Source organism: Ahaetulla prasina, chromosome 10 (assembly GCF_028640845.1).
Source record: "Ahaetulla prasina isolate Xishuangbanna chromosome 10, ASM2864084v1, whole genome shotgun sequence".
In the NCBI taxonomy this organism is placed as follows: Eukaryota; Metazoa; Chordata; class Lepidosauria; order Squamata; family Colubridae; genus Ahaetulla; species Ahaetulla prasina.
Window position 1 is genome coordinate 4,809,575 of NC_080548.1, and position 72,089 is coordinate 4,881,663.

A 72,089-nucleotide genomic window follows, 5' to 3' on the forward strand; every position below is an offset into this window, starting at 1 on the left:
TTTTACTTATTCAACTTCCAGAAATCTAATTTGGCTTTACAGGTGGTCTTTGACTTATGACCACAATTGAACCCAAAATTTCTGTTGCTAAGTAAGACATGTGTTAAGTGAGTTTTGCCCCATTTTACGACCTTTCTTGCACAGTTTTTAAGTGAATCACCGCAATTAAGTTAATAACATGGTTGTTAAGTGAACCAGGCTTCCTCATTGACTTTGTCAGAAGTTGGCAAAAGGGGATCTCATGACCCTGGGACACTGCAACTGTCATACATATGAGCTAGTTGCCAAGCGGCTGAATTCTGATCATGTGACCACCATGGGGATACTGCAATGATTTTAAAAATGGTCATAAGCCACTTTTTCAGTGCTACTTGTAACTTCGAATGGTTACTAAATGAACTGTTGTTATTTTGCACACTGCTCCTTCTCCTACTTTATTAGCATTCCCATGCCCAATTTGTTCATACCATTACAATGCCATTTAAAGACTGTTTAGAACTATCATCCTTTCTTTACCACTTGCTATTAAAAGCAACTATAAAGGTAAAGTATTCATCTTGCATCATTTATATAGTGCCAGCTGTATACCTCAAAGCAGTTTACACAGAACAATTAAACCAAGAGAGCTAGCCACAACCCTCTAAGCATATATATAATTTAAGATGGTGTAGAAGCTACCACCAGAGGATTATTTAGCATCAACATCTGGTCTTCAATAATTTCCAAATCAAACTGAAGAGTGATTATTTTAAAGGCCTGAAGAATTTAAAACCAGCTACCATGAAAACAGTGAATCACTGCACTAATCTTCCTCGGCTCATTACCATTGATCAGGATGTGAATACCAGAAAAAAAAATACTTTTTGTTGTTTTACAATTGTTTCAATAAGAACTTTGCCCCCCCCCCCAACCCTTAAAGTGGGAGTGTGATTTGCAATGTTTTATTGCAAATCACCTAGGGAAGACTTCTCTTAAACTATAGTATGGAGAGTGTAATAATTCTTAGTTAAGTATTACGTAAATTAGGCAGGATTTACAATCACTGTAAGCTCACATCTACACACTGCCAAGGTCTTGCTCCATACTCTTATTTCCCAACAAAGCGAGGTGTTTAAATGGGACTTCCTACTAGGCCTCTGGATTTCATAGAACTCTGTAGCACAGCTGTACCTGGTACGTGAACGCACACTAGTGACTGAAGAAGTTGTGGAGTGGCTGGCACCACCAGGAGCTCCAGTTTCACAGAGAGGATTACGGCAATAGGATGTCCGGTTAGGTCCCCTTCTTCCCCCTGCCATAACCCCTGGCAATCAGAGGGGCAGCCTGCTCCTCAAATGTTTTCTTTGATTCTATGAACTGGAAATAAAAATGTTAGGCCTTCATTGTTATAGCAATTCCTAGAATATCCGGAAAGCTCTGTATAGGAGTACCATTTCAAGAAAAGCATCTCACATGAGGGGTTGGTGCACAAATATCAAATCTACACATAACATAAACATCTTAGCAATCTGTAAAAGAATGATGACTGGAACATGATAAATGTCTTCCTAAATTGCAGAGACATCAGGCGCAAAGTTAAAACTATAGATTTCCTGAAGCTCATTTCACTTTTATTCATTATATTACAGTAGCATGTTTCACATATTCATTTGCCATTTCTTAACCTAGTGAACTCCTGCTCCAATGGCTGGCAAGGAAAAAATGGGAACTACTGTCTAATAATGTGCTAAGGGTACCAAACTGTGGGAAGTAGAATTGAGTTCTACTTATAACAATACTAGAGTTGCTTCATGCAGATACATACATACCGTAATGATGCAATTAAATCTGTGCATCGATTTCGAGTAATCCTGTTAAAATTTTTGAATATTTTATCACTTCGGGAATATTTGCTCATGGATCCAAAAACAGCACTGCTACATTTAAACATTCAAAACTGGTTTCTAAATATCTCATTTCCTGGGGCCACCTGCTGTCATGTAGCCTGTTATATATATATAAAAATTCTGAATGGGAGAAAAAAATCCTGTGCTACTACCTTGGGGAAAAATGGGGTGCAAAACAGATCAAAACTATTTATAATCATTCATTCCAAAACACTTTTACCTCCATTTCAGAGTCATGAACACATACCCCTGTAACAGTGTAAAAGAATCCACACAATACAGCAGCATTTACAGCAGTATTTTTCAAACTTGAGGTGTATACTTCAAGTCCCAGAATTCCCCACACATGAATTGGCTGGAGAATTCTGAGAGTTGAAGTTCACATCTCTTAAAAGTGGCCAAGTTTGAAAAACACAGGCTTAGAGTATCCACAGTTAAATAGAGGAGGAAGGCAATGAACTGTCAGTGAAAATGCCCCTAAAAGCACCATGGGATAGAGCAGATGGCCTTACACCCGGAGTAGTAACTCCCAAAAGAGTGGCTGGAGCACATCCTGGGGTAACGGAGCCATTTGTACAGGTAGTCCTTGACTTACAACAGTTCATTTAGTGACCGTTCAAAGTTACAATGGCACTAAAAAAGTGACTTATGACTGTTTTTCAGTTACGACCTTTGTAGCATCCCACGATCACGCGATCAAAATTCAGACACTTGGCCACTGGTTCATATTTATGACCACTACCAGCGCCCCAGTGTCTTGTGGATCCCCTTTTGCAACCTTTTGACAAGCAAAGTCAATGGGGAAGCCAAATTCACTTAACAGCCAGGTTACTGCGGTGATTTACTTAACTGTGGCAAGAAAGGTCGTAAAACGGGGCAAAACTCACCTAACAAATGTCTCACAACAAAATTTGTGGGCTCAATTGTGGTCGTAAGTCGAGGACTACCTGTAACGGCTTCCTGGTGAGTCGAGGATCAGGATGCAGAGACGCTTGTGTAGAACAACAGTTTGGGGTGATTTGGGTGAAGGTGTCATTATGGGCCCCATTAAACAATTCTGGGTACCAGGAAAAGACGCATTGAGTTAAACAGCTGAAGAATCACCGGGATGCGAGGAGGCAGAAACGTAATTAATCCTCGCCCCCGCCGCTGCCCTCCTGTCAAGCCCCGCGATTTCCCGCCTTCAGGCTATCAAGAAAGGCCACGGCCAGACCCATAAGTCTGTTCCGGCGCGACCCTTCCGCCTCGCTTGAGGAGGGAGCCGGGCGGACGAGACGGAACGGGGGCAAAATGCCCATCCTCGAGCCGGAGGAGGCCGCTGCTGTCGAGCAGCAAGCAACACCCGGAGGTCGGAGAAACGCCAGAGTCCCCGCCTCCCCCGGGACGGAGCGCGGCTGAGGTGCTGCAGGAGCCCTAAGCGGCCCACAGCGCAGCGTCCCGCCGCCTTCGCCTCACCCATCGCCAGCAGGATCGTTCAGCTCCGGCGACCGCGGGAAACAAGATGGCGGCGGCGCGGCACGCTCTCGGCACTGGGAAAGGGACGGCGGCCGGCGACAGACAAAAGGCCTGTTGCGGAACCCGCATGAGCGCGCCCCGCCCTTTATCTGGAAGGACCTTCGGAAGATGCGCGCGCAACACGGTTTGCCCCGTACTCTTTTCTTGATCGAATTCCAGCGTGACCGGAGAAATGGGAGTTGCGCCCAGATTAAAGGAACCGTTTTGGCTCAGGAGCCAAGCCCCGCCCTCCTCCCGTCCCAAGGATTCCAGTCTAGACAAGGCGGCGCTCGTAACTCACCAGTCTACCTTGCGAAGCTGTTAGAGAGGTGCAATGACCCACCCTGAGCTTGGAAGCCTGAACAGTGTCGGATGGGAGACCACCATTAAATCTCACAGCACCAGCTAAGCTAGGCAACAAATAGCCTGGAATATTTGGCAAACTTTTGCCTAGTCAGCTATGTGGACAGGTCCTTGGAGTCGGCAGGAATGAAGCTACTTTTTAATTCAGACTCTAATCCTTTAAACCATCTTTCTCCAGCTGCCCAGTGAAGTGAAGCCCTTGGCTGCTAAGGCTGGTTGCTTCCCACAACAATCTTTGGCACTGCAATTTAGCACTTATCCCGACAGCATTTTGGCATTAGGTCTGTGATTGTCTTATGCCAACATTTTCTTCTTGATGTACTGTACAAAAATGGCCACTGATAAAGATCTTTTTATTTCCAAAATGGAAACTCAGCCCACCCTTCTTAACTTTAGATAACTTGCTTTAAATTAAAGTGAAAAATTATATAGCAGGAAATGTTGCCTGCATATAACTAGAATCACCAACTTGCATTTTCCAGAGCTGTGCATTTACACTAAACGCTATTTATGCTATTTTTTGGTCCCACCTGCTCTCTACACTTTTGGAGGAGTATTTGACCATTGGATTATTTAAATTTGATCAGCCTGTAGTCAACATTTACTTTCTTGACAAATATGTGCATCCTTTGAATATTTAAGAAGATTGAAACATAGTTTAAATCGCTAAATTTGTTTTTCAAAGGGTTAAACATTGCAAAGATAATAAAAACGGAAACAATATATTTAGTATTATGACCTTTTGTTCCAACAGCTATGAATGAAAAGGGGAAAAAAGTACCAAGCTCAATTTCTGTGCTATATGTGAACCTTTTTTGGGGTTGCTTCTAGTAACCCTCTAGTAACTGAGAAGTTAGAAAGCACTAAGAACTATTTGGCAGAAGGAATCTTTCAACGTCCAGTCCAAAATGTGTGGAAAGAATTACATTCATTTCAAAGAAGAAGGGTGCAATTATAATTAAATCCATTTTTTCCTGTTACCTACCTGATAACAATAAGCTTTCTATTTTCCATATTCTTTCTTTCAGTACTGTGATAAATGTTTTGCCTGATCCATATGGAGCCTAAATTATACTTTAAAAATAAAGTTCAGCTGAATGTCTATAGGTTGCTCCATTTAATGAAATGATTAACATAAAATCATACTTTTTTAAAAAAAGAGGAACCTTTATTCAAATGTACTGTACTATCATAGCAATGAAAATAGATCCAAATCACACTCCTTTGTTCCAGTACTAACCATAAAAAGAGTTAGAAAGTCATTCTTTTAAAATATGAAAGTGCATGGAGCAATTAATTACCAAATTATTCAGATCTTGTTGAAACACTTTACATAGGTATCAATTAGTCTGCAATGTCATTTTATGTCAGCCAGAATTTATAGTACTTCCAAATTTACAACCAAAACTTAGGGAAATAAGCTAAATGGGAAGGACTACATATCTATAAAATAAGCCTCCTTGAAGTCCTGTCCAGTACACATAGAGTTGAAAAAGTTTGGAAAATCTCCAAGACTTGATAAGAATATGTTCTATTATAAAAGTTGTTTCCAAGTCATCTTCTTTGATTTGAAGACTCCACCTATTTGGAAAAAAAATGGAGAAGATTACTGAAAATACAGCACTTAATTCTTGATTATGTTCAACAGTTACATGCCAATGGTTCTTAATCAGTGGCACAGTATAATTTAGTGATTTACAGTCAGAGCCCCCGAAACAATATTCATGTTTTCAAATTGCTCCTGAAATTTCAGTGAAAGTAAGATATCCATGTTGGGTGCCAAGATAGGTTTTAATTTCCATTACATACTCGAGAGACATGTCACTTTCAGTTTAACAGGTAACTTGCATCTTCAGACCCATATAGAAATCATTGTAAGAAGAGGGTCATGTTAGTCTATGATAGTCTATGACTATCATAGGAGCCTGGTAAAGTTTTTGCAACTGACAAATTTTATTCAAAGGCATTATTCAAAGGCACCTATTGATTGCAAGTAGTCACGGAAGCTTATGCCTTTGGATAAAATGTGTTAGTCAGAAAAGGTGCTACTAGACTTCTTACAAAGAATTCACTAAGCTGTTAGATCTTCCATTAATGATTAAAGGGAAACCAGTCTATCAATGTGGAACATTTTTACAGATTGTTCCAGGCAATGAGCAAAATGTACCAAAAAAACCCCCAGAATACTCCAAGAGCAGTCACAACAAAATACTGGCCATTTTTAGAAAAGCTTATGGACCAATGGTATGTATAAAGTGGCTGTAACAGTGGTGAGTTGCTCCTGGTCCAGCCCGGTTCAGGTGAATTGGTAGCGGCAGCAGGAGGCTCCGCCCACCCTCCCAGACATCATCAAAAATGCTCTGCATGAGCAGAAGCGCCACGCGCTACCAATAGTGAACTGGTAGCGCCGGGATTTGAAGCCCACTACTGGGCTTTAAGCTCTGGTATTAATATATTTAAAGTCCCTCTCTGCAAAGCTTGACTCTCCTGCCAGTCTGAAAAAAAATGTTCTAAAGTTTATTCTCCAGCCTGGGGTCCTACATGTTTGTGTGGGATAATTCTTACATTTTTTTTCCCAGCCAGGCAAGGTGATTTGTTCAGTTTGTTTTAAAGGTACAGTACACTTTCTTTTTATGGTGTTTTAGCATCCAATTTTGTTTTGTTGTTCTGAACTAAGTAATACAGCATCAGATCCTAGCACTTGAATTCTTCTAACTGGGAACTGTTTTAGAGAGATTGCTAAGAAAAGCCAAGAGTTGTCCGATTATATTTCTGCTCTTTAAAATTCACTAGGCTATTTCAATGCTATCATACTTTCTTACTTCGATGTGAAATTTAAAAAGGGAGCATGATTTAGTCACACACTAGAAAGAGTTTCTCTACTATAGGTTGAGAATAGCCACCCACTAGAGATTATACGACCTTTTCTGCTAGTTGTTAAGAGAATCACACAGCTGTTAAGCAAAACCAGTTTCTCCCATTGTCTTTGCTTGTTGGGAACACCCTGGGAATGTTGCAAACAGCAATCAGGTGACCTGGGACACTGCAACGGTTATAAATACATGCCAATTGACAAGTATTCAAATCTTGATCCTGTGACTATGGGGATAATGCAATAGTCAAAAGTGCTAGGAAGGATTATAAGTAACTTTATTCATCATAACTTTGAACAGTCATTAAACAAATGGACGTACGTGAAGGACTATCTATCATCCTGAGTTCAAGCTGTCAATTCAGGTCCATGCTCTTTGCTGTGCAATGCTGGTCCACAGCTAATTTGCTTATCATTGGTCTTTTTTTAAAAAATGATTTTCTATTAAATACATTTTTAGTGCTTAATAAACATCGTGTTTTCTGGATATATAATTTACTTAACAATACAAATTACATTCTTAAACTCCACCCGTTTTTTCCAACCATTGGTAAAATAAATTCCATGTACCAAATACCACAAAGGATAAGAAATCAACGCCAACAATACCAATTTCTAATGACCCAATTAATTAGATATAAAGTGATGTTTAGATGGCTGACATCGGATGGGATTCTAATAACATGGCAAGGCAAAAATACAAAGTAGATACAATAGAGAAAGCAAGAGAATTTTACAACCTACATTTTACACAAAAAGAGGAACAAGAAAGTAAAGAAGAAACAGACAGCAAAAGTCAGGAAGAAGAACAATTAGAAGAAAGAGAACAAGAAAAAGAAATAAGAAAGAGCCAGGAAAAAGTACGAGATGAAAGAGGCGAAAGTAAGAACACAGATGGAGACAAGGAATACAAAAATACAACAATGGACAATAGACAATGGAAGAGGCACTTACACTTTTCTCAGTAAACAGAAATGGACTAAATTCACCAAAAAAGAGAACACAAACATTCACAAAATTATGAAAATTAGAAGCAGACGTGATAAGTCTTCAAGAGGTACACATAGAAAAAAGATATCAAAAAACATTAGAGAAATCAAAATTAGGTAAACTATATACATCATTGATACAAAAAAAGAAAAGAGGACTAGCGGTCTATGTAAAAGGAAGGATAAAATCAGAATTAATCTATACAGACGATGAGGGGAGAACAGTAATGGTAGAATTAGAAATGGAAGAGAAAAAATTATTAGTAATATGCTCCTAACAAAAACCAACAAGGATTTTTTTAAAAAATACATAGCAAAATAATAGACCTAGAATATGAAAATATCTGTTTAATTGGAGATTATAATGCCATTGTAGATGCTAAAAAAGATTATAAGACCAACAAGAAAAATAAGAGGAAAAAAATATTACCAAATTTTTTTTTCAAAATGACATTGGAATTAAATTTGAGAGATGTATGGAGAAACACATGAAGAAGAAAATCAGTACACATTCTACTCCCACCCACAACCTTCCTGGACCACAACTGATATGGCCTAGATGTCTGCAACAATTCGGACAGGTTTAGAATCAATAGATAGGGGTAAATGAATGGGCGGATCACAATCCAATCACTATAAAATGGAGAGGATGAAAAACATTGAAAAGATGGACAATGAACCAAAATATTTGCAGAGACAGAGAGTATAAAAAATGTTAGAAAAGGAATTGGAATCATTTTTCACAATAAAAAAAAAGACGCCTCTCTACAGATTATCTGGAACACCACAAAAGCATATATACGCGGACTGACCATTGCGTATATAGGAAGGAAAAACAAGGAAAGGAGACAGAACCAAGAGAAGTTATATGAAGAACTTAAAAAAGCGGAAGATAAATTACAGGAAGACCCTCAAAACAGAAAAGCAAGACAGGAATGGAATCTAACCAAACATAAAATAAATTTGATAACTCAAAAGGAAATTGCCCAGAAAATAAAAATGATAAAATTATTTTGAATTCGCGAATAAAACCGGTAGATGGCCGGCATATAAACTGAAAGAAGAAAAAGATAAAAGAATGATATACCAACTCAAAGATGAGAATGGGGAAATACAATATAGAAGAGAAGTTAAAAAGAAAATCATACAAACCTTTTTCTCAAATTTATATAATCAGGAAGAAATAGAGGAAGAAAAAATTAAGCAATACATAGAAAGATCAGAAATGAATAAAATTTCAGAACAACAAAAAGAAATAATAAACAGACCAATAACTAAACTTATTGAATTGGCGCTGAAAAAACATAAGAACAATAAAACACCTGGCCCAGATGGATTACCGGTGGAAATATATAAAAATCTACAGGAAAAATTGGGAGATACTATGCTAGAAGTATATAATGAAGCCCTGGAACACACAAAAACTCCGACAACCTGGACTGAGGCAATAATCATCATAATTCCCAAAGAAAATACAGACTATCATTTAATACAAAACTATAGACCAATCTCTTTACTAAATACTGACTATAAGATATTTGCAGCAATTATAGCGGAAAGAATAAAAAAAATTTAATCACTACATACATCCAGATCAAAATGGATTCTTATCAGGCTGACAAATGAAGAGTAATATAAGAACAATAATAAATACATTAGAATTTTATGAGTCACACCCAGAAAAACAAACTTCACTGGTTTTCCTTGATGCTCAAAAGGCATTTGATAATTTGAATTGGAAATTTCTAAAGGAACAACTAAAATTTATGCAATTTGGGACAAAATTTGAAAAAAAGATAGGGGAAATCTATACAAAACAAACAGCAAGAGTAATCATAAACACGATGACGCTACAGAACACATTGAAATAACAAAAGGGGAAAGACAAGGATGCCCACTCTCTCCACTATTGTATATACTAACGCTGGAGATGCTCTCAAAGAATGTTAGAGAAGATCAGGAAATAAAGGGTCTAAAAATAAAAAATGAGGAATACGAAGTCCAGGCCTTTACCGATGACTCGGTATTTATGACAGAAGATCTGCTAGAATCAGGACCAAAATTAATTAAAAAATTAGAAGAATTTGGAGAAGTTGCAGGATTTAAGATTAACAAAAATATATCAAAATTAATAATTAAAAAATCTTACAAAGAAACAGGAAAGAGAATTGGAAATTAATACACAAATTCAAGTAACTAAGAACATAAAATACTTAGGAATTTGGCTAACAGCAAGAGGCTCCTCTATTAAAGAAGATAGTTACGATGAAATAGTAAAACAGATTACAAAAGATTTGGATAATTGGAGAAATTTACATGTATCATTATTGGGTAGGATAGCCACCATTAAAATGAATATATTGCCAAAGCTGCTCCTCTTATTTCAGGTCATACCAATAAAATTAGAAAAAAAAATTCTTTGAAACATTAAATAACAGCCAAATTTATTTGGCAAGGAAAACAACCAAGAATAAGACTTAAATTTTTACAGGATACAAAGGACAGAGGGGGGAGGGGTAGCACTTCCAGAATGGGAATTATATTATCAAGCTGCTGGCATAACCTGGCTAAAAGAATGGATAGCACTAAGGGAGAAAAGAATATTAACGATCGAAGGGCATGATTTACAAGTGGGGTGGCATGCATTTTTTTGGGATGGGAAATATAAAACACATAGTTATTTCAAAATAGCGCAGGCTGGTAAAGCCTGTTATTAAGAACACAAAGCCTGCAATTACTGCAGGTTCGAGCCCGGCCCAAGGTTGACTCAGCCTTCCATCCTTTATAAGGTAGGTAAAATGAGGACCCAGATTGTTGGGGGGGGCAATAAGTTGACTTTGTAAAAATATACAAATAGAATGAGACTATTGCCTTATACACTGTAAGCCGCCCTGAGTCTTCGGAGAAGGGCGGGGTATAAATGTAAAAAAAAAAAAAAAAAGACATATAATAAGAAATGCATTACTACAAATTTGGTTGAAAATAAAAAAACAGCACTATATGAAAATCCCAATTTGGCGTTCACAAACAGAAGCACTAAAGCGGGGGTCACCAACCTTTCAGACCTCAGGGACCACTAAATTCATAATTTTAAATCCTGTAGACCACTAATATGATCTGCCTAATGACCGGCTGGGTGGGCGTGGCTAGGTGGTCATGTGACTGGGTGGGTGTGACCAACATGATGTCACTCACGTCAAGGGGCGCCTCTCCTCGGCCGTCCTCTCCCAGCCACTCCTCTCCTGCCCGCCCAGGCTCTTTAGGGCCCCAACAGGAAGCAGTTATTGGAGCTAAGCAGCCACCATGAGAAAAGAGTTGGCAAAACAGCTGGCTTTGTTCAAATTGGATCTGGCCGAGAAGGAGGTGCAGCAGAAGCACCTCACTGAGGACTACGAGCATAGGCTTTCCAAGCAGAGGGAAGACCTGCGGGAGTGCAAGGCCAGGTACCGGAACCTGGAGGCTCAGTGGGCTGAAATGGTCAGTCAGTTCCAGGCCATGATACAGTCCCACTGGAATGAGACCCTCCGGCTCTTCGCCACCAGTGGCGCTTCCCTCCAGCTTTCGCCCAAAGCTGCGCACCAGGAGGCCAAAGCAGACCTCAACTCAAATTTCTGCCCCCCTCTGACCTACACAAAAAGACCGTTCATTACACAAAACGTTCATTACACATATCTGGCCCAAGGGCCATAGTTTGAGGACCCCTGATTTAGTGCAATATAAAAAATGCAAATAATTTTTCTGCAGACCACCAAAATTTTCTTACAGATCACCAGTTGATGACTGCTATACTAAAATACCCAAATTTAATAGAATTAAATAAAATAATAAGATATAGAGATTTAATAGAGCAACAAGGGAAACTAAAAACAAAACAAGAATTGCAATTAGATTTGAACACAGATATAGGCTGGTGGACATATACTCAAATGCAATCAAAATATAAAGAAGGCAAAAAAACTTATGAAGCAACATAAGTATATGAAATTATACTAGGGACAGATGAGAAGTTAATTAGCAAGATATACAAATTTTTATTGTATTATAAAATGGAAGAGGAGTTAGTGAAAGACACAATGATTAAATGGGCACAGAACTTTAATTATACAATAGATTTGGAGAGATGGGAAACAATGTGGCAAGTAAATTCTCTGCGACATACAAGGAAAACCAGTTGAAGATGTTTTACAGATGGCACCTTCCACCTACAAGACTTGCAAAGATATTCCCAAACAATAACTCAACATGTTGGAAGTGCAAGAAAACACATGGAACATATTACCATCTATGGTGGACGTGTCCGGCAGCAAAAAAATTCTGGCCAAATATAAAGAAATGGCTAGAACAACCAACTGAAAATAAGCCGGAAACATTTTTACTAGGAATTCTTATGAGAACATACGTCACAGAAATAAAATATTTGACTTTACACATTATAACAGCTGCACGAATAACATACGCACAAAATTGGAAACAAGAAAAAACACCAACAGATGAAGAAGTGATAGGGAAAATTTTAGAATGTGCCGAAATGGACAAGTTAACAAAAGAAATTAAAGAGAAAGAAGAGACAGATTGTTATATAATCTGGAACAAATGGTATGAATGGTTTAAGATTAGAAATAAAGGAACAAAATAAAGGGGAGAAATTAGAATTGTACAATATGTAAATAATACATAAGAATGTAGAAAAATAAACCTATTACTATTAGATAATTTAATGTAAATAAAGAAAATGGGATAAGAAAGAAAAGAATAATTGAGAAATGAGGGGAAAGGAGATATTTATCTGTTGTGTGTTGTGTGTTTATCATATTGTGTATCACAATAAAACAATTTTTTAAAAAAATTCCATGTTTGATAATATTCTACCTCCTCTTTCTGTTTAATTTTCAATTTCAATCTATCCATCTCTGCACAATCTAGTATCTTCTTAACTATTTCTTCATCTCGTGGTGTATCTTCATTTTTCCAATATGATGCAAAAATAATCCTCGCTGCTAAGACATGTAATATTAAATACATACTTTTCTTATCAAGTTTTTCTGATATTATACCTAATACAAAAAAATTCAGGTTTAAAATCTACATGTTTTCCTATCATCTTTTCTAACCACCTGTGTATCTTTGCCCAAAATGTTATTGCTTTGACACAAGTCCACTACAAATGATAAAATATACCCTTTTTTTATGCTTATAATTGATCTAGGAGTACCTGGCATATTGGTTTAGAGCAGGGGTTACCAACCTTTTGGACCTCAGTGACCACTAAATTCATAATTTTAAATTCCGCAGACTACTAATATGAATTTTTTTAAAAAATAAATAGTATTTAGTGCAATATAAAAAATGCAAATAATTTTTCTGTGGACCACCAAAATTTTCTTGCGGACCACCTGTGACCTCTGGCTTAGAGCTTGAGATTTCAAAAAAAGGAAAGTTTCTGATTGTACAAGCTGTCAGAGAGTAGAACAGGCCATGAATTGCTGAGTACTCCTTTGTCAGAGGTCTTAAAAAGGAAGTAGGTGATCATGGATCAGAAGTGCCAGAGTTAGTACAGAACCTGTACAAAGCAGGGAGTTGAACTAGGTCATTAGTCAAATTTCTATGCTGATGCAATCAATAGACATCTTGGTGGCTAACAAGGTGTAAAATACAATTGGTCTAGTGCAGGGGTCTGCAACCTTAAACATTCAAAGAGTCAATTGGGCCTGCCGCAGAAAACAAAACACAGGGAGCCACAAAACTTGGGTGGGCATGGCTAACTCATTCCCACCCAGTCACATGACCCCCCCAGCCACGCCTACCCAGGTTTTGTGACTCCCTGTGTTTTCTATGAGAGTCCCTCCCTCTCATCTTTCTCCCTCATCTCATCTCATCTCTCTTTCTCTCTTATCTTTCCCTTTCTCTCATGTCTTTCTTTTTCTCTCTATCTTCCTCTCCTCCCTCTCTCATTTCTCTTACTATGTCTCTCTTTCACTCTCTCATCTTTCTTTGTCTCCCTCTCGCCTTTTTTTCTCTCTAGCCCTCTCCCCCTCATCTTTCTCTCTCTCATTTTCTTTCCCTCTCTTGCTTTCGTGCCCCCCCTCCTCTGTGTGTGTATTTCTTGCTCCCTGTCTCTGTGTCCCTTCTAATTCTCTCGGAAAGCCCTGCGTGCTCTCCTTGGGGCTTTTTGTTACCCATTTTTCTTTCTTCCTTTTAGAAATCTGGGCTGGCTGAGGAACGAATGAACCGCAACGGAGGCTTCCCTCCTCCTCCTCCCCCTCTCCCTCCTTCTCCTCTCATGACCCCCTGATCAGCTGTGGCGGGGCTGAGAGGGTGCACACGAAGAGGGGAGGGGGAGGGAAGCCTCCGTTGTGGGTTCATTCGTTCCTCAGCCAGCCCAGATTTCCAAAAGGAAGAAAGAAAAATGGGTAACAAAAAGTCCCAAGGAGAGCATGCAGGGCTTTCCGAGAGAGTGAGAAAGGACATAGAGACGGTGAGCAACACACACATACACACACACACACACACACACACACACAGAAAGAGAGGGAGACTGGTTGATGGGTGAGGTGGGGATCTAGTCTCCCCCATTGTGAAACACGCTTTAGCTGTGCTGCAAGGCGCTGCAAGAGCAGCAGACAGGCCATGGAGGGGGTATTCAGTCTTCACCTGGTCCCACACCAAAGGAAAGCCAGCCGGAGTTTCTCCTTCCCTCCCCACCCCCCTCAATCCTACTTCAGGACAGAGGAGTGCACACTGGAAATGTGTGTTGGGGTGACATCAAAGCACATCTTCTGACCATCTGGCGCTCGCCTGCAACTCTCTGCGCTCCTCCAGTCCTGGCTTTTTATGGGGTGGGGTGGGGTGGAAAGCCCTGACGCCTCTGCTGCCCAGCGAAGGCACAGGAAAAGAAAGCAAGCAGAAACATAGCTCGCGCTGGGGTGAAAGAACAGAGATTGGGGAAGACGGCGAACAGCGTCCCGCTGCGAGAGCCGGGCCACGCCTCTCCGCCATCCAACTCGCCAAGGGGGGCACTTCTGCTGGGCCATCTCCTCCCCGCCCCCCCCCGGGCTGTTGAGCTCAGCACTTGGTGGGGGAGAGAAGCGCTTCCCCATGCCACCCAGTTCTTTTTCTTGGGACTGCTGACAAGGGAGGAGGAAGGCCAGGCTTGGGGGATGGCCCCCACCTCGCAAGATCTGCCCCCACCATTCTATCCCAGCCCTCTTTGCTGGCGGCAACAGCAAATTTATTGCGACAAAGGTGGAATGCTGTTGCCATGCAAAGGCAAGTGCAGGGGCACTTTGCTCCCGCACTAAGGCTCCGACCATGCCACTGCCGCAACAGGGTGGCAGGGAGCCGCAGCAGGGGGTCCAAAGAGGCTCCAGAGTCACAGGTTGCCAACTCCTGGTCTAGTGGTTAAGGCATCGGGCTAAAAAAAAAGAGACTATGAGTTCTGGTTCCACTGTAGGCATGAAAGCCTGCTGAGTGACCTTGGGCCAATCACCAGGAAATGTCCTGTCTTAGGCACGAAAGCTGAATGGTTTTAAACCATTTGCCAGGAGATGGTGAGTTTGAGTTTTGGGCCAGTCACACACTTTACAGGGTTGTTATCAGGAAAATAGGATGAAGGAGTGTTATGTTTACTGCTTTGAGTTATTTTTTAAAAATAATAAAGATGGGATATATGTGAAATAAATAAAAATAAATAAAATAAAATAAAGCCTTAATAATACCCGAGCAACATAAGTACTTTGAAAAGAATACTTCTGTCTTTAACTTTTTCCAGAAGACAGACAATGTTTGAAAAAAAAGAAATCTCCACTGAGGCCGTTCTAGATGGTAAACCTCATCACTGCAAAACAGCCCTTTTGGGGCTTCTGCCATATCCTCCACAAAACGGGGGACAACCAGCTCCATTTCCAGACCTAGCAAGAACTGAGTAGTCAGGCCAACTCAAATGGGGAGGTGTAATTCTGCAGACGACCTCTTAAAATTTTAACGACAGCCAATGCAAAAATAACCTATGCAAACTGCAGGCAAGCAAAAATAGTTAAATAACGTACCCAACATGTTCTCATTAAATGCCACTTTCACCCAAACCGTCAAGCGCTACCTGCAAATGGAAAGACAGGGTAAGTTTCCTCAGCACCACGTGCAATTTGAAAGAAATGTTGACATAACTTTTGCATGCAATTTAACGCTGCAGGGAAAGGAAACATGCAACTTAAACCTAAAAATGGGCATTTTAAGATAGTGAACAGCAATAATGGGTCAATAAGGGCTGAGTTTTTACTTGGATTTTGTTGATAAACACAGGACTAGCTACATCCATATTTATATTTAAGATTTAAATATTTTTGCTTTTGCCCAAGGTTTACAGTTCATTACATTGACAAAAGAGCACAAGTATTAAAACATTATTACTAATTTATGCAGATGCAAGTGGATATATTTTAAGTATCTACTTTTAAAACATCTTTTTTTTCTTTTTACCAACTTTTACATTAAAGTTAACACTTGAAGTATTTCAGCGCTAAATAGTTTATGCAAGTTGCCGTCACAGTTTATGTAAAAGAAATGTGCTATTAAAATCAGACATTTAGGTTACCTTTTGAGTTTTTCGGTGCATGTTAGCTTTAAGACATCCTGAATTCTCCTGCGATAATTTTCCTTTAAAAGGGGGGTTGGGGTGATCTTTTCATCAAGCAAGACATTAAACCCTGAAAGCTGACTCCAAACCGTTGCGGAAAATTCAGTTATTTACATTTTTTTAAAATAACAATCTACAAATAACAACCTTTTTTGTGTTTTTGGTTTTTAAAAGTAATTTCCCTCAATCATGCACTTCTGTGAGCAATTTGACAGTAACAGTGGATATTTTTTTTTCACCCCCAAGCAGTTCCTCCCCAATGAAAATTGAATTTTAAAAAATGGCCAAGAAGGGAGCAGAGAGACAAGCCTTAATTTTTACATGGCCACCTATTCTGGTTTAGTCCAGGAACAAACAGCCACTTAGCCTTATAGCCAATGGCGGCTTGGATTTTTCACAAAAGGAGATAAGTTCTTTCTCCTTGGAGACAGGAATTCAGTGACTTGAGGCTGTGTGAACTGGCCAGCTTTGCAATGTTCTGTTTTATGCCCCTTCCTCGTGGGTTATAACGAATCATCTGCCTGCCCCCAGCATAAGCCATTACTCTGGACTGGTAAGAGCTCTGGGTCCCAAGGCAGGTCATCCAAGATCCCTTTTCTTTCATATAAAGGACTTTTAGTTACTAGGCCATTGAACAAATTGACAATTGTTTGGCCCAACCATGCCTGGCTTTCTGTGGAGGGTACAATCCATGGGGACGTGCTTTGGGCAAGCGGCCCCAAAAGGAAGGGGACTGGGGGAAAGGAGGAGGCTGTGCCCTTTTGAAATCAACTCTGGCTGCAAGACGACAGCACAGCATCACTGCCTACAGGTAGAAGATCAATAGCCGGCAGAGAAAGGAAAGGCTTTCCTTAGCCAGTGCCCTCCAGAAGGATTGGACTATGATTCTTACCACCCACAACTTGGGCATGAAGGAAGCTGAAATCTATACTTCCCCAGGAACAGCAGGTTGAAGGAGGGTGAAACAAAACATTTATGCAGCAGCTTGAAACCTTGTTCAACTTCCAGGGGGTGAAAAACAGTTTTGTTTTAAAATTAAGCTCATTTGGCTTCATAAAGTTTTAAAGTTTCAGAGTATACCATTTTATCTCTTTTGATTTTAAATCTTTTTTTAAGAAAACAGACCATGTTCTTTAACATTAATTTAAATTTTATTGAAAGAGGAAAATCTATTTTACTGCTTGACCAGAATTAAAAAAAATGACAATTCATCACATTTACTTTGATTAAAAAAAAGGACTAAACTTTATTGACAAACTGCTGCAGACATCTTGACAAATTTTAGCTACCTATTTCGGCAAGCTTACACATGTAGTAGCATTTAATCTTCCAAGAACAAAATGGGAGGACAGTGTACAAATCTATGTACAAAATAAGCTCTCCTTGGTTTTTCAGCTGCAATGTCCCTTTTTAACATAATACGAGTGTCGAGACACATAAACATGTCACTGGAATGACTAAAAGCTTGATAATGTTGCCAATTGTAAGCTTGAACTATATTATGTACTGCAAACACTCGTGTTAGCTTTTCATTAAAGAAAAAAAAAGACACAATGCACAGCTACTTATATTTAATACTTCCTAATATCAAAACACTGGGCAGTTAGAGCAATATAAAATTACAGAGCAGCTAGATGTCCATTTTCTTAAAATCTCTTCATGCACAATTGAGCTAAGAACACCTTTTGCTTGAAAACCTCTGCTGTTAGCATCCCAGAATTTGGGGACAAATTTCAATATCCACATTGGAAGTCTTTCTACAAACCTAATTTTTTTTTTTAAACAAAAGTTAAATCTACTGAAGGAAAAAAACCCCACCATTTAATTTGTTCTAGAGGATCCTTCCTATTGATGTTTAAAGTTAAGATTAATCAAGCAATTTGCTGTTAAGGGCAAAATTTTGACATTTGACCTTGCTTTTTAACTGTCACTACACTAAAATCACTACAGTTACATTTTAATTCATTAAAAAAAAAACCCTGAATTTTGAAATGTAGCCTACTTTGGGATTCTGCAACTAGAACTTTTATGGGTTGCCTAAAAAACAAAACAAAAAAATTTAAAGATTAACAAACTTTAATTCCATAACTGTCAAGCAAGCATGTCACTTTGGAAACTAACATTTTATCTCAAAAGTTTTCTTTTTAAAGGTACAGTTTTTTTTAATATAATCTATAAACAGAGAAAGAAAAGCAGTCTACACACTTAAAAGTTGAATTCAGTTTTCTAACTCTAACTTATTTAAAATACTACATACAGAAGCAGAATGTAGGGTCAAGTGGTCAGGGAGGATGGAGGTGGGAGAAAAAAGGAGCCAGAGAAAAATCAGGGAGACAATTACTTGTCTGTTGTGGTAAAGCAAGAGGAATCCTGGGAGACACTAGAATCAGAAACAACTGTTTGTTCAAAAGGGTGATTTGCCCTGGTGAATGTTCTAATAGCGTCCATACGGGTGCTCTCGATAGGCCCCCTTCACTGGCCTAGCAGGAGGGGCCTTGAGCGAAGGCCTAGTTCCGTTCCAGTCGTCTTGACCTGTGGGAGGGGGAAAAACAACCCATCACATTTGCCCATTTAGCTAAGAGGAAAAGGGTAGCAATTCTGGGGCAAGGATGATCACATTAACCAAGAGATTATGAGATGCCACTAAATTGGGTCTTTTCAGGCTGATTCATGCATTTAGTGATGTTTAGGACTGGAAAGCTTCTTTCTCCATCTTGGCAGTCCAGGTGTGGACTTCACCTCCCAATATTCCCCAGCTACCACATTTCTGAATGCATTCGACCAGGACAACCCTAAACAGAATTAACTAGAGTCTATCTACTTTTCTATCAAGAAGCAGTTTCTTCAAGAAAAAAGTATGTCTCTCTCCACATTTGTTATGTGAAAAATTGTTCCCGGAATGGCTGAATAGTTTGTGGAAATAAGCGTCTTGGAAATGTTATAGAGCAGCAGATTAGTGAACTCTGCATATTCATACTATACTCGTACCAGAACACATAACAGTGAGGTTTCAATGCTGCTTTCAAGCTTTCCTCCAACCATTTTGTTTCTCCTTTAAGCTACTTACTTAGCACATTATATTCTCTCTTTAGGAGTTAAGGTGGCTTATGCGGTGCTTAAGAGCTGCAATTATACTCACACCTGCTTAGTGTCAGTATTATGTGTTCTCATAGGTCCACAGAAAGATGAACACAGCAGGGTGCTCACCCAAAATACTTAATAGAAGGAGGGGGGAATCAAAGGCTTAGGATGGTAAAACAGAAGATGTCTCCATTTTCTTTCGATTAGCTAAAACTCCAAAAACTACATTTTAATTTCAGTAAGGATTCTTGCAAATACCTCCAAAGTTAATTCCCCCTTGGACAAACAGCTTGTACCCCAATCAATACTACTGTTTCCCTGAAGTGCTCCACAGATCTTATTTTCTCAATATGGCTGCAGGAAACCAAGTGAAACATCTGCGCCTACCACACTAATTAATTAGCAAGGGCACCTGGGCCCAATGTCCCTTCAAGTGGATCACAAAGCCAGGCAAGCAATTCCCAAAAGCAGAGACTTTTTTGGTTGGGGGGAGGGTCTGTGTAGAATTGAAACAAAACAGAAACTATGCTGAAAAATACCCTAAAGTTTGGTATTGTCCAATCTGGGATAAATTCCAAACTGAAGTTCCTGTATGAAGTCCTGAAGCTGCTTTTTACTGCGTCTCCAAATGAAAGAGCCAGTTTCGTTTAGTGATTAAGGCATAAGGTAGAAACTGGGAGACTAAGAGTTCTAGTCCTGCCTTAGGCGTGAAAGCAGCTGGGTGACTTTGGTCATTCTCTCTCAGCCCAATCTACCCCAGAGGATTCTTCTGAGCAAAATAGGAGAAGGAAGGTGTATTAGATATGTTCAGTTGTTTTAAAATAATAGTGGGATATCAATAAAAATAATAAATAAATATATTCTTAAGGTGATCCCTAAAAACATTAATGTATCAGCTTATCATAGGATCTCTGTTTAAGCAAAACGTATGATGCTCAAATTCAGTTAATGGAATAAAGCTTGAATCCATACAATCACTGTGTTCCTATCCCGACACGCAGACGTACCATACGCCTCATAAGATTCTTGAGCTTCACCATGTCCATAATCGTAATATTCTGTTTCCCTGCAAGGACAAGAAGAGGCTCTGTTGATGTTTTCCAGATATTATACTGCTATTACTTAGAATGGCCTAATTTGAAGTTTTTGCAAAACAGTTTTCAGTAAGAAAATGAGTAGGCATTTAGTCTATATGTATATATGTATGTATGTATGTATGTATGTCACATATGAAGCCAAAGCACAACATTACTTAAATATATGATAACATCTCTGAAAGACTTCCTTGAAAGTCAATATTCTGTTCCCTGCATCTCATTAACCAAGAGATGTGTGTCAAGGTTGACTCACAAGGCACTTCTTTCCTGGCAACTTGAAAAAGAAGCTAAGGGAAAGGGAATGGGTATGAGTGGAATGTGTGGGGAGCTGTGAGGGAGAAAAAGAATTTACATGAGTCATCTTCAGCCTGAGAAAACCTTGCAACTTAAAAGTCAGATGCAGAGGACTTTCAAGGTGCAGACTGTTTTCCCAAAATAAAATGTGTAACCTAGATTGGTGGACAGTGACAATGGGAGGCCCAGGAAAGGAAAATGTGGTTTTACTATACTGTGTTTCATGCCAAAATCTTAGAACTGGCTTTACTTTTTATGTGCTTATATGGATCTGTCAGTAAAGTTATACTCTTGGCAAAAAAAATGTCCCAGAAGTTTCTTTTGCTGTACATGCTAACAGGACAGTTGACATGCAGTTTACTGACATAGTCAGTGAGAAGCAGTAAGCTATATACATGTATGCTGAAAAATTAAGAGCAAGACTAATTTGTGTAGCTTGGCAGAATGCTTACTAGAATTATACCTAACACAAACAGAAGCAGCAGTACTTATTCTATTACAGAGATCTCCAAACTTGGCAATTTTAAGATTTATGGACTTCAATTCCCAGAATTCCCCAGCCAAGTCTGAAGACCCCGGGCATATTACAAAAAGTAGATAGAAGAAAGTGAAAAGGCTGTGTGTGCTTCTGCTCACTTTGTTATATGGAAATTAGAACTGGCTTTGTTAGGAAAACATTTGAGATGAATGCAAGGAGTTATTTAGCAAAGGTATATGATAACAGAAAAAGAGACAGGGCCAAGGAAGTCCAGGTGCTGAATGTAGGTAGATTGAATACAAGAATGAGCAACCAGTATGAAATCACAATGGTGTTTCAAAACTTGTGAACTCTTTTGAATAGTCAGTATTTCTGCATAAATATGTCCTCTGTTCTCAACACAAATCCTAAAACTAGTCAGAGAACTCAGTCAAAAACATTGTACTTCTTCAGTGATTTAGTGAGGAAAACGAGCCCAGACTATGAACAGTAGAAAGGGCAAAAAGCAAATCAAGAGACTTTCTAGGAAACACCAAACAGCTGGAATTAAAGAAACGAAAAGGAGGACTTACTGTTGACCCTGGCTGTAGTAGCCTTCGTAGCCTTCATAACTTTGCTCAGCGTAAGCATCATCATAGCCCTGAAATAGACCAGAGAGAGAGAGAGAAAGAGAGAGAGAGAGAGAGAGAGAGAGAGAGAGAGAAGGGGGTCAGCAGCTAGAGTTGCACAAGGGGGTTCATTAGGGAAGGGAATGATGCCTCTAATTAAGTTTTGTCAGGCAGGAAATTTCTTGCAAGCCTTACAATCAACTAGGAAGACGATTTAGCTCATAGGAATTTTCAGAATTCCTTTTTTTTTTAAGCAAATCATCCAGAACTGACCATGAAGATAATTCAAGGTAAGGGTTAAAATTACATGGTATAGTTGTAAGTATTTCCTAACAGCTATTTCTTTCTAGCAACTATTTTTGATTTATAACGTGCTCTCAAAAATGCAATCCAAAACAATTAGGGGTCCCATGTTTCTCAGATGCTCTCAAACCATCAAGTGTGCAATGTTTAATATTTCTTACATAGTCTTCGTAGGTCTCTGGTGCAGGAGGAGGGGGGAGTGGTATTCTTTGAATGCCGGCTGCACGAGCTCTTGAGGCAGGGGCCCCTCTCACTGTAGGGAGAGGGGGGACTCCACGGGTCACAGCTGCTCCTCTTGCAATTGCGCCCCTCACTGGGGCACCCCGTACAAGGGCTCCACGGGGAGGTGGTGGCGGAGGACCCACACCACGTCCTCTGCTCAGAAAAGGCAAAAAAAAAAAGAGAGAGAGAGAGAGAGATACAGGTGGTCTGTGTAAGAAGACTAATCTCTTGCTTCTCAAGAAAACTACCTGAGATAAAAATGATTTATCTTCACAAAGCAGAGAAAGAAATGCCCAAATTGGAAACCCAGTCTAAACACACTTGAAAGTGGATCATAAGCTTCCTAACAAACAGGAAGCAGCAGGTGAAGCTAAGGAGAATCACATCAGATACCTGCACAATTAGCACAGGCCCCCCCCCATGCCCCCCAAGGATGTGTGTTGTCTCCACTTCTCTGTACACCAATGACTACATTTCAAAAGATACCTCTGTTAAACTACTGAAGTTTGCAGATGATACAACAGTGATCGGTCTCATTTGAGACAATGATGAATCTGCATATAGACGGGAGGTTGAACAACTAGCCTCGTGGTGCGACCAGAACAATCTGGAACAGAACACACCCAAAACCACAGAAATGGTGGTAGACTTTAGGAGAAACCCTCTCCTACTACTACCTTTTACAATACTAGACAACCCAGTATCAATAGTAGAGACCTTCAAATTTCTAGTTTCTACCATATCTCACAACCTAAAATGGACACCCAATATCAAAAACGTCATCAAAAAAGCACCACAAAGAATGTTCTTTCTAAGCCAACTCAGGAAGCTCAAACTGCCCAAGGAGCTGCTGATCCAGTTCTACAGAGGAATTATTGAGTATGTCATTTGCACCTCTGTAACTGTCTGGTTTGGTTCTGCAACCCAGCAAGACAGACACAGACTTCAGAGGATAATTAGAACTGCAGAAAAAACAATTACTACCAACCTGCCTTCCACTGAGGACCTGTATACTGTATGAGTCAAAAAGAGGGCTGCGAAAATATTTACAGACCCCTCACATCCTGGACATACACTGTTTCAACTCGTACCCTCAAAAGGATGCTATAGAGCACTGCACACCAAAACAACTAGACACAAGAACAGTTTTTTCCCGAACGCCATCACTCTGCTGAATAAATAATTCCCTCAACACTGTCAAACTATTCACTAAGCCTGCATTACTATTACTATTAGTCTTCTCATTGTTCCTGTCATCCATCTCCTCCCACTTATGACTGCATGACTAACTTTGTTGCTTGTATCCTTATGATTTATATTGACTGTTTCCTAGTATGTTTTGATTGATTACTTGTACCCTATGATTAGAATAGAATAGAATAGAATAGAATAGAATAGAATAGAATAGAATAGAATAGAATAGAATAGAATAGAATAGAATAGAATTTATTGGCCAAGTGTGGTTGGACACACAAGGAATTTGTCTTGGTGCATATGTTCTCAGTGTACATAAAAGAAAAGATACCTTCATCAAAGTACAACATTTAACATTTACAACACAAATGATAGTCATAGGGTATAATTTAACACCTAATGATAAGCACAAAAGTTAGTGTCATACAGTCATAAGTGGAAAGAGATTGGTGATGGGAATGATGAGAAGATTAATAGTAGTGTAGATTTAGTAAATAGTTTGACAGTGTTGAGGGAATTATTTGTTTAGCAGAGTGATGGCCTTTGGGAAAAAACTGTTCTTGTGTCTAGTTGTTCTGGTGTGCAGTGCTCTATAGCGTCGTTTTGAGGGTAGGAGTTGAAACAGATTATGTCCAGGATGTGAGGGATCTGTAAATATTTTCACAGCCCTCTTCTTGATTCGTGCAGTATACAGATCCTCAATGGAAGGCAGGTTGGTAGCAATTATTTTTTCTGCAGTTCTAATTGTACTCTGAAGTCTGTGTCTTTCTTGTTGGGTTGCAGAACCAAACCAGACAGTTATAGAGATGCAAATGACAGATTCAATAATTCCTCTGCAGAACTGGATCAGCAGCTCCTTCGGCAGTTTGAGCTTCCTGAGTTGGCGCAGAAAGAACATTCTTCGTTGTCCTTTCTTGATGATGTTTTTGATGTTAGCTGTCCATTTTAGATCTTGTGATATGACAGAACCTAGAAATTTGAAGGTTTCTACTGTTGATACTGTGTTGTCTAGTATTGTGAGAGGTGGAAGTATGGGAGGGTTTCTCCTAAAGTTTACCACCATTTCTACGGTTTTGAGTGTGTTCAGTTCCAGATTGTTTCAGTCGTACCACAAGGCTAGTCGTTTGACCTATCGCCTATATGCGGATTCGTCATTGTCTCGAATATTCGAGACCAATCACTGTTGTGTCATCTGCAAACTTTAGTAGTTTAACAGATGAATCGTTGGAGATGCAGTCATTGGTATACAGAGAGAAGTGGGGAGAGCACACAGCCTTGGGGGGCTCCTGTGCTAATTGTACAAGTATCTGATTGCTTAGTTTCACCTGCTGTTTATTATTTTTATTAAATAAGGTTAAGTATCTATCAAAGGTGGTTCAAAAATAAGTTTGATAGCACTAAGAAGAGTCTGAAACCTCTAAATGAGGTTGTAGGTATTTTATTATTTGATCAGAAAATATGGATAAGAAAGAGGGAATAGTATTACTTGCTACCAAAACACCTGACTCAGATTCTCTTACCTAAAGGGGCGGATAGGAATTTTACAGAAAAGTTTATTTTCCAAGATTCAATTCCCAAAATTCAATCTCTGAATCTATTGGGACTTTAACTGTAAAGCCAACATTTTCAAAATGTAAGGCAAATTACCAAGGGGCCCTCAAAGACATGAGGCGGATTAAAAAGTGTATAGGACAGTGAAAGTTAGGGTAATGAAAGCAGTATTTTTTAATCATGGCAACTTCCACATATGTGGACTTCAATTCCCAGAAGTGTGAATGGACACATTGGTTGTAGCATTCTGGGCTCTTGAGACCAGAATTTTACAGTTAGTGTGTCACTTCATCTGGAAATGGCCCGAGTTGGGAAACGTTGAACTAAAGGAATATTGCTATTTAAAAATGTTTAAAAGCCAGCTGTACAAAACACTTAAATCACCCGAAATAGTGAGAGATATGCCCATCTCAATTCAATTTGGAAACTAGTGTTTTCCCCAAAATACGACCTATTCAAAAAGTAAGGCCTGGCCCAATTTTTTGGGTAGAACTAATATACACATACATCCTACCCCAAAAATAAGCCCTAGTGAAGGGGTGGGCATGGCCAGCACAGGAGGCAGCTCTTTCCTTAACCGCGGCCCACAAATCAGCTGATCCAGCGAGGGTTGGGAATTCTGTCTCTCTGGGCGCCTGGATATGTTTCTGGCACACTTGCCAGCCCTAGCCCTGCCCACGGAACCAGGCAACCTTGCAGCCAAGGGCTCCTCTCTTCCCCATCTCACCTTGTGGCTATGGAGCAGGCAGCAAGCACGTTTGTGCTCTGCCAGGTCTGGAGCTCGGGTGTTGCTCAGGCTGCTGCCATGATGAGGCAGAAAGCCATGTGGCCCATTGGAATTGGCTCCCCACCCCCTCAACCCGGCTGCTGCTGCTTGGGAAAAGGACGAAAAGGCAGGCAAGATTGTGGGAAGCGCGTGCTTAAAGCCCGTGCTTACAGTACAAGCAAAGCACAGCCTGTCCCTTTCAAGCAATCAAATGTCTGTGTGTTTGTGAGAATGAAGCAAGAGAAACTTGTAGGCAACACTGTTTGAAAGAGTTTCGTCTCTGCCATCCATATCTCTCTCTCTCTCTCTCTCTCTCTCTCACACACACACACACACACACACACACACACACACACACACCTACCTGGTCTCTGCGTGGACAAACCCTGAAGTGAGTTTCCTGCCCCTCTCCTATTTCCTGCTGTCCGAAGACGTCTCCATGATCATGTGGCTGGCATGACTAAATGCCAAGGCGCACGGAACGCTGTTACCTTCCCACCAAAGATGGTCCCTATTTTTCTATTTGCATTTTTTACGTGCTTTCAAACTCCTAGGTTGGCAGAAGCTGGGACAAGTAACAGGCGCTCACCCTGTTCCGCGACACTCTGGATTCAAACCACTGAACTGCCAACCTTTCGATCGACAAGCTCAGCGTCTTAGCCACTGAGCTACCACGTCCCAAGTGGGGGAGAAGAGAGAGAAAAATGAGCCCCAGCTCACTCTATGCACCCCAAAATTTATTTATTTATTTATTTATTTATTTATTTATTTATTTATTAATTAAACTTTTATACCGCCCTTCTCCCGAAGGACTCAGGGCGGTGTACAGCCTTCATTTAAAACAATTAATATACATATTAAAATAACAATTAAAAAGCTTAGTCAATAAAAGGCCGAAATTAAAACCGTCCAATTGACCATATAAAATACCCAGTAAAATTACAATTAAAAATTAAAATTTAGAGTTTAAAAATCAGGCCAGTCCCGCTTGGATAAATAAATAAGTTTTCAGTTCCCGGCGAAAGGTCCGAAGGTCAGGCAATTGGCGTAAACCGGGGGGAAGTTCGTTCCAGAGGGTAGGTGCTCCCACAGAGAAGGACCTTCCCCTGGGGGCCGCCAGCCGACACTGCTTGGCGGACGGCACCCTGAGAAGACCCTCTGTGAGAGCGTACGGGTCGGTGGGAGGCATGTGGAAACAGCAGGCGGTCCCGTAAGTACCCGGGCCCTAAGCCATGGAGCGCTTTGAAGGTGGTAACCAAAACCTTGAAGCGCACCCGGAAGACCACAGGTAGCCAGTGCAGACTGCGCAGGAGTGGTGTTACCCGGGAGCAACGTGGTGCTCCCTCAATCACCCGCGCAGCTGCATTCTGGACTAACTGAAGTCTCCGAGTACACTTCAGGGGTAGCCCCATGTAGAGAGCATTGCAATAATCCAGTCGAGAAGTGACGAGAGCATGAGTGACCGTGCATAAGGCATCCCGGTCAAGAAAGGGGCGCAACTGGCGGACCAGGCGGACCTGGTAAAAAGCTCTCCTGGAGACGGCCGTCAAGTGATCTTCAAACGACAGCCGTCCATCCAGGAGAACGCCCAAGTTGCGCACCCTTTCCGTTGGGGACAGTGACTCACCCCCAACAGTCAGCCGCAGTTGCAGCTGACTGTACCGGGATGCCGGCATCCACAGCCACTCTGTCTTGGATGGATTGAGTCTGAGTCTGTTTCTCCCCATCCAGACCCGTACGGCCTCCAAACAACGGGACAGCACTTCGACAGCTTCGCTGGTGTGGCCTGGGGTGGAGAAGTACAGCTGGGTATCATCAGCGTACAGATGATAACTCACCCCAAAGCCACTGATGACCTCGCCCAACGGCTTCATGTAGATGTTGAACAGGAGAGGCGAGAGAATCGACCCCTGCGGCACCCCACAAGTGAGGCACCTCGTGGCCGATCTCTGCCCCCGTCAACACCGTCTGCGACCAGTCGGAGAGGTAGGAGGAGAACCACCGATAAACGGTGCCTCCCACTTCCAACCCCTCCAACCGGAGCAGCAGGATACCATGGTCGATGGTATCAAAAGCCGATGAGAGATCCAACAGGACCAGGGCAGAGGAGCAACCCCTATCCCTGGCCCTCCAGAGGTCATCCACCAACGCGACCAAAGCTGTCTCCGTGCTATACCCGGGCCGGAAGCCGGACTGGAACGGGTCTAGATAGAAAATGAAAGGCAACAGCAGCCTGCCTGCTTCCCTTCCCAGCACTCTCTGGCGCTGGAAGCCAACTGACAGGCCCACCCTCAGTCACTCATTTATCCCTCTCTCTTTTTCTCTCTCTCCCCCTCTCACCGGCCAAGATCAGCAAGCCAGATTCGGAGAGCTGGGATGAGAAGAATGCCTGGGATGAGAAAAATGTGAGAAATGGGCTCTCTCACACACCTCTCCCTCTTTTCCTCCCGGGCAGTGATGGTGTGTCCGACTCACAGAATCTGGCCTGCTGATTTTGGCCAGCAGCGGCAGCGGCTCTGACTTGATCCTGGCTGGCAACACTGAGGGCAAGAACCGGCCACCCTGATCCCACTTCAAGGCTATGCAGATAGAGCCTGCACCAGCCACTGCTCGGAGCTGTGGCGCTAGTCCCCCTCCCCCCAGTCCCAAGTTGACAGGTTGCTCAACCTGGGAATCATGGCCCAGTGCCAATCCCCACGTCGCCCACCCTGCGTGTTTACTAAGTAGGGATTTGGGGACTAGCCGGGTGGGCTGAGTGGGCAGAAAATGCCGAGCTGGAGACCGGGGCTTGGGGGTCAAGCCCAGCTGGCTTCACACAGGAAAGGAGGTACTGCGAGGGAGCCCATTTCTTGTGTTGGCCAGACGGGGTTTGCCCATGTAGAGACCAGGCGTGTGTGTGTGTGTGTGTGTGTGTGTGTGTGTGTGTGTGTGTGTGTGTGAGAGAGAGAGAGAAACGGTGGAGAGGAAACCCTTTCAAACAGCAATGCCTGCAATTCTTGTTACTCCCCTCTGCCATTACTCTTTCTCTCAGATACATTTGATTGCTTGAAAGGGACAGGCTGTGCTTTGCTTGTACCGTAAGCATGCACTTTAAGCACGCGCTTACCACAATGTTGCCTGCCTTTTCATCCTTTTCTCAAGCACCAGCAGCAGCCGCGTAGAGGCGGGGAGCCGATTCCAACGGACCCCGTGGCTTTCTGCCTCATCATAGTAGCAGAACTACCAGAGAGACAGAACTCCCAACCCTCGCTGGATCAGCTGATTTGTGGGCCGCGGTTAAGGTGCCGAACAGCCATGAGGTGATTGCACTTGCCGCCTCCTGCACTTCAAAAAAAAAAAAAAAACAAACACACCTCCCCGAAAAGAAGGCCTAGCCGTTTTTTCGGGGTTCCAAAGAAAATAAGACACGGTCCTATTTTCAGGGAAACACGGTAGGTAGGTAGCCTGACATTGGATACATTTTAGACAAAAATCATCCTTGCTCACTGCAAAATATATTAGTACAACTATGTGGGTGGGTATAATGAAAACTGATCCACAATAAAGAGACAAGAATGGCAAGAAGTCTGTTGGAAAAATAACGGCACTCTCCTATATGAACATGAAGTTCCAGAGCAAGTTAAATATACTTTATTAAACTGAGAGTCCAAATTTGCTGTTTAAAGGAAGCTGAACTTTTATATTGTTTCTCACCTTTCTAACAGGATTGCATCATACCACAGATGTACTGTAACTCTCCCAATTATACTAACAAAATACTCTTTTATTTAATGGCTTTTGTTCATTTTGTTCATTTTCTCAAACTTAATACTTGTTAATACTTAACAAGTTAATGTTAATACTTAATCATTTCAAATTAATTATCAATATGTTCATTACCTAGGAACAGGTGGGGGTGGGGGAACTGCTCCCCTTCCACGGACAGAGATCCCCCGACCACGAGTTGGCTCTGGCACCCCATTGAGATAGGACAATTCCAAAAATTGTTCCTGGCAGATATCATCCATCATATCCTATATAGAAACAAAAAGAATTAATTTCTGTTCTATACAGAGTATTTTAATTTGAAAGACCATTTTTGTGCAGTCAGCAACAGATTCCGTTTACAAAACAGGAGAATGTCATGTTTTTGCAAACATTCTTTGTCTCTTCAGAATTTCTAATGTTTGCTATCCATTCGATGCTTTTACAACTTGTATTACTTCAAACTCATTATTTCTACTTACTGGAGACAACGGAAAGGTTTTACACAAAGAACAAATGTCCACCAGTAAAGTTATGTTGCTTCTTTCACTTCTGTCTCTGCTGTATACTTTTAACTCTTCCATCTAGGGGTGTATTAACTGCTTCAAGCAATCTGCTGTCAGCTGAGTCACTATGGTGAGATGGGAAGTCATATAATTCACATTTATTGTGTTTAATACACAAACACAAGACAGCCAGTCTCAAATGATTCTTCATTCCAGTGTCCAATTGTCTCAACTCTATGAAGTTTTTCATAGTTGAAAACAGAATTGATAATTTTAGTTTTTATAGTTTCCTTAATTTGCCAATATAATTTTTATTAAAAGTACTAAAGCAATAATAAAAACCAAATTAGAATAGAGAAAACAAAAGAGAAAAATAACACACAAGTGAAATAATAAAAATATATTAAAAAGATATAAAGATATAAAAAGTGGCTTTCAATATTCTTTACAGCAGTTGTAAGTACAATTGTTTGCTTATATTAAATTTATATGCCACCTATCTCACAACTGAGTGGCTCTGGTTGCTTACAGTATCTTGAAAACAATATAGGCTATTGTAAATGGGACTGGAAGTTGGCAAACGGGCCATTTTTGGCCTCTGGAGGGCCTGCGGGGGGGGGGAGGCAGCAAAAAATGAGCCTTCCGGTTCCACTGGAAGTTGGCAAATGGGCCATTTCTGGCCTCCAGAGGGCCTTGGGGAGTGGGGTGGGGAAGGCCGTTTTCACCCCCCCCCCTAAACTCCTGGAAAGGCTCTGGAGCCAGGTGAGAGAGAAAAACGGGCCTACTGGGCCATCGCATGCCAGGAGCGTGCGAAGCGTGTGGTGGTGGGGTTGTGTGTGCATACATGGGAGCAGGGCGCATAGAATTATGGGTGTGGGCATGCAATGGCAAAAAGGTTAGCCACCACTGGCCTATGTAGTTACAGTCACCCTGTCTGGCTTGTATTACCAGTATCTTCTTATTTTGTAAAATCCACCTTAAAAATAAACAATCAGCATCCTCAAAAAGATCTGGTCTCTTGGTGCAGCCTTTATGGACAGATCCTCATTTTCTTAAGTAGTTATGCATATAATTTACAATCTAAGATAGATATTTTGAATTGCAGAAAGAACAAAGCTTCTTGCAATTAAGAGGGGGGGAAATGCTAACTTAAAGGATTTTAATTTAAAAGCAAAATGCTTAACAAGATGGTGATTCAAGAAAGTTTTAAACAGATAAAGGAGATAATAGTTTTAGAAAATAGAAATGTATTTTTGTAACAGAATTGCCTTTGAAAATAGTAAAATTAATTAGTTTTTGTCTTTTAAAAAATACCAATTCCAGTTCATTAAAAGATCTTCATAATTTTTTTTTTAAAATATTTATTTATTTAATATAATGTATAAGCTGTCCCAACAACAGACTGAGTACCCTATAGTAATCAATATAAAGCAAAATGTAAAAACTTAATTTGGAGGCAATATTCTATCAAGTCTTAGCATCCAACAAAACGCCATCTTCCTGACACCTTGGAAGAAAGAACTGTGCACCTTGGCAGGTAGAAGGGGCGCTGGTTCTTACCTGACACGCACCTTCTCGTTCAGTGGAGACAGCAGCCAGGAATGGGTTGTGCTCTGTTCAGAGGGAGGATTGAGCCTGTGCAAAGTTGTTAAATCCCGTCCTTGTTGCCAGGGTCCCCCAGTTTATGGCGAAGACGAAGATAAACAGACTCAATGTGTCGGAACAAGGTAAGAAATAGAAAGGAGACAAGAGAAAGACCAGACATCCAAGGGAGGGGCTGGCTGCTGTCTCCACTCAGCAAGAAGGTACGTGTCAGGTAAGAACCAACGCTCCTTCTCCGTATTGGTGGAGACAGCAGCCAGGAATGGGACATAACAAAGCTTGCATTCCCAACTACAGGTGGGCCTTACTCTGGTCTTGGGACTCCCCCCTAGTATGAACACTTTGCAACACCCTGCAACCAAATGCTGCCTCAGCAGAGGCAAACTGATCTATCTTGTAATGCTTTGATAAAGGGTGAAGGAGAAGTCCAGGTGGCTGCTCTGCATATTTCAAGCAAGGACGCCTGACTGGCCCATGCTGCTAATGTAGCTGCACTGAGGGTTGAATACACTGTTACACGAGCAGGCCGCTGCAGAGAACACAGTTCGTAAGCCTTGGCAATGGTCTGACCAAGCCACTGGCCAATAGCGGATGGAGTTACTCGAGAACTCAATGAGATTGGTGTAAAAGAAACAAATAAGAACTCTGTGCGGCGGAGTTAGTCCTTAGTCCTCTTTAGGTAAATACGAAGAGCCCGGCGGACATACAGGGAATGCCATCGCCTCGCCAATGGATGGGCTGGTTGAAGACAAAAGTTGGGAAGAACCAATTCCTGAATCTGATGAAATGGAGTGTTGACTTTGGGGATGAAAGATGGATTGAGTCAAAGAACCACATGGTCGTCATGGAAAATATAAAGGTCACTACGGAAGGAGAGGGTGGCAATCTCCGAAATTCTCCTGGTAGAAGTGATTGCCACTAAGAATGCGACCTTGCAGGACAACAAGCATAGACTGGTCGTCTGTAATGGCTCATATGGAGGTCCGGTAAGGTGTTCAGGACGATAGAGAGATCCCAGGTGAGATACCTATGCACGACAGGAGGGCATAAGTTAGTAGCCCCTTTCAGGAACCTTCTAATTGTGGGATGCTGTGATGAAGTAGAAAATGATCCATAAGTTAGGACAGAATGCTCACCTGCTACGCTTTTTATGCCCGATTTCCAGCCTTGTATGCAGAGAGCGTGGACGCGATCTGGAGTCCATGGCCTTGGGGTCTACTTTACGCCTTCGGGATCAGCTGCGGCTGATCCCGAAGGTGGTGCAGAAGATCTTGCACGAGAAGGCAAACATCATTCTTGTTGCACCGCATTGGCCTTGACAGGCTTGGTTTGCAGACCCTGTCCATAGCACCGCCCTGGAGACTTCCCCAGGGGTCGGTGATTCACCTGGATCCTCAGTGGCTCCAACTGACCCCCTGGCGCTTGAGCGGCATGCTCTGAGTGGAGCTCACTTTTCTTCCAGAGTTATCCGAACTATCCAGGCTATGCGAAGGCTGGCCATGGAATGTATTTATTCAGCCTCTTGGCAGTCCTTCTGTTCGTGGTGTGACCGGACCTCAATTTCTCCTCTACAGGCATCAATTGCCCAAATCTTGGACTTCCTTCAGGATGGTCTCAACCAAGGCCTCTTGCCCAACACCATTAGGTGGCAGGTGGCGGTGTTATCTTCTGCGGGATAGCAAATAAATCCCCTTCCGGAAGGCCGAACCAGTCCAATATCCATTGGACGATGGATGGGTGCAGGTGCCACTCTGCATCATCAATGGTTTGACGGCTTAACCAGTCAGTTTGTACACTGGCTACCCCAGATGTGTTCTGCCTTCAGCGAGCACAGGTGGTGTTCTGTCCAAAGACCCAGTCTCCTGGCTTCCAACATCAAACTGGATGACCTGGTGCCTCCCTGGAGATTTATGTGCGCCTTCGTGGTCATATTGTTGGTGAGAACCAACAAGTGGTGGTTTGTGACCAGGCGTTGGAAATGCCAAAGGGCAAGAAAGACGGCTTGCAGCTCCAGCCAGTTGATGCTCGATCAACAGCCTGAGCGACCTGTGACTGGAGGTGTGCCCCCCAACCGATAAGACTGGCATCTGTTGTCAGTACTCGCCGAGTCGGCTCGTGGAACAGTCAGCCTTTGGAAATTGCCGGAGACCGCCACCAGATGAGGGATCATCCGATTCCGGGCGGAACTGGGACCTTCGATGGGGAAGCGCCCTTTCCCGCCTTCTGAAAGGGAAATAAAACCACTGAAGATCTCGTGAATGGAGCCGTGCTAGAGAATCAATAATCGCCCCAAGATGATTAATGCAAGTAGTAGGGTCTAAATTACCCTTTTCCAAGTTTGGCAAAAAACCGTGTTCCCGGAGACAGGAAATAGTTACCTGGAGATCATTGAGAGATCGATGCCTCGATGAGGACTGGATCAAAATGTCATCCAGGTAACACTGAACACAGACAAGGATGGCATGAAGGTGAGCCGCCGGAGCGGCAAGTACCTTAGTAAAGGTACAGGGAGCAGAAGAAAGGCCAAAGGGTAACGCCCGGTATTGATAGTGCATAGCAGCGTAACAAAATCTGAGGAATCTACGATGGGATAAATAAATAGGAATGTGTAAATAAGTCTCTGTCTTATAGAGGTAAGGAAGTCACCCTTCCTGACGCCAACTAAAACAGACTGTAAGGATTGCATCTTAAAACAATGATATACAATGTATCTGTTCAGTCTTTTAAGGTCCAAAACAGGTCTCCCCACCCCCAAGGACTTAGGCACCAAAATTAGAAAAGAATAAAACCCACGTCCTGCCTGATCTACAGGGACGTGTTGGACCGCTCTGATGTCCAAAAGATGTTGAATTGCCAAGTCCATAAGTATCCGCCGATTACTGTCCTTTGAAACAGGACAGCGGATAAAAAAATCCGAGGGGAGGAAACGAATTCTAGGGATAGACCAGTTCTTACCATATCCTGGACCCAAATGTCGGAAGTAAGATGATCCCATCGGTTGGCAAAGAGTTAATCTGCCCCCGATAGAAATATCCAACCTAAAATTAACACTGGCACCGGAACGAACGACTCCCTCCCCCTCAAAAGGGCCGGCATCCTGAGAAAGATTTACCTCAAGCTGGCCTGTCAGGCTGACCTTGCTGTCTAGCTCCAAAGATGGACATACCCCAGGAATGAACTGCGCCCCAATCAGACAATCTAAACTGTGGTCTGCGGTAGGGAGAAGAATAGTGGAATTCCGACTTGCGTTGAGCACTTGGCAGAATCTTCCTCTTTAGTCTGCACAAGCAGTGGGTCTAAGGACGGTCCAAATAAATTACCTCCAGCAAAGGGAGTCAAGGCTCCACTTGTGGTGTGTATCTACTGGCCAATGTCAGAGCCAAAGCATCCTACGCATTGCCACTGCCACCCCCATGGACTTGGAGGCGAAATGCACCAAGTTCAATGTCGCATCTGCAGAAAATTGTACTGCTGCTATTATTTTGTTTAGATCTTGTTGCAGTCGGGTGTCCTCAGGGGGCAGCTTGTCACAAAGTTGTTGAAGTCAAACCAGTAGCCCAGTTGAAGAAGGCGGCCATGGAAGCTGATCAAATCGCCCACACAGCCGCTTGACGAACCCGCTGTAAAGATTGATCAGAGCACCTCTCCTATGGACATAGGTCTTCTTCCGGCTCGCCAGGAATGGTGGAATTGGGCAACAAGGTAGCGACTGTTGTGACCCAGGCCCAAGTAGGTAGTAGGAAACTCAGCCAGTGTAAAACAACAAACTTAATTCGAACGGCTGAGAATTACTTCATTCAGCGTAGTTCAACTAAATTAAAGCAAATTCCTCCCAACACAAATTCCTCAGTCCTATCGCAAACCTTGGTCCAATTAGGCAAACTGCCAAAGGCCTTTCTTGGCACATGTTCAGAAGTCACGGATATAAAAATAAATGCAAGAGGACAAAGCTACCAACGTTGTTTTCCGGCAAAGCCCAAACACCATTGCTGGTCTGTTTTATTTATTTTATTTATTTATTGTTTGAATTTATATACCGCCCTATCTCCCAAAGGACTCAGGGCGGTTCACAGGCATATAAAAACATCAATATACAAATTAAAACAATCATTAAAAAACTTATTCTACTGCCCAATTAATTAAAAATAAAAATATAGATATTAAAATCAATTTAAAAAACCCCTCTAAATTTAAAATCTAAAAAACTAAGCCAGTCCTGCACAGATGAATAAATGTGTCTTGAGCTCGCGACGGAAGGTTCGAAGGTCCGGAAGTTGACGGAGTCCTGGGGGGAGTTCGTTCCAGAGGGCGGGAGCCCCCACAGAGAAGGCCCTTCCCCTGGGCGCCGCCAGACGACACTGCCTAGCTGACGGCACCCTGAGGAGTCCCTCTCTGTGAGAGCGCACGGGTCGGTGAGAGGTATCTGGTCGCAGTAGGCGGTCCCGTAGATAACCCGGCCCTATGCCATGGAGCGCTTTAAAGGTGGTCACCAAAACCTTGAAGCGCACCCGAAAGCCACAGGTAGCCAGTGCAGACTGCGCAGGATAGGTGTTATACGGGAGCCACGAGGGGCTCCATCTATCACCCGCGCAGCCGCGTTCTGGACTAACTGTAGCCTCCGGATGCCCTTCAAGGGGAGCCCCATGTAGAGAGCGTTGCAGTAATCCAGGCGAGACGTCACGAGGGCGTGAGTGACCGTGCATAGGGCCTCCCGGTCCAGAAAGGGGCGCAACTGGCGTACCAGGCGAACCTGGTAGAACGCTCTCCTGGAGACGGCTGTCAAATGATCTTCTAGAGACAGCCGTTCATCCAGGAGGACGCCTAAGTTGCGCACCCTCTCCATCGGGGCCAATGACTCGCCACCGATGGTCAGCCGCGGATTTAAGCCTTATGGGAGGGGCCAATCATTTCTTGGCCCTACTCCCGAGTCGTTCTCTTTGCTTGAGCTGCTCTTGCCTTCTGGCAGCTCTTCTCATGCGTGCATTAGGAACAGGCTCCTCCTGTTTCGCTGCCTACTATCAGTCTCTGGAGGCTCTGGAGTCTGCACCTCACTCCCCGATGGCCCTGGCCCCACCTCAGCCTCATCACTGTCTAACTCTGTTGCCAGCTCCACAGAATGCTGGCGGACTACAACAGCGACCGGGGAATCAACCATAGGAACCTGGAGAATTGATGCCAATTCCGGAGCCACACTGAAATAACGATGGTCCAATGAAGAAGGAAGAGGAGCAGACCCCGAAACCACCCACCGCTTTTGCACTATGTTGTTGAACATGGGAGGAGCAGGCACCACACCTTTAGCCCTATTAGGCTCCAAGAACAATGGGTCAGAAGGACCTTTAGAAGTAGAAGGCACCTCCCCCTCCGGGGAAACCTGCAATCTGGCAGCATTAGATGCCTTAAACAACAATGATTTGAAGACAGCCAGAGGAAACAGGCCAGTAAACGCCAGCTGCTCGGGAACCAGACCTTCATCATCAGAAAGGTCATGCTCCTGATGATGAACCTCCTCTTCATATAGCGACATCCGCCTGCCCGTAGAGGGGCCCAGAGACCCCAGATCTCGAGTAGAATGGAAGTCCTCCATGCTTGGATCGTAATGTGACTCAGAAGCCACTGACACATCCGGAGATAAATGTCCGGCCTGATTTAGAAAGGTGGTTGCCAGACTTTGCTGGATAACTCTGGTCAGGATATTCTGGAAGCTGTCAGGTAAAGACGCACCATGCTCCATCATGGCTGACCGATCAGGAGTCTGGGAGGCCGGTTGGGTAGGAGCCACAGGAGGCAAACGAGGACCCCACAAATCGGCAGTTGGAATAGACACGGGACAATCCTGTAAAGACACCTGATCTGAAGTACCCCCAGGAGATCCTGGCTGAGGGGCTGTTGTGGCTACTTCCCTGGGCAGTGGTTGGAGCCTTGGTTCACTGGCCTTACAACAAATCGTCTGTAAGGCCCGATCCCTGTAATGTTCATCTCTCAGAGCTGCCTAACTATGCCCTTTGTCAGATTTTTTGTGCGGGCAAGGAACAGAAGTCCCCTTCTCATGCACCAGCTTATCTGACGGCCCAGCTAAGGACTTAGCCACAACAACATCAGAGTGAGCATCTGCCAGCTTAGACTTAGATTTGGCCTTGGGCATCGTGGCTCCCAAGAAGGCATTGCTAAATCTGCAATAGTAGAAACTGGCGCAGCAAACTCAGAGTAAACAAGACTCAATAGGGGTTCAGTAAAATGCCAGATATTATCATATACTGCCCAGTTGCCAAATGGCTGCCACAGTTGTCCTGAAAGGACAGGGCACAAGCAGAGTGCAAAGCTCTTGAATCAGGCAGGTAAATCTGCTATGAAATAGTCAGCCAATGAAGTGCAAGACTCCTGAACATCTGCTTCTAGGCTAGAAAGTTTCAGCCACAGTAACTGAGTTACACTATCCCATGCAGCTGGGAAAACACTGAATAATCACCAGCAGTAAAAGAGCAACAATGGTTCCAACTCAGGGCACAACTCAATAATTCCTATTAAGAGCCAAATGCCATCTCTCTATTCGGTGGTTAAAATAACATTAGCAGCCGCCCCAATTGCCTCCAGGGAGTGCGAAACTCCTGTAACTGGATTGAGGCCTCAGGCGCTCGAAGAGACCACGTAGAGCGCAAGGCTCCTTCACACAATGGCCTCCAAAATGGCTGCCTGCCATTCGCATGGAGTCCCCTGAGTCAGCAGCAGTGTAAAATGGAGCACAAAGCTCCTGTAGCAGCGCTGAAAGATTTCAGAGCACGAAGCTCCTGCCTTCAACTGACACCAAAGCCCTTGAAGCTTTCAACAATGAAGTTGGAATTGGGAAAATTATAAATGAACACTGTTTTACTGTGATTTAACCAGATTCAGATGCCCACCAGAACTTTCCTTTGGTCATCAACTTGTTATCAACAGCATACTGATTATCCCTCATTTTGAATTGGCAGATGACTCATCTCATATAGATGCTGAGCATCTGACTCACTAGATAGGAGTAGCTAAGGGCTCTTTTTTCATCTCTCTACCTAACAGGACTTATCTCACAAGTGGTCCAGAAGGATGCAACAACATGGGGGAGGGGGAGTATCAAGCATTATCCATAAGAATGAGTAATGCAGTTTCAGTCGCCATATCTAGCTCTGAACCCTGACAGCAAGGGAACCAGACAATCTACTTCCTCCAGGATCCTTTGCTGGTGAGTCTTCAACACTTCCAAAGTAAGACTGTACTTTGTAATGAGGAACTCAATCTTTAGAAGACAGCAACACAGAAATGTTTCACCATTCCTTTTTCCTCTAATTTGTTTTCCTTCTCTGTCAAGCTACAGCTCTGCTATTTCCTGGTCTCCCATTCAAAGATTCTGAATTACTGTATTTCATTAAGATGTTTACCACTGATATGTTGATTCTGGAATTCAACTTTTTTTCCCAAACCATTTCAAATACTTATGTCTTTGGATGTCCAGAGGCCATTTTTCTAGAAAATGTCTGAAGGAACAACAGCTGGACTGACTCCAATTAATTCCCAAGATTAAACAGACATATAAAACTAAGATAGCAAATACAGGCAGTCCTCACTTACTGACTACCCCATTAGCGATGGTTCAAAGTTATGATGCTGTTAAAAACAGCTTTGTGACCAATCCTCACATTTATGACATTTAGGTTGCAGTATCCTGTGGTTGTCACAATTAGCTTCTGACAAGCAAAATTAATGGAGAACACAGAAGTAAAATTGCAAGTCATAGTCAGGTGATGTTTTGCTTAAATGATTGTGGTGACTCAATGACAGAATAGGAAATGGTGTCATAAGCCCATTGTGGTCATATATACATGTATGTCTTTATTTGGAGGAGGGGTAACTGTTACATACTGGAACGAGGAACTTCTTGACTTCTTCCATAGCATGGGCCATAAGAGCATAAGCCTCACAAGGAGGGCCGAAGACCTCAATGAAAACATGCAGATCCATATTTAAGTGAGCATACTTTGGATCGCCTCCTTTGCGCAATTCTTCCTCCTGAAAACAAAAAATAAATTACAATTAGGATTTTAAAATAAATTATTCTTAATCACACACTAGTTCTTAACATCTGGTTCCAACTCAGGGCACAACTCAATAATTCCTATTAAGAGCCAAATGCCATCTCTATTCGGTGGTTAAAATAACATTAGCAGCCGCCCCAATTGCCTCCAGGAGTGCGAAACTCCTGTAACTGGATTGAGGCCTCAGGCGTCAAGAGACCACGTAGAGCGCAAGGCTCCTTCACACAATGGCCTCCAAAATGGCTGCCTGCCATTCGCATGGAGTCCCCTGAGTCAGCAGCAGTGTAAAATGGAGCACAAAGCTCCTGTAGCAGCGCTGAAAGATTTCAGAGCACGAAGCTCCTGCCTTCAACTGACACCAAAGCCCTTGAAGCTTTCAACAATGAAGTTGGAATTGGGAAAATTATAAATGAACACTGTTTTACTGTGATTTAACCAGATTCAGATGCCCACCAGAACTTTCCTTTGGTCATCAACTTGTTATCAACAGCATACTGATTATCCCTCATTTTGAATTGGCAGATGACTCATCTCATATAGATGCTGAGCATCTGACTCACTAGATAGGAGTAGCTAAGGGCTCTTTTTTCATCTCTCTACCTAACAGGACTTATCTCACAAGTGGTCCAGAAGGATGCAACAACATGGGGGAGGGGGAGTATCAAGCATTATCCATAAGAATGAGTAATGCAGTTTCAGTCGCCATATCTAGCTCTGAACCCTGACAGCAAGGGAACCAGACAATCTACTTCCTCCAGGATCCTTTGCTGGTGAGTCTTCAACACTTCCAAAGTAAGACTGTACTTTGTAATGAGGAACTCAATCTTTAGAAGACAGCAACACAGAAATGTTTCACCATTCCTTTTTCCTCTAATTTGTTTTCCTTCTCTGTCAAGCTACAGCTCTGCTATTTCCTGGTCTCCCATTCAAAGATTCTGAATTACTGTATTTCATTAAGATGTTTACCACTGATATGTTGATTCTGGAATTCAACTTTTTTTCCCAAACCATTTCAAATACTTATGTCTTTGGATGTCCAGAGGCCATTTTTCTAGAAAATGTCTGAAGGAACAACAGCTGGACTGACTCCAATTAATTCCCAAGATTAAACAGACATATAAAACTAAGATAGCAAATACAGGCAGTTCTCACTTACTGACTACCCCATTAGCGATGGTTCAAAGTTATGATGCTGTTAAAAACAGCTTTGTGACCAATCCTCACATTTATGACATTTAGGTTGCAGTATCCTGTGGTTGTCACAATTAGCTTCTGACAAGCAAAATTAATGGAGAACACAGAAGTAAAATTGCAAGTCATAGTCAGGTGATGTTTTGCTTAAATGATTGTGGTGACTCAATGACAGAATAGGAAATGGTGTCATAAGCCCATTGTGGTCATATATACATGTATGTCTTTATTTGGAGGGGGGGTAACTGTTACATACTGGAACGAGGAACTTCTTGACTTCTTCCATAGCATGGGCCATAAGAGCATAAGCCTCACAAGGAGGGCCGAAGACCTCAATGAAAACATGCAGATCCATATTTAAGTGAGCATACTTTGGATCGCCTCCTTTGCGCAATTCTTCCTCCTGAAAACAAAAAATAAATTACAATTAGGATTTTAAAATAAATTATTCTTAATCACACACTAGTTCTTAACATCTGATTACAACTACAGATCATCTATAGTACTGCAAAATATTGGGGCTGCCTGAGGGTTTTTTAAATTTGGAGTCAATCATCTTAAAATTATAAGCCATTTTCTCAATTTCTGAGGAGACAAAAATTCAGAAACTATTTATCCAAACAAGCATTTTATAATCTGCTAATCCATTTGTAGACCCTGCATCATGCAATGTGCAGACAGAAAAATCTTTTAATGAGATATGAATTCAGGAAAGCCATTGAGGAATGAGCATCAGTTCAGAGCTTAGTCACATTGTAAAGTCTGGGTGCTGAGAGTAGAACTCTCTCAAGAAGATTCATTTAACTTCAGAAAATATCTTTAATCTTCAGATACAGTGTCAATTTGCAGGTAACAAAAAGTGACAGATAGTAAATGCTGCGGTAGACGCTCAAAGTACAAATTTTGTCCAGAGAGTCCTACCTTTGCCTTGTCTCTCATTGATCCCTTTCCTAGGACAGAAATCTTTGCTCCAGTTTCCTCCTGTAATCGCTTGATGGTGTTGCCTTGGGGGCCCAGTATCTTCCCAACAAAATTGAACTGAAAGAAAAAATAACTTTCCTCAAGTGACCTGACAGTGGGCAGCACAACTTGTATTATTTAAGTAGCAACTGTGCTGACTTCAATATTCCAACCAAAAAGGAAAACAAACATTCTGAATTTTGGTATAGACCGGAAAGCAACAAGGTAATTCTGCAGAGTAACTTCATTATTAAAGAGCCTTGGTGGCACAATGGTTAGAATGCAGTACTGCAGGCTACTTCTGCTGACTGCCAGCTGCCAACAGTTCGGCAGTTTGATTTCACTGGCTCAAGGTTGACTCAGCCTTCCATCTTTCCGAGGTGGGTAAAATGAGGACCCAGATTGTTGGGGGCAATAGGCTGACTCTGTAAACCGCTTAGAGAGCTGTAAAGCACTGTGAAGCGGTATACAAGTCTAAGTGCTATTACTATTACATCATACAAGAATTCTGCTTCAATTCTGAGCACATCATTCAGCAATAGCAATAGCACTTATATACTGCTTCACAGTGCTTTATAGCCCTCTCTAAGTGGTTTACAGACTCAGAATAGTGCCCCCAACAATCTGGATCCTCATTTTACCAACCTCGGAAGGATGGAAGGCCGAGTCAACCTTGAGCCAGTGAGAATCGAACTGCTGAAATGTTGGCAGCCGGCAGCCAGCAGAAGTAGCCTGCAGTACTGCATTCTAACCACTGTGCTACTGCAGCTCTTTACTTATTAAATTACCTTCCAAATTACTATCTGCCGCATTATTTATTTTCCCTAACAAACCTATATTAAGATGTAAAATAGAACCAAACTCAGGTTCAGGTCACAATTAGGAGATCAGTAACGGTAGCATTTGTTTGTGAGTTACATATTGAAAAGCTACATGCGTCGTATCTTCCATACTATCCTCATCATTTTTTCTTGGTTACCCATATTTTCTTCCATCACTATTATTTTGGTGTCCATTTGTTTTGTGGTTTTTGGGGTTTTTTTTGCCTTTCTAACCTATGCATAGTTTGGATTGCCATTCTCCCTTCTTTTCATCCTTTCAGACACTTGCAATTACTGGATACTACCAGTCATGTATTCAGGTCACTGTAGGAATGGATGCTGAATTTCTGAGGCTTCACTTTTCCTTTACAATTGTGGCAATTATAGATTGGCGGTCCAACATATCTGAGAAATATCTGGTTCCTGAGAGTTTTATGCTAATAAAATAGTTTTGTAATCCGAAAGTGAGCCTAAAGTGAAGGTAATCCTTTTCCAGATGTTACAGGTATCTCACCTTAGGATACTGCTTGACCGGTATAAGAACTCGTTCCTTCAATTTCATGTTTTTATGAGAAAACAAGTCCAGATAGGTCTCTTCTTCATCCTTCTTTGATTCACCCTTTTGAATTTTGTCAATTTCTAAAAAAAGACAAACCAGTTGTCAGTTGAATTCTATTATCTATATGAAATGCATGACTTACAAAAAGGCTGGTGCAAAAAGGAATTTGCAAGACCTCCCTCTTATTGTTATACTGTCATATAAGCCCCGTATATCAAACACATGATTACTTCTATTTGTATGGCTGCCCATCTCATGTAAGTGACTCTGGATGTCCCACAAGAGATTTAAAACAAGTTAAAAACCAATATACAAACATATAGACATTATCCAACACAAAATCATGATTAGCATCAGAATTTACTCTTCAGGAGCTCAATACAACCACCGTAAGAACTTCCCACCACTACCAGACCCCATGTATAATAGCAGAACCATGACTTCAGTCCTTCCTTTTATAAAATTTATACGGAATTAAGAACTATGGAAACAAAGAAAAAAATAAAAATTCTGAGATCATCAATGGATCCTTTTTGACTATGACTTGAAGATGTATGATTTTATTCTCTAGATAGTTTTTATTTTTTAGCAATTTTTCATCTTTTTTTGATTACGGTGGTTGATGTTTTAAGATTTTCTTTTAATGATACAGAACTATATGGAAAATAAATTATTGCTTATATTTTATATTTATCTGACTGAGTTTTAAATAGCTATATTATTATAAAAAGTTCTATTGATTGCATTTGGTTGATGAGGCTTGAGGATCTGTTTTATAAAAAAGAAGATATAAATATAAAGGAAAGAAATTAGCTAGGTTTATTAGATTACATTTGTAATAAATATCTTATTTCTGGTAACTAGATATGTTTGTAGCAGGGTGGATTTGATTTAAATCAAGTCGGTTGAAATCACAATTGAAATCACTAGTAAAAAGGCTTGATTTAAATCAACTTGATTTAAATCATAATTTTTAAACAGCAACTGTCATCTCTGTCCTGGAGCAGCAGCTCCTCTAACCCGCAGTTGACTCACCAACAGTCCCATTTACTTTAACGGGATGGCTGGCGATGTGGCAGTGACACAACAAGGTGAGGGATGTGGCGGGCAGCATGTGAGTGGATGCCTGCTAACAGGCGCTGCCAGGATGGATCTGAAATGACAGGTGCTCTTTAAGGACTCATTCTTGCTGGAAGTTGGAATCTTTAATATTATTATTTGCAATCTAAATGAAGGTTTCCTATAAACTAAATTATTAATGTATCTTAAATATAAAACTATCTTTTAGATAGATTTTTACTCCAAAAGCATTTTATTAAAATAAATTTGATAAAAAATTTAAAAATCAAATTTAAATTTTTAAAATCCTATTTAAATTTTTAAAATCCTATTTTTTTATTTTTAAAAATCATCTATTTTTATCCATCCTGGTTTGTAGAGAACGAGGTAAAATTCAGGTGAAGAGAAAGTGTGCTGTATTTTAAGAGATGGTGATTAAGTTGCTCAAGTTGTATATATTTGCTGGGAAGAAAGGAAGTTTTCTTTTTGTTTTTTCAATACTTTTTTCTTTTTTAAATTTTTTTTTTATCTTTTGTAGTCTGTATTAGTTTTATCTGTAAAATGTATTTTTTAAAATAAAATATAAAAATATGTATTTGATCCAGTACTGGTTTTTCTTTTTTACAAGTCCACTATGTATGGTACAATGTCCCTTCATGCTTTTCACATTTCCAGGAACAGTTAAAAGTACTTTTACTTTTGAAATTTTTACAATTTGAACTATACATAAGTTAAAATATATAAATTTAAAAATCCTTTCTCCTTAAATTGAAAATATGGAGAGTTGGGAGGATGAGTATGAGGAACTATGGGAGATGCTTCAAATGGTACGAGAATCCTTTAAGGGAAATAAACAAGCAGAGCTGTGGCTTAAAAATAAAAAAAGAAATTATGAGGAAACAAGAGGAACAAAAATATAATGCTGAAAAAGAAATGACTGAGGATAAAAATACAGATGATTATATTGGGATTGATCGTGAAAGTACAGAAATGGAGAGGGGGAAGGATACTTTAAAAAAGAAAGGGGAAATAGAAAAGAAGAAAAGATTGAGGGAAAAAATTAAAAGAGTAAAAAAAATACATGATTACACTGGGATTGGTAGTGACAGAATAAAGAGAAGAGGAGGAAATGGAGAAAAATTGAGGGGGAAAATTAAAAAAGTAAAAGTTAGAGAAAGGAGGTGGAAAAGAAGATACAAGAAAGAGAGAAAAGATAAGAGATGGGATTTTGGAGAGACTGAAAGAAAATGGTTAAAAGGAGGAGAAAATGAATAGTAGAAAAGAAATTAAAATAGTTGTAGACATTTTAGGAGTGGTGGAAATTAGAAATATATAGATTATTGTAAAAGGTAGTAAGAAAGGTTGAAATGAAGTGAATGAAGAGAGTAAAAAGAAGGAATATATTGTTTAATGTAAAATGGAGAAGTAGATGAAATGTGGAAGATATAATGGGATATATGTTTTTTCTTTTGTTTTTCAATACTTATTTCTTTTTTAAATTTTTTTTTTATCTTTTGTAGTCTGTATTAGTTTTATCTGTAAAATGTATTTTTTAAAATAAAATATAAAAATATGTATTTGATCCAGTACTGGTTTTTCTTTTTTACAAGTCCACTATGTATGGTACAATGTCCCTTCATGCTTTTCACATTTCCAGGAACAGTTAAAAGTACTTTTACTTTTGAAATTTTTACAATTTGAACTATACATAAGTTAAAATATATAAATTTAAAAATCCTTTCTCCTTAAATTGAAAATATGGAGAGTTGGGAGGATGAGTATGAGGAACTATGGGAGATGCTTCAAATGGTACGAGAATTCTTTAAGGGAAATAAACAAGCAGAGCTGTGGCTTAAAAATAAAAAAAAGAAATTATGAGGAAACAAGAGGAACAAAAATATAATGCTGAAAAAGAAATGACTGAGGATAAAAATACAGATGATTATATTGGGATTGATCGTGAAAGTACAGAAATGGAGAGGGGGAAGGATACTTTAAAAAAGAAAGGGGAAATAGAAAAGAAGAAAAGATTGAGGGAAAAAATTAAAAGAGTAAAAAAAATACATGATTACACTGGGATTGGTAGTGACAGAATAAAGAGAAGAGGAGGAAATGGAGAAAAATTGAGGGGGAAAATTAAAAAAGTAAAAGTTAGAGAAAGGAGGTGGAAAAGAAGATACAAGAAAGAGAGAAAAGATAAGAGATGGGATTTTGGAGAGACTGAAAGAAAATGGTTAAAAGGAGGAGAAAAATGAATAGTAGAAAAGAAATTAAAATAGTTATAGACATTTTTAGGAGTGGTGGAAATTAGAAATATATAGATTATTGTAAAAGGGTAGTAAGAAAGGTTGAAATGAAGTGAATGAAGAGAGTAAAAAAAGAAGGAATATATTGTTTAATGTAAAATGGAGAAGTAGATGAAATGTGGAAAATATAATGGGATATATGTTTTTTTTTCTTTTTGTGTCTGAGAATGCATGGAATGAGAGAGAATTATAGTTGATGGTAAGGAAATAAATTTTAAATGTATAAAAGAATTGAAAAATTAATTGAAGTCAAGATATAAAACTGAAAAGGTAAAAAAGAAGAAATACAATGTTTTTTTAAAAAAATAGTCCAGCAGATGAAATGTGAAAGAAGTATGTTCATAAGTGAAAATGATTGAAATTAAGATGTAAAAGGGAATAAAATTGAATTTTGAACAAAAACTCTAAGAAAATAAGAGTTGGAATGTTGTATTAATTGATTGAAAGATACAAATGGAATAAGATGAAGACAATGTTAATAACTAAAATATATGAGAGGAGGTTTGAGAAACATACTCAATAAATGAGAAAATCGGGGTTGCCTGGACACCAGAAATATTGGAATAAAAATAAATACAGCAATGGAGAGACATAAGAAGGAGAGAGATGGAAATGGAGAAGGAGGGAGAGAGAAAGAAGAAAGGGAAGAGGAGAGGAAAAAAGGCAGGGGAAATGAGAGGAGAGGTTAGATAGAGAGGAAGTAGGGAGGAGGGGGAAAGGAAGGGGAAATAGAGAAGGAGTAGGAGAAGAGAGAAGAAAGTAGGCAGGATGAAAGAAGGGAGGAAGAGGAGTGAGAAGGAGAAGAAAGGATTGTTGTGAAAAGGAAAAGATGAAATGGAAGAAAGGCAACCCCGAATATATATGAATATATTAGGAGAAAAATTGAAACAATTAAAAAAAAAGAATGAAAGAGAATGAATATTAATAAAAATGGAGAAGTTAGAACTTGAGAGCGAAAGAAGATGTGACTTAGTGAAATGAGCAAGAAAATATTAGGATGTGGATAAAAATTATGAAAAAAATATTCTGGCAAAAATTGTAACTAAGTAAAATATATTTGAATTTATTCAATTGTATAAGATATGATATGGCCAATACTCTGTTCATAAACTATGTATGTGTGTAGGGGGGGAAATTAAAAAACCAATAAAAACTTGGTGTTTTTTGTTTTTTTAAAGATGCTGAAGTGTGATGAACTTTTTAGTGCCAATAGCATTTCATGACACTTGGAAGAAAATAATGATAAACTAATTCTTCCATTTATCAAAAAAGGACACAGACAAACAAAATGACTGATTATACTGAGCCAGATGATCGCCCCCCAAGGTTGGGTGGCATTCAACACACTATTGAAGAAGATCACAGCTTTTGGAATATTAATGGTGTTTTAGGATGTGGCTAGATTAAAGCCCTTGGAACAACTACTTGCCAAGGATGCCATGTAGAAAAGAAAATCTGAAGCTGTAAAGACAGAATGAAAGCAGGACATGCAACGGAAGGAACAACATGAGAAAGCTGATCATAGTAAATGTGACCCAACTACACATAAATAACTTGTCACAGCAAGATCAAATAGATCTGGAAGTGAATATTTTCAGCCAGTATGAACCTACTGTTTACCACTCAGGACATGAAAAACAAAAAAGGAATTGCTTTTATAATAAGGAAATATATAACAACACCGATGGGCACAAAGCAGCCAAAATATCAATCAGACTTTGTAGACAACAATTTAATGTGATGGGCATCCAAATTTATCAAACCACCAATGTAGAAAAAGAGATCTATCTGAAATAGACAGGACTTGCAAGCAAGATATGCTGCTTTGGCCTGGGGACAGGAATGATTGCTACTACGTTGGCTGCTAAGAGTCAACAATGATTTGCTAGCACATAAACTAGTACCAGAACATGGTTAGATCAGTAATCTTATCATTACCAAGTGAAAGGTTATAAGAATTGATGGAATATCTACAGAAATATAGCAAACAACAGAAGGAGGCACAGTAAATGTTCTAAGGAAAATATGCCGGAAAAACTAGAGAATGACAGTGGCCAATCATATCAATTTCAAAGAAAGGAGGCTTAACAGCGAGTGCAAATGATCACATAATACAGTAGTCTTAATTTTGTGTGGTAGCAGTAATGCTCAAAGGACATTAAAACCTCACATGGAAAGATAAATCACCAATATTAAAGCTGGTTTTACCATAGAAACAGGAAAGGAACAAGAGACCAGAGAGCTAATTTGGTTTAGTGATTAAGGCATCAGGCTAAAAGCCAGGAGACCATGAGTTCTAGTTCTGCCTTAAGCATGAAAGCCATGTGGGTGACAACCCTCATGGGGCTGTTGTTGTTGGGGCAAAATAGGATGGAAGACTTTTATATAGATTCACCATGTTGAACCTATATTTGAAAATTTGAAGTAGACCTTCAAATTTCTAGGTTCTATCATATCTCAACAAGGGATGTGATGGCTCAGTGGCTAAGACGCTGAGCTTGTTGATCAAAAGGTCGGAGGTTCAGCGGTTTGAATCCCTAGTGTGGCATAACAGGGTGAGCTCCCGTTACTTGTCCCAGCTTCTTCCAACCTAGCAGTTCAAAACCACGTAAAAAATGCAAGTAGAAAAATAGGGACCACTTTTGGTGGGAAGATAATAGCATTCCGTGCGCCTTTGGCGTTGAGTCATGCCGGCCACATGACCACGGAGACGTCTTTGGACAGTGCTGCTCTTCACCTTTGAAACGGAGACGAGCACACCACACCCCCTAGATTCGGGAACGACTAGCACACATGTGTGAGGGGAACCTTTACTTATATCTCAAGATCTAAAATGGACATCTAACATCAAAAACGTCATCAAAAAAGCACAACAAAGAACGTTCTTTCTGTGCCAACTCAGGAAGCTCAAACTGCCCAAGGAGCTGCTGATACAGTTCTACAGAGGAATGATTGAGTCTGTCATCTGCATCTCTATAACTGTCTGGTTTGATTCTGCAACCCACAAGACAGACACAGACTTCAGAGGATAATTAGAACTGCAGAAAAAAACAATTATTATCAAGCTGCCTTCCATTGAGGGCCTGTATACTGCATGAGTCAAAAAGAGGGCTGTGAAAATATTTACAGACCCCTCGCATCCTGTACGTAAATAGTTTCAACTCCTACCTTCAAACCCATGCTATAAAGCACTGCACACCAGAACAACTAGACACAAGAACAGTTTGTCCCCGAACACCATCACTCTGCTAAACAAATAATTTCCTCAACACTGTCAAGCTATTCACTAAGTCTGCATTACTATTACTATTAGTCTTCTCATTGTTCCTATCACCCATCTCCTCCCACTTATTACTGCATGACTGCAACTTTGTTGCTTGTATCCTTATATTGACTATTTCCTAGTACGATATGATTGCTTTTTGACCCTATGACTATCATTAAACGTTGTACCTTGATTCTTGACGAATGTATCTTGTCTTTTATGTACATTGAGAGCTTATGTACCAAAAACAAATTCCTTGTGTGTCCAATCACACTTGGCCAATAAAGAATTCTATTCTATCTATTCTGTTCCATTCTATGTTGAATTGAGTTACTTATTATAAAATACAGGCAGGAAATGAATGAATGAATGAATGAATGGGGTTTATTGTTATGCCTGTTGGATGATGGATATTTTATTTAACAAATATTTCATATGAATATTCGCATGCCATGATATACTTATAGCTAAAAAAAATCAAAACTGGGTTGCCAGTGGTTTGAATCAACAGTTTGTAACTTGTTAAGAGATGTTGAGAACATGAAGTATTGATTGACAAAAACACCCAAATAAGGAAAATATTGCACTGACATGTTTTGCCAAGTACAAAAAATCCTAATCCAATCTTCAATTTATTATTAAAAACTCATGTTTAAAATCTTTTTTAAAAAAGGTTCAATATTTTGTTCCTTGTTTGAAAGAATAAAACATTCACTGTTACATTTCAAGTCCTAGTCACTCACTCTAGAATATATATGGCTGTCATGTAAAGCATTCACACAGCCAGTAGAAAAGGCATTAGAAATTTCTACACACCAGTGCTAATGAAAGAAATAAAAACTATTTGCTAGATTGAGCAAATCCTAACAGCCAACTGTGAATCATTTCAAAGAAATATAATGGGATTATATGCACACACAAAAAGTGTGCACACACTTATAGCATTTAGTGTGAAACAAAGTGGCTTTGTGGTGTGCATAAACATGGAGACAGTTAGAAGCAGCTTCCAAAGTAGCTCTGAGTGTTGCAAACAATGAAAAAGCTTTAAATGATTAGCACTCCAAGCACCTGTTTTGAATGCTTTGCCCAGATCTTTTAGTAAATATATTTGAGATAGCATGGGAATGTTGGCAAGATTTTTAATTTGGATTTTGTTTTGCAATAATATTTTTTTGTATATGTTACTGTGCTTTGAAAGCCTGTTAAAGTTTGGCTCATAAAACCCCTTGATTCAAAAGATTAAAAAATAAATTATATAGTAAACCTGACCCTTTGACATGAGACAACTTATGAAAGTATTTGTATTGATTTTTGCTGTTATTTGGTATGATGGCAAAGCTCCTTAGAGAATTTAAAGTCCAGAGTTTGTGAGGGAAGCTGTCAATTTATCCATCATTGTAATTATATTCAGGGAAAATATTTATTTATTTATTTATTTTATTTATTAATTCAATTTATATACCGCCCTTCTCCCGAAGGACTCAGGGCGGTTTATAGCCAAATAAAAAACAGATTCCACAAAAATTAAAAAACATTTTAAAAAACTAATTCAATTAGGCCGAAAATAGACTAAAACTATAATAAAACCCATATTAAAACTACATTAAGCCAGCCCTGCGCGATAAAACAAAAAGGTCTTTAGTTTGCGTCGAAAGGTCGGAGGTCAGGGAGTTGACGTATCCCTACAGCTCATTCTAGAGGACAGGAGCCCCCACAGAGAAGGCCCTCCCCCCTGGGGGCCGCCAGTCGACATTGTTTGACTGACGGTACCCTGAGGAGACCCTCCCTATGGGAGCGCACGGGTCGATGGGAGGCTAATGGTAACAGCAGGCGGTCCCGTAAATAACCCAGTCCTATGCCATGGAGCGCTTTAAAGGTGGTAACCAACACCTTGAATTGCACCCGGAAGACCATCGGAAGCCAGTGCAGCTTGCACAGGAGAGGTGTCACATGGGAGCCTCGAGATACTCCCTCTATTACCTGTGCAGCCGCATTCTGGACCAGTTGGAGCCTCCGGGTGCTCTTCAAGGGGAGCCCCATGTAGAGAGCATTACAGTAGTCCAGACGGGAAGTGACGAGGGTGTGAGTGACCGTGCATAGGAAAACCCGGTCTAGGACTACTAAAATTGGAGATAAGCCTGGATCTATATTTATTGATTTATATGCTGAAGTACTGTACATTTCTTCCAACACCTACCCATCATTCAAAGTGGTTTAAACCACATCACAATAAAGCAACAAGGCTTAGGAAAAAAAGCATATGAGATGAAAAATGTTGAGCAGATAAAAATTATATACAAGCAAAATTTATCCAGCTAGGCAGAGGTTTGCCAGAAAAGCTTTAAATGATTAGCACTCCAAGCACCTGTTTTGAATGCTTTGCCCAGATCTTTTAGTAAATATATTTGAGATAGCATGGGAATGTTGGCAAGATTTTTAATTTGGATTTTGTTTTGCAATAATATTTTTTTGTATATGTTACTGTGCTTTGAAAGCCTGTTAAAGTTTGGCTCATAAAACCCCTTGATTCAAAAGATTAAAAAATAAATTATATAGTAAACCTGACCCTTTGACATGAGACAACTTATGAAAGTATTTGTATTGATTTTTGCTGTTATTTGGTATGATGGCAAAGCTCCTTAGAGAATTTAAAGTCCAGAGTTTGTGAGGGAAGCTGTCAATTTATCCATCATTGTAATTATATTCAGGGAAAATATTTATTTATTTATTTATTTTATTTATTAATTCAATTTATATACCGCCCTTCTCCCGAAGGACTCAGGGCGGTTTATAGCCAAATAAAAAACAGATTCCACAAAAATTAAAAAACATTTTAAAAAACTAATTCAATTAGGCCGAAAATAGACTAAAACTATAATAAAACCCATATTAAAACTACATTAAGCCAGCCCTGCGCGATAAAACAAAAAGGTCTTTAGTTTGCGTCGAAAGGTCGGAGGTCAGGGAGTTGACGTATCCCTACAGCTCATTCTAGAGGACAGGAGCCCCCACAGAGAAGGCCCTCCCCCCTGGGGGCCGCCAGTCGACATTGTTTGACTGACGGTACCCTGAGGAGACCCTCCCTATGGGAGCGCACGGGTCGATGGGAGGCTAATGGTAACAGCAGGCGGTCCCGTAAATAACCCAGTCCTATGCCATGGAGCGCTTTAAAGGTGGTAACCAACACCTTGAATTGCACCCGGAAGACCATCGGAAGCCAGTGCAGCTTGCACAGGAGAGGTGTCACATGGGAGCCTCGAGATACTCCCTCTATTACCTGTGCAGCCGCATTCTGGACCAGTTGGAGCCTCCGGGTGCTCTTCAAGGGGAGCCCCATGTAGAGAGCATTACAGTAGTCCAGACGGGAAGTGACGAGGGTGTGAGTGACCGTGCATAGGAAAACCCGGTCTAGGACTACTAAAATTGGAGATAAGCCTGGATCTATATTTATTGATTTATATGCTGAAGTACTATACATTTCTTCCAACACCTACCCATCATTCAAAGTGGTTTAAACCACATCACAATAAAGCAACAAGGCTTAGGAAAAAAAGCATATGAGATGAAAAATGTTGAGCAGATAAAAATTATATACAAGCAAAATTTATCCAGCTAGGCAGAGGTTTGCCAGAATAGTTTTTATCAGTTAGGTCCCAGAGAACCTCAGAATCTGCCTGTCGTAATAGAAACATCATTTCTCATAGCCCATTTATCCATGCTCCAGGAAGATTATGCAGAAAGGCTATTCAACCAGCAGATTTTGAATAGCTCTCCCACTGATATTTAAGACACAAACCCACCCAGAATTATCTAGCGAGAAGGAATCTGAAAAAAACGATCTATGAACTGGGAGACAGGAATCTACAGGAAATGAAGGCAGAAAAATAGAGGGGAAGGGCAAAGGAAGGTTACATTGTATAAGTAAGACAAGAAAAATTTTGATTGGATCAAAACCTCATAGCTCATATACTAAATTTTAATGCATATTTGAATGAGTCATATCCCTACAAATGTATTAAGAATTTATAAGAATTCAATTTTAATTTGCATAACTATATATAATATTCAATATGCACTCATGTTGAGTTTTGAAGCCATATTTTTCAACCAAATGCTTCCTTTTGGCTCCTTTTTCTGGATTTACTGGGATTCAAAAAGTGTGAAGAGGAGGAATTCCTTTCAGTAAATGCTTTAAATGAACTTTGTTGGCCTGAGCAAACAAAACAATGATTATTTTTTTTTGCTTCTAATCACTAAGAATAAAAATGTTCACATTTTTGCATTCTGATGCCTAAAGAAAAAGCAACTTTTACAAAAGTCAATAAAATGGCTCAAGGTCAAAGACAGGGGTTCCTTTGAGGAATGAATGAAATAAATAAATACCACTAAGTAAATAAAAAATAAGCACTTATTTCCAATTCTTCAGAAATAAGCAAGGCTACCATTTTTTCCTCCAAATTTCACATCTCAATTCAGCTAGAAAAGGGAAAACCTTCTGTGTTCAACCATCAGCAATTCTTTAATATAGCCTCTGTTGATGTAATAGGGCTATTTTTAACCCTAAATGCGGGGGGGGGGGGCCTGGTAAATGTGCCTGCAATAGAAAAACTGTCTCTCCACTGTCCCAGTTTCCCCATGAAAAATATCACTTAGAAATTAATCTTTTAAAAACCCTCCAATAGTAGTAGCAGAAACTGCTTTAAAAATTAGATGCTATACAGCAGCGGCCCCCAACCTTTTGCGCATCAGGAACTGGTTGCGTGGAGAAAGTTTTTTCCGCAGACCGGAGAGGGTATGGTAATAGAATAGAATAGAATAGGAATAGGAATAGGAATAGAATAGAATCTGGAAGTGAATCTGGAAGAGGTCCTCTAGTCCAGCCCCCTGCTCAAGCAGGAGAACCTATACCATTTCAAACAAATGACTGTCTAGTCCAGTGATGGTGAATCTTTTTGGCAAAGTGCTCAAACCTGTTCTGTCCCCCCTCACCTCCGTCCAAGCGATGGCTTATTTAGCTGGCACTATCAGCTCTGGCAGCAAACTAGCGAGCGTCTGCCAAGTGACTCTGTTATCTCCCTTGATGCCGATGAGTCACCCAGGAACAAACAGTACTTCAGCTCTAGTTAAGCAGTTGATTTGCCTGCTATGAAGAAGCATAGCAGGCCTTGCTGGTTTTATATCCTGTGGGGTGTGGTTCCATGACTCAGCACTTCCTCGGCCTGCCCCACCCCTGCTTCTGTTGTTCCCGCCTCTCCTGCCTACGAAACCTAGGGTCCAGCCAGGCCTGATTGCCATCAGCTGGGTCTGGAGGTGTGGCCTGGGGAGGGAAAGAGTCAGGGGACGGAGGCCTCGTTATCTCCTCCACCTAGCCTGCCTCTTGCTCCTGGAGCTGAGCCAGGGAAGCCGGTGCTCCCGAGGTAAGTCCTGATGGCCCTTCCTCCTCACTTTCCAAGTCCCTTTCTGGCAGGGGGCCCGGCTCAGGGGGCGCAGACACAACAAAAGCAAAGCGCCAGAAACCCGACGACCAGCTAGTCGGCATGCATATGTGCCTCAGAAAACCGACTACCAGCTTGCTGAGCTGGGGCGACGGCACATGTGCCCACAGAGGGCTCTGCATACCACCTCTGGCACGCGCGCCATAGGTTCGCCATCACAGATCTAGTCTCTTCCTAAAAACTTCCAGGGATGGAGTGTCCATGATTTCTGAAGGCAAGATCCCACGGATGAGGCTTTGCTTGTCCCTGGTGTACAGAAACTAGTTTTGGGAACTATTTATCAAAAAGAACAGTACTCTGCAGTTAATGTATGATAAAAGAAAGAGAAGCATCCATTTCCTGACATACATGTTTACCAATTCAACCCAATGGCTGGTTAAGCTGCCCTCTCTTGATGTGGATCTTACAGAGATACATTTGGGCAGAAAGTATTCAAAGAGAGGGCAAAGTCCAAAAGCAGAGTCACAAAGAAATAAAGCGTTGAAAAGCCTGTTTGATGTGGCCAAATAAACAGGATAAAACAAGGTAAAACTATACATGGATCCTCAGCCAGCAAGACTCTATTATTTGTGGAAACAGAATTTAACTGGTAGAATTTAACTCCCCACTTTAAGGCTTGTTGCCTTTGACACATTTATTTCTCAAAACTTTGTCCTTGCAAGTATTGCTTTCCCTGCGCATCAAAAGTTGATGTATTTACATAAAGGCGGCTTCCTGGGTTCAGAAAAGTAAGCACTTATTTCAGAAAGGAATAAATGTGTCAAAGGCAACAAGCCTTAAAGTGGACATGAAACTTAGAGAAGGGAATTATTCTGACATTGTTGTATTCTCAGTCTAGCAACCCAGAGATAACAGGGAACAACAAGCAACTGATGGAAAAGTCAATTGCCAAGAAGTCAATTGTAGAAATCAATAATTTAGGATAAGTTCTTCTAAACATTGTTTTCCATCTATGTTTCAGCAAATGGAATTTAGTGCTGTGAGATAACATAAACCCTGTATTAAAAGGATATGTAAATGCTTCTCACGGTATACCATAATACAAAACTGAAAATGAATAAATTGCAGTGCCTTCCAGCAAAATTAAACTACAGAACTTTCAGATGGTTTGGAAAAGAAAATAAATTTTATTTTGATATAGTTTGCTTGGTCCTCAGAGCAAGAACACTTCCGCCTTGAGAGAAGAAAAACAAAGTAAGTAACAAATCCTGGCTCTTTGTTCTATGTTCTGACTACAGTACTTATTTCCAGCCAGTTAGATTCACTTGATGTAAGAAGATCCTGAAAACACAACAACTGCACTGTTGCGATTAGATCCTATTAAAATGGGGAAGGGGGTGCTAGTGAGACAAAGACTGCCATTTCCACTCTGGCTGATTCCAGAAGCATGAAACAAGGATTAATGCAGCTATGCATACCAATGGCATAGAGACGATTACAAAACTGTCTGTCTTTGCAGGAGAAGAGGGTACACTGAAAAATCGCCTCTGAAATCTTCTCTGAAACATAAATGGATTCTTAGTTTTGTCTTTTTAAATCAAATGTTGTACAAACAATTAGCATCAGCTTTTCTACACCAATCGTTTGGGTTACTATTACAATTCCTCAGAACAGATAATACGACTGTTGTTACAGACTTTGCTGGGAAAAACAGGTAAAACCATCTTACCTAAAAAGAAATGGTGCCATGGCACTGCTCCAAAAAAAATTACATGCTGGAAAAGCACAAAGGAAACGCAGGAAGAGAATGCCTTTCAGTTTCCAACTGAAAGAGAGGCAATCAGCATGGAAATATTGTAACAGATCAAACTAAGATCTTAATATTCTCTGAAAGGAGTCATCCCCTTCTTCTAACCTATTCACAATATAGTCGAAGGAACAAAAGACATTCTTCCTCTACATCAACTCATTTGCTGTATTTACAAAACCACCTAAGTAAATCTGCATTCCAATCCTATTTTTGTGGGAGGGTTTTAGCAAAGCAGTTTGGAAGAGATTAAAGCTAGTGTCTGGTAGTGGAAGCAGATGTAAAGATTTTCTGGAAAAATAGCTGGATTAACTTATTGCCACAAAAGGAGTCTTGGATGCATCATAAGGTACAGTGCTCAATTCTTTATGGTATTATCTTTTACTCCAATGAATGTATTGTTTTTTGAGTGCAAAAAAATACTCATTAAAATCTTCTGTGATCACTATAGATATAGAAGTGCTGAATTTGTCACTATACACAATTTGATACTTTTTGATACCAAGAGCTTTGTTAAATCTGTTTGTGAACTAGTCCACAAAAACTTACATTGTAACACACAAACAGAGGTTTGTTCAAGTATACTTTCTTACATTTGAAGGCTGGAAGCCTGAACAAAACATGCAGCTTAAATTTGGGTATGCAAACATGAGTCACAATATTTCAAGTTTTTATGTTCCTCAATGAATGCAATGTTGTAAATAATCAGCAAATGGATTTTAATCAGAACTTTATCATTTAAAATACTTATTTTCATAAGAATCTCAGGCATCAAGCAGAGGAAAAAAATAAGCAACCCAGAATTAACTTAACAAGTTGTTGATTGTTGTTCCTAACTACAAAACAATCTTTGACGTTAAAACCGCATTTACAAGTTTCTAATATTTCCACATGTATGTGTGAAAAAGAACTGCTTTTCCTATCTACAAGAAAAATAATTCATGTATATAAACAAACAGATAAAATACCGGCTTGGCATATCACAACTATAGCTACACCACCATCTGTATTGGCACTGGTGCTTTAAGTAAGCAATATTGTCCGAAGAGGTACAAAACTCGTTGCATGATCTGTCATACTTTCAAGCCCGGCCAGGGCTAAATCTTTCTGAAAAGGAAAAGGACCAGGCGGAGGATTCTGCTTTATTAATGGAGATCTGCCTCTTAGACCACTTTCAGATAACCTGACCAGAAGTGGGGGGGGGTCCTGTATGGATACCACGCCTGTCCCCAACCCGAGGTGATGACTCTGGAATCCACCTTCCAACCATGGAGCTAAAACGTCCCAAAGAAATTACACGCTGGAAAAGCACAAAGGAATTGCAGGAAGAGAAAGGCCCTATATAACCTGGATCCCGTTTCCAACTGAAAGAGAGCCAATCAGCATGGAAATCTTAATATTCTCCGAAAGGAGCCACCCCGCCCCCACTCCTTCTAAGGGAAGAAAGGCAGTTTAAAATAGCCTATTCACAATATAGTCGAAGGAACTTTTCCCCCACGACCTGGATGATTGAGAATCTCCAGAGACACGGAGCTAAAAGGGGGAGGAAGCCGGGACCCAGGGCCAATCCCGTCGCCCTTGGCCCTCCCCACACACCCCCCACTCGGGGCCCGGGGCATGTCCGCCGGAGAGCCGCGCCTGCTCGCCCGAGGGAGAGAAGCCTGGCGCCATTCCGGCACGCGAGGCGGGGGCGGCCGTCCGGGCGCCGCTTTACCTGCTTGCAGCAGCTGCATGGCGTGGGTGAAGGAGGGGTCCAGGCTGTCCTTCTCGGCCATCAGCTCGGGCAGGTACTTGTTCTCGGGCTCCGTCTTGGCCGCCGAGACGGCCCCGGGCATCAGTGGGGTGGGCGCCACGCTGGGCGCCGGCGGGGCCGAGCTGGTGGCCGAAGGCGGCAGGAGCGGCGGCGGCTGAGGCCCGCGCGCCCCGCCGCCGCCGCCTCGGGCCGCCCGCCGCGGGGAAGCCGCCGCCTGAGGCGACTGGAGTCGGGCCACCCCGGCGGGGCCCGGCGCCCGGCCCAGGCGGGCGGCGGCGGCGGCGAGGTCCTCGCGGCGCTGCATCCGCGGCCGAAGGAGCGGCAAAGGCGCGCGAGGGAACAGGGTTGCCACGCCGACGGAGCACCGGGGCCACCGGGGCGGGAAGCGGAAAGAGGGGTAGACGCGGCGCCCGTGCTTGCGCTTCCGGCCTTTCTTTCCACCGCGCGCCAACTACGGCCACCGCTAACCGCTCCTCGAGTCAATGCCCGACTGCGCCTGCGCAGGACTCGCCGAGCCTTCCTCTGCGCAGGCGCACGGGAGGCCCGCTTCACCGAAAAGCGACAACCCCCCTCCAGACCAGGCGCGCAGGCGCCGTCTTAGCTGAAAAGCGAGTCCCCTTTTTCTCCACGCACATGCGCATCAGGGCCAGGCGAGATTTCTTTGTCGGGGTGGAGCACGTGGTGCCTTTTGGTAGCCTCTCCGGTCATCTGAGTGGGTTCTTGCGAGAGGCTGAATCGTGCAGTATCGATACTGCAAGTCCTTGTTCTCATTGGAAGAAAAAACACACAAATAACGCTTTGTAGCAGGGTAAATGTTATTTGGCATAAATGAGATATTTCAGACCAGAGGGGTCTGGAGATGTAGCGCAGAGACTGGTCTTTAAGGCACGTTTGATAAAGCTACATTTTTTTTCGCTCTATTTCGTTGGCTAGCAGTAGACCGTAATGTCATTTATTCGACCTCTCCTCCCTGCGACTTCATGAGATATTTTCTTGCACGGTTTTTTAGTAGCAGATCATAGCAGATCAGCCGTGAGCTGAAAACGCACTTATTTATTCAAGCGGGACTGGCTTAATATTTTTAAATTTTTAACGGGTTCTATTATTTTAGGGTTCGAAATTTTAAATTCTAAATTTTTTAATGTTGGCCATTTTTTCTAATATGCTCGGTTTTAATTGTATATTTTTTATGTTTTTTTGGTTTTTGGCAGTACACCGCCCTGAGTCCCTCGGAAGAAGGGCGGTATAAAAATTTAATAAATAAATAAATAATGGTTTATCGTTAGTTTTTTGCTTGTGTCCCCATGTACTCAATGTTTCTCAACCTTGCCAACTTTAAGATGTGCAGACTTCAGCTCCTAGAATTCCCAGCCAATTGGCCTAATCCACTGCCCTGTGGTCTTCCTAATTAGATTCAGCATGTTTCGAACATCTTGCCAAGGTTGGCAAGATGTTCCATATAGTTAGTTATAAAGTCTCTTTTAAAATAGGACTTCTGCGATAACAATTCATTTATTTATTGCATGCATAGGCTATCCCAATCTGATGGCTTACAAAACATAATAAATACAGACAATAGAAACACCATACAAGAGGGAATAATAATAATAATAATAATAATAATAATAATAATAATAATAATAATAATAATAATAATAATAATAATATTTTAATTTGTCTACCGCCCTTCTGCCGAAGGACTCAGGGCGGTGAACAGGAGAACAAGCGGTGAATAATCTGGAGAAAATCAGCAAATTTCAAAAACCAGGGGTCGGTCAGCCGCAGGATGAGGTCTCAAGAACTCTCCAGGAGGACTTGAGTAAGAGCAGTACAAATTGGGGGGGGGAAGGGGAATTGATGTTTCAGGGAGGGTATTATGGCAGTTTTACAACAGTTTTTGTAGCCTGTTTGAACCATAAGGATGTGCATTGATTTGTTGTTGTTAGTTGCGAAGTCGTGTCTGACCCATCGCGACCCCATGGACAACATTCCTCCAGGCCTTCCTGTCTTCTACCATCCTCTGGAGTCCATTTAAACTCACACTGACTGCTTCAGTGACTCCATCCAGCCACCTCATTCTCTGTCGTCCCGTTCTTCTTTTGCCCTCAATCTTTCCCAGCATTAGGCTCTTCTCCAGTGAGTCCTTCTTCTCATTAGGTGGCCAAAGTATTTCAGTTTCACCTTCAGGATCTGGCCTTCTAAAGAGCAGTCAGGGTAGATCTCCTTTAGGACTGACCGGTTTGATTGCCTTGCAGTCCAAGGGACTCGCAGGATTCTTCTCCAGTACCATAGTTCAAAGGCCTCAATTCTTTGGCGCTCAGCCTTCCTTATGGTCCAACTTTCACAGCCATACATTGCGACTGGGAAAACCATAGCCTTGACTATACACATTGATTAGAAAGAATGAAATACAAAAGAATATGATGAAATGAGCTAAGGACATTGGACACAATACAGATAATCCTTGAGTTACAATATAGGTAGTCCTCAATTTATCACAATTTTGAGCTCATAATTTCTGTTGTTAAGTGAGACATTTGTTAAGTGAATTTTGTCCCCTCTCATGACCTTTCTTGCCCCAGTTGTTAACTGAACCACTGCAGTTAAGTTAGCAACACGGTTTTTAAGTGACTTCCCTATTGACTTTGCTTGTCAGGAGTTCGCAAAAGGTGACCCCAGGGCACGGTAACCATCATAAATATAAGTCAGTGGCCAAGTATCTGAATTTTGATCATGTGTCTATGGGGATGGTGCAATGGTTGTAAGTGTGAAAAATGGTCATGTCACTTTCTTCAGTGCCGTTGTAATTTCGAACGGTCATTAAACGAACTGTTGTAAGTCGACTATCTCTAGCAATAACACTTAGACTTATATACCACTTCACAGTGCTGTATAGTCCTCTATAAGTGGTTTACAGGGTCAGCATATTGTCCCCCAACAATTTTATTGACCTTGGAAGGTTGGAAAGCTGAGTCAGCCTTAAGCCTGGTGAGATTCGAATTCTTCAATAAAAGACTAGAATTTCCATTGCTAATCAATGTGGCCATAAAGCATTACATCATTTGACTGCATTGCTTAGTGATGGCAATCCCAGCATTACTGTTAGCCCTAAACATCTGCAAGATCTGCTAGTCTGGTATGCCTCCCAAATAGAATCCAAACTGAAAAGGTAAATTAATATCTTTAGATATAAACAAGGAGAGGCACCTCATAGATAAAAAGTGTGGAGCCCTTTAGAAAGGTAGGGTTATATACAGTTCAAACACATTGGATTTGGAGTGAGTTCTTTCATTGGTTAGCATCATTTGATTCATAGAATAGAATAGAATAGAATAGAATAGAATAGAATAGAATAGAATAGAATAGAATAGAATAGAATAGAATTTTTTATTGGCCAAGTGTGATTGGACACACAAGGAATTTGTTTTGGTGCATATGCTCTCAGTGTACATAAAAGAAAAGATATGTTCATAAGAATTCTAAGATACAACGCTTAATGATAGTCATAGGGTACAAATAAGCAGTCAGGATCTTGCATGCATGCTTAGCAACTTTATATGTACCACATTACATTTCACAGCATTCCATCATAGTATGATCTTGTTAATGCTCATCCTCATTCATAAAGTCTAGTTTTTACATTATAGTGAAGCATAATGGGTTTGCAAGTTTCTAGAGTTCAAATCTTTGTACATTCCTTGTCTTTAGCATGTTTGAACTGGTTCTTAATCAGATTTTCACATTCTTCATGGAAAATTTGCTTTGTTACTTCTAAGAACTGAAAACTTTTATTAAAGACATTCCTAGTTACTGAAAATATTAAGGCCCCCCTCTCATGCTCCCATCAGTATCTGTTGCCAGTTTTAACTGAATTTCATTGGTTGTTCGATGAAGACCCACCCTTATCCAAGAGAAAGACATTTCTCTTCGAGGGTGGTCTTGGTGACATTGTCTGGGATGAGTTTGACCCTGTGGCTCCCGAGGACATGGACAGGTTGTTGGGTAGACTGAATGCCACCACGTGTTTACTGGACCCGTGCCCCTCCTGGCTGGTGCTGGCCACTCAGGAGGTGACACGAGGCTGGCTCCAGGCGATTACGATCGCTTCTTTGGTGGAGGGTGTCTTTCCGGCCGCCTTGAAAGAGGCGGTGGTGAGACCACACCTTAAGAAGCCTACCTGGACCCGCTGTTTTAGGTAATTATCGTCGGTCTCCAACCCGCTCATGCGAAGGTTGTAGAGAGTATGGTGGCATATCAGTTTCCCCTGCACCTGGATGAAACCGTCTATCTAGACCCGTTCCAGTCCGGTTTCCGGCCCGGTTACAGCACAGAGACGGCTTTGGTCGCGTTGGTGGATGATCTCTGGAGGGCCAGGGATAGGGGTTGTTCCTCTGCCCTGGTCCTATTAGACCTCTCAGCGGCTTTCGATACCATCGACCATGGTATCCTGCTGCGCCGGCTGGAGGGATTGGGAGTGGGAGGCACCGTTTATCGGTGGTTCTCCTCCTATCTCTCCGACCGTCGCAGTCGGTGTTGACAGGGGCAGAGGTCGGCCCGAGGCGCCTCACTTGTGGGGTGCCGCAGGGATCGATCCTCTCGCCCCTTCTGTTTAACATCTACATGAAGCCGCTGGGTGAGATCATCAGTGGTTTCGGCGTGAGGGATCAGCTGTATGCGGATGACACCCAGCTGTACCTTTCCACGCCGGACCACCCCCACGAAGCTATCAAGTGCTGTCCCGGTGTCTGGAGGCCGACGGGTCTGGATGGGGAGAAACAGGCTCAAGCTCAATCCTCCAAGACAGAGTGGCTGTGGATGCCGCATCCCGCACAGTCAGCTAAATCCGGCTGACCATCGGTGGCGAGTCATTGGCCCCGATGGAGGGGGTGCGCAACTTAGGCGTCCTCCTGGACGAACGGCTGTCTTTGGAAGATCATTTGACGGCCGTCTCCAGGAGAGCGTTCTACCAGGTTCGCCTGGTACGCCAGTTGCGCCCCTTTCTGGACCGAGATGCCCTGTGCACAGTCACCCACGCACTCGTGACGTCTCGCCTGGATTACTGCAATGCTCTCTACATGGGGCTCCCCTTGAAGGGCATCCGGAGGCTGCAGTTAGTCCAGAATGCGGCTGCGCGGGTGATAGAGGGAGCCCCTCGTGGCTCCCGTATAACACCCATCCTGCGCAGACTGCACTGGCTACCTGTGGCCTTCCGGGTGCGCTTCAAGGTTTTGGTGACCACCTTTAAAGCGCTCCATGGCATAGGGCCGGGTTATCTACGGGACCGCCTACTGCTACCGAATACCTCTCACCGACCCGTGCGCTCTCACAGAGAGGGACTCCTCAGGGTGCCGTCAGCGAGGCAATGTCGTCTGGCGACGCCCAGGGGAAGGGCCTTCTCTGTGGGGGCTCCCACCCTCTGGAATGAACTGCCCCCAGGACTTCGTCAGCTTCTGGACCTTCGGACCTTCCGCCGCGAGCTTAAAACATACTTATTTAACTGCGCAGGACTGAGCTAGATTTTAATTTGTGGGTTTTAACTTGGGTTTTAATTTTTTTTATATTTTTTAATTATTAGGCTTTTGAATAAGTTTTTTAATTGTTTTTAGATTGTATTTATTGCTTTTAAATGCCTGTAAACCGCCCTGAGTCCTTTGGGAGATAGGGCGGTATATAAATATAAACAAACAATAAATAAATAAATATTAAAAGGGAGGGATAAGTCTTTCTGTAGGGTATAGAAAGAAACAATACATACTTTTGGTACATGTGAGGCATTAGAAAACAACAAATCAAATCATAATAGATATTGATTGGACATGAGGAAAGACATATATCCTTTTTTATTTTAAATAATTTTTTTTCCCCATAACAACAACAACAAAAAACACATTCTCATCAAACAATTACAATGTGCTGAAGGGGTATACATATCTTCTTGTGCAATACATATCTTATGTTGTCTTTTCTAACATATCTTTCCTTCTAACCAATGGTAAAATAAATTCCATATATAATTATATTGCTTATCTTTTTGATCTCTAATTTCAGATGTCAATTTACTCATCTCTGCACATTCCATCATCTTCCTAATTATTCCATCTTGCAAAGGTAATTTCTCATTTTTCCAGTTTTTAGCAAACACAATCCTGGCTGCTGTAATAATATTCATAATCAAATATTTTATATCTCTAGTATATATCTCAGGAATAATTCCCAACAAAAAAGCTTCTGGCTTAAAGTCTATATGTTTTTTAATCATTTTCTCCAACCACGTGTGTATTTTAGTCCAATATCTTTTTGCTTCCACGCATGTCCACCACATATGGTAATAGGATCCAGTTGTCTGATGACACTTCCAGCATTTTTCAGATTTATCCTTGAACGTTCTAGCAATTCTTGTCAGGGATAGATGCCACCTGTAAAACATCTTATAAAATTCTCTTTATATGCTGTAGACATTGTCATTTTATAATTATACATCCATAATTTCTGCCAGGCATCTAGATCTATCCCATGGCCAAAATTCTTCCCCCAAGCAATCATTCTCTCTTTTACTTGTTGTTCTCCCAATTTTTCCTCTAGTAAATATCCATACAATTTTCTAATCAAATTGTCATCAGGACCTGTTAAAATCTTATCAAAAATGGTTATATTATTATAAAAGCCTTCTGTTTTAACATCTTTATCATATCTGGATTGTATTTGTAAGTAGGAAAACCAATTCACTATTATACCATCTGCCTCTAATTCCGATTTGGATTTTAACTCACCCTTTTCATTCAACAATTCGTTATACTTAACAATATGTTCCTGTCTAAATGTTATTGAATATGAGAATGCCTCAATAGATGATACCCAAATTGGAATTTTCAAAAAATGACTTTTCTTTGTCTTCTCCCAATTTGACAACAACGCTTCTCTAATTAAAAGTCTTCTAAAATATCCCTGTGTTTTAGCTTGTCCATACCATAAGAAAGCATGCCACCCCAACAACAAATCATGTCCTTCCAAAGTCAATATTCTATTATTTCTCAAGGTTATCCATTCTTTAATTCACATCAAACTTGCTGCCTGGTAATAAAATTCCCAATGAAAGACAGATATCCTTAAAAGATATTGCAGCTTCTCCTTTTCCCTCTGGGCTTATTTAATGCTTGCAGCACTCAAAAATTCCAGAATACAGCCCTACTGTTTAGTTTCTACATATGCTAGTTTTTGCACAACAAAGTAAATGGTTTCGGTTAAAAGAAAAACATGGTTTCCTGAACTTCAAAAGGAGGTGTGGGTGCTATGCTAAAATGCTAATATCGTCATTAAACACCAAATAGTATGACCGCATTGCCTAGTAACAGTAAACCCGGTCCCAATTGCTGTCGTAATTTGTGGACTACCTGTTGGAAGCTTGGCACAAGAGGGCCATTTTGGCTGCTTTTTAAAATGTCCTGGGGCCGGGGGGGCGGGGGCATGAATTTCCCAAAGTGTGGAGGCCACAACAGAATAGGGCTGCCCTCTGAGCTATTTCCCCTTAACCTCTATTGGCTGCAGCAGAGTTCCCCAACTCTGGTTGCCCAGAGCAGAGGGAGGGGAAAAATGGGATTATTTTGTGGGGGGGGGGCAAGCACATGTGCGCATGCATGCATGCATATGAGTGCCCCTGAAATTCACGACCTGAGCATGAGTGTGGATGCGAGCACCCGCAAGGACACAAGTAAGGCCGTGTGCACATGGGGAGGTGAGTGTACTGGCTGGCCCCTCACGCAGCCCACTGGCATTCAGCCCACAGTCTGGTAGTACAGGTTGGGGACCTCTGGGCTACAGGAAGGAATGGGGGGACTCATAAGTTCTTCCTAGGCAAGCACATTTGACTTTTGCAGGCAAGGCTGTATTTGTTGTATGGATGTGATATGCACTAGCTTTCTTTTAGAGTGTTTTTAATCTTTTCTGTCTAGTTTTCAGCTGGGGATTTCCTTGAGGTTTCTCATCCAAACTTTATTTATTTTTTTATTTTATTTATTTAATCACAACAATATATATAAGTATCATACAAAAAGATTATATAGTATATAAACATATATATGAGTAAATATTAGAAGGTATAAGCATATATATATATATATATCAGAAGAAGAAAAAGAAAAACAATAGGAGAGGAATGGTAGGCACGTTTGTGCTCTTATGCACGCCCCTTATGGTCCTTTTAGGAATGGGGTGAGGTCAATAGTAGAAAGTTTTTGGTTAAAGCTTTTGGGATTATGGGAAGAGACCACAGAGTCAGGTAAAGTGTTCCAAGCACTGATGATTCTGTTATAGAAGTCATATTTTCTGCAATCTAGATTAAGGCGGTTAACATTAAGTTTAAATCTATTGGTTGCTCTTGTATTATTGCAATTAAAGCTGAAGTAGTCTTTAATAGGAAGGACATTACAATAGATGATTCTATGAGTTAAACTTAGGTCTTGTCGAAGGCGACGGAGTTCCAAGTTTTCTAAGCCTAGGATTTCAAGTCTGGTGGGATAAGGTATTTTGTTGTTTTCAGAGGAATGGAGAACTCTTCTTGTAAAATATTTCTGGACATGTTCGATTGTATTGATGTCAGAAATGTGGTGAGGGTTCCAGACTGGCGAGCTGTATTCTAGAATTGGTCTAGCAAATGTGTTATATGCTCTGGTTAGTAGTGTAGTGTTTTTGGAAAAGAAGCTACGCAAGATTAGGTTTACAACTCTTAGAGCCTTTTTTGCTATGTAGTTGCAGTGGGCTTTGGCACTTAGATCATTTGATATGAAAACTCCAAGGTCTTTAACAGGGTGGGGGTCATCTCCATCAAGTATGTACTTAGTGTTTGGGTTCTTTTTTCCAATATGTAAGATTGAGCATTTGCTGGTTGAGATTTGGAGTTATATTATATAAATACCTTATATTATATAATTTATAAGAGTCTATTTTTTCCTAACACCCTCCTAGATCAGGGGTGTCAAACTGGATTTCTTCGAGGGCCAGATTAGCATTGTAGTTCTCTGAGGGCCAGCAGGGGGAGCGGGGAGATGGGACGGACACCTCCTGCAGCACCCTGCCATTTTTGGCAGGCAGAGTTATGCAAGAGGTCATGGAGGCTCGTTTTGCCCACCAGAGGCACCGCGGGCTGGTCCTTTGATATTTCCAGGCCAACACCACCGGCCAGATTTAGGCACCCCTATTCTAGATGTACTGCAGATAGAATGACTTGATGCACACACCCAGTTTAAGGATCCTTGCAATAAATGGATATACATGTAGTGCTTGACTTTAAACCATTTGTTTAGCAATCATTCAAATTACAATGACACTAAAAAAGTGACTTACAACCGGTCCTTGCACTTACAACCATTGCATTATCAGTTAATGACCACATAATTCACTTAACAACAGCCTTGCTTAGCAACAGAAATGTTACTTTCAATCAGTCGTTGAGAACTACCTCTAAAACGGTAACAGAAAAAAGAAGACATACGAAAGGGATGGGTGCATGATTTTGTACAGTTTCAAATAATTATGTTCGTTTTGTTTATTTATGGGTGCTGTTTGGAAATTAGCAGCGTGTCAATAATTTCAATAAATACCTCAATGAGTCTTGAACCTCAGTTAGGGGATAGCATCATCCCTGCTGCAGTCAAAGGTTGTCTTCCCACACTGGGCTGGGCTGACTGCTGTCAGAGATGAAGAACAAGATAGCAGTTCCACATTGGGGTCACCCTCAGTGGACAATTTCTTCAGTATTGCTGACGTGCAGGTATCAAAAGGGGTAGATCTTGCATTGCTGTATCTGCCATTTTGCCTTTTTTGACCCTCCCCCCAACACCAGCAAGCTGTGTAGTGCAACATTTCTCTCCTCCGATATCTTCGGATCAATCCCATCCCCCTAATATCTAAGCTAGGGGTCTCCAAACTTGGCAACTTTAAGACTTGCAAACTTCAACATGGGGAAGTTGAAGTCCACATATCTTAAAATTGCCAAGTTTAGAGACCCCTGGCTTAAGCCATGGTCCCACCTGCCCTACCATTGCAACCTTCAGTATTCTTGATGGGTGTGGGGGAAACGTGGAAGCCTGATGATTAGTTGCCCAATAAGTCTGTATCTTTTGGTTGGAGCAGGAAAGCAGTTTTCTACTGCTCTCTGCTGGCAGAAACTGAAATGCTGTTGAGCAGAGACACACCTTCTATAATACTAATGATGGCATTCACCTGGCTCATTAGTTTCACTGGTTACACACCATCATCCAATTTCTCCCACCATTCCTAAATTCGATCCCTATTTTGGCTCAATTGCAGCCAAGCCATGATTAGAGTGGTATCAAATAATTATCTATCCAAGTACAATTAGTTCTTGACTTATGACCACAATTGGACCAGAATTTCTTTGCTAATCAGAGTGGTTGAGTGAGTCATGCCTAATTTTGCTAATTTTTTTAAAATGCTTGTCAACATGTTTCCCCTAAAAAAAACAGGGTCTTATTCTCTTTTGAACCCTGAAATAAGGGCTTGGCCTTATTATCGGGAGGTCTTATTATTTTGGGGTGCAGGAGGCCCCAGGCAGCTTGTGCACTCACAGCCAGGAGTCTGGCAGAGTGAGACTCCCTTCACGCGCCACCATCAAGCCCCTCCCCTTCCGCGGGGTGTGTGTGTTAGAACATGAGCAGCCCAAAGGCACCAAGCCGCGTGAGTGCCTGTCCCCACCCCCCACTCTGCTCACACACCTCCCAGGCCTCACCATGTCAATGTGGGCAAAGCCGGTGAGCCCCAGCTTGAGGAGCTCATAGCCAATGCCGCCGGCGCCCATCACCAGCACCTGTGCAGAAGCTACAGTCTGGGCCAGCTCTGCTTGCAGGGTCCAGCTCCAGCCATCACCATAGAGTGGGAAACACACTCCCAGAGTGGCCGCTGTCCGGGCTGGGGTTTGGAAGCTGCAGAGGCAGAGTTTGGGGGAGAAAAAGAAAGACTTCTGCTGCTTCTGCTTTTGGCTGCATTCAAGGAAAGCAGCAGAAGTCTTTCTTTCTCTCTCCCAAATTCTGCCTCTGCGGCTTCCAAACACCAGCCAGGGCAGCGGCCGCTTTGGGAGAGTGCTTCCCACTTTGTGGTGACGGTTGTCGGAGGCCTCTCCTTAGCCCCTGCTCCTCTCCACTCAGATTGCCCTGCAGTCCCCTCACCCGAGCGCTGACGACCAGAGTGCCCACCAGCAAGCCCGGAAAGCCCCTCTGCCTCGGCAGTCACTGGACTGGACGGCGATCAGCCCAGACTCTTCCTGGGGAAGCCTCACGGGACTCTTGCCCACCCTCCCTCCCGCAGGTCCAGTTTACTCTTTCCAGGCGCCTAGCAGCAAGACGCTGGGCAGCCGCACCGAGGGCAGCCCCGACAGACACAGCTCAGCCGGCACAGCCACAGCCAACGCTCTTCACCCACAGCTGAGCTTGGCCGCAAAGGGTCGCCAGCCTCTGTAGGCGGCAGCAATAATACCTGCAGTGCTTCAGCCATCCCCATCGAGACCTGCACGCAGCTGTGGGACACGCCAGGCCTGCTATTGTAGTCCTCCACGACTGCCCTCTGTGCATGGAAGCCTCTCTGTCGTTGGTGGCCGCCCTGCCAAGGAAGCCCCAGGGTGGTGATGCTTGCGCTGGGGCTACTATGGCAGGCGCTCAGTAGCAGGCTATGCAGACGCGCTGCCTGGGTGTAGGGGCAAGAGTGGATGGGCTGCCACCATGGCGCAGGAGAAGGAGCAGGCGCTTGAGGTCTGTGGTTCGTGGGGCGGGGGGGGCACAGGAGTTCACAGGGATGTGGCTGCCTTGGGAGGGTTGAGGGGGTGAGGGACCTGTGTGTGCGTGTGTCTGTGTGAGGGGGGAGCCTTATTTTTGAGGAGGTGTATATTTAGGCCCACCCCAAAAACCAGTCTTGGCTTTATTTTTGGGATGAGCCCTATTTTCAGAGTAATACGGTAGGTGAATCACAGAGTCATTAAGCAAATCTGTTTTCCCTCTTTGACGTTGCTTGTTGGATTGGGAATTCTGAGAGGTGAAGTCCACACATCTTAAAGTTGTCAAGTTTGAAAAATACTGTGTAGATAGGTGGAGGGAGGGAGGGAGTGGAAGAGAAAGAGAGTGCTCACACATAGATGTGGATTGCTATGGTAAGAACTGAATACTAATTATAATTATTTTCCAGGTTGATACGGGAATTGGAATTTAGCCAGTCCTCCTTCTTTTTGAAGCTTGATATATTGGAAGAGCACATACACACAAAAGAAAAGATTTGCTGCCGAAGTAGGAAGAAGCTTCATTTGAAAATAAATCAGTCTCTGGTATTCTTGAGCTATAGTTTAATCCATTCTTTCTAATAAGCCTCATTAATCAGAACCTTTAGGCTGATTTTGGAGATTAACGGCTTCTGGCCAGACTTTGTAAGGAAAATTTGACAAAACCCTACTGGCAGGAGATCACCCTACTATATTTATTTATCTATTTATTGATTTCATGTACATTACTTCAAACCCGTAACCTCATTGGTCATTTTTAGCAATAAAAGACTTTGAAACAGAAGCTATTAAAAATGCCAGCAAATTTCAGTGTAGCAGAAGTTAAAAATGTTAATCATAACACTCTAATCGCTCTAACAATCTAACTGGGTTAGGAGATTTTGTGAGCCCATATGGAGTAGTTCAGCTGCCTCTGATGCAAGATCTTTTATTATATAGTTATCATGTTTTATTTTTATAAATCTGATTGGCTTTTTTCATTTTTGAACTAATGGGTGGTGTAGAAATTTAATTGATAAATATGGGCTGGATCCATCTGCAAGAAGCAGCCTTGTAGGTACCTGGGAGCCAAGCCATGCTGTTCTTTCAATGTCCATAGCTATATGGGTGAGATGAAGTCTTCTGAAGGACACCTGTTCACCTGGTGCTTTGATTTTAGAAGTAACTGGCTGATGATTTTTCAAGTAGATGTCGCAGTGGACATGTCTTAAATCTCATTCAGCAGAGAGGTCTTATTATTGTTTATTATTTTACTGTTTTTACCTGTGCATTTTGCATAGGATCTTAGTGCATGTTGATTGATTTCATTTGATGTTGGCACAGCCCACCTTCAAAGTGACATATACAATGAATGGTACATGGTTCTCACCCAAAGTTTAGCTGTATGATTCCTAAAGTTACAAATA

General features: G+C 41.5%; 2 protein-coding genes across 7 annotated transcripts in view; both read right to left on the reverse strand.

Annotated features, from left to right (window-relative positions):
* The window catches only part of TMEM39B (transmembrane protein 39B), a 20,575-nt gene extending 16,988 nt beyond the window's left edge, over positions 1 to 3,587 (reverse strand). Inside the window, exons 1-2 of one of the 6 annotated variants that reach the window (XM_058195317.1) lie at positions 3,342 to 3,587; positions 1,171 to 1,356 (exon numbers count right to left, since the gene is read on the reverse strand). In XM_058195317.1, coding sequence (XP_058051300.1) covers positions 1,171 to 1,298 — 128 coding nt within the window. In that variant the 5' untranslated portion in view covers positions 1,299 to 1,356; positions 3,342 to 3,587. Of the gene's footprint in view, positions 1 to 1,170 lie in introns of all 6 variants that reach the window. The other 5 variants (XM_058195320.1, XM_058195319.1, XM_058195318.1 and 2 more) reach the window with 5 other exon arrangements.
* Positions 3,588 to 17,452: 13,865 nt separating this feature from the next.
* Positions 17,453 to 59,412, reverse strand: KHDRBS1 (KH RNA binding domain containing, signal transduction associated 1). The gene is made up of 9 exons (XM_058195332.1): positions 58,866 to 59,412; positions 43,235 to 43,359; positions 41,861 to 41,977; positions 41,196 to 41,342; positions 29,710 to 29,843; positions 22,259 to 22,472; positions 21,759 to 21,826; positions 20,325 to 20,383; positions 17,453 to 18,768 (listed from the first exon to the last, which is right to left on the reverse strand). The coding sequence occupies exons 1-9, from the start codon at positions 59,206 to 59,208 to the stop codon at positions 18,671 to 18,673; spliced, it is 1,305 nt and encodes a 434-aa protein (XP_058051315.1). The 5' UTR covers positions 59,209 to 59,412; the 3' UTR covers positions 17,453 to 18,670.
* Positions 59,413 to 72,089: the final 12,677 nt, after the last annotated feature.

What these genes read in the sequence shown, in the direction of transcription:
- KHDRBS1 (XM_058195332.1), bottom strand. Translation starts at nt 59,208, where the DNA reads ATGCAGCGCCGCGAGGACCTCGCCGCCGCCGCCGCCCGCCTGGGCCGG. An exon ending in CATGCAGCTGCTGCAAGCAG is followed by an intron (nt 43,360 to 58,865) that starts GTAAAGCGGCGC and finishes GTCTTTTTTTAG; the next exon opens with AAATTGACAAAATTCAAAAG. An exon ending in CAGAGACCTACGAAGACTAT is followed by an intron (nt 21,827 to 22,258) that starts GTAAGAAATATT and finishes GGTCTATTTCAG; the next exon opens with GGCTATGATGATGCTTACGC.